The sequence below is a fragment of the Rhamphochromis sp. 'chilingali' genome (genome assembly GCF_963969265.1).
Source record: "Rhamphochromis sp. 'chilingali' genome assembly, chromosome: 22".
Classification (NCBI taxonomy): Eukaryota; Metazoa; Chordata; class Actinopteri; order Cichliformes; family Cichlidae; genus Rhamphochromis; species Rhamphochromis sp. 'chilingali'.
Genome location: NC_137950.1, coordinates 22,100,801 through 22,158,917, shown reverse-complemented (window position 1 = coordinate 22,158,917; position 58,117 = coordinate 22,100,801). Strand labels below are relative to the sequence as shown.

At 41.4% G+C, this 58,117-nt stretch overlaps 1 protein-coding gene across 15 annotated transcripts; it reads right to left on the bottom strand.

The window, feature by feature from the left end:
* Positions 1-4,812: 4,812 nt before the first annotated feature.
* Positions 4,813-48,362, bottom strand: LOC308391231 (calcium/calmodulin-dependent protein kinase type II subunit gamma). 15 transcript variants are annotated; one of them, XM_080873765.1, is made up of 23 exons: positions 48,144-48,362; positions 46,007-46,101; positions 36,392-36,451; positions 33,120-33,174; positions 32,901-32,966; positions 26,180-26,252; positions 24,955-25,057; positions 24,410-24,493; positions 24,014-24,108; positions 23,421-23,543; positions 23,190-23,273; positions 21,976-22,018; positions 21,120-21,182; positions 18,507-18,547; positions 17,663-17,746; positions 15,767-15,811; positions 15,565-15,619; positions 15,279-15,359; positions 12,618-12,758; positions 10,179-10,254; positions 9,976-10,070; positions 8,550-8,786; positions 4,813-7,400 (listed from the first exon to the last, which is right to left on the bottom strand). In XM_080873765.1, exons 1-22 carry the CDS (start codon positions 48,206-48,208, stop codon positions 8,554-8,556), a joined length of 1,860 nt encoding a protein of 619 aa, XP_080729891.1. In that variant the 5' UTR covers positions 48,209-48,362; the 3' UTR covers positions 4,813-7,400; positions 8,550-8,553. The 15 variants fall into 15 exon arrangements, with proteins under 15 accessions (XP_080729891.1, XP_080729898.1, XP_080729902.1 ...); XM_080873772.1 differs by having other exon boundaries at positions 15,574-15,619; positions 48,144-48,361; XM_080873776.1 differs by lacking the exon at positions 12,618-12,758 and having other exon boundaries at positions 48,144-48,361.
* Positions 48,363-58,117: the final 9,755 nt, after the last annotated feature.

The window sequence follows — 58,117 nt, the reverse complement described above, 5'->3', positions numbered from 1 at the left end:
TATTGAAAACTGTAGAACGAGTGATTTATAACGAGTATAATTGAGATGGTTTTGTTGGGACAAGGCTAATTATTTATAAATCTGACTAATGATGCTAATGATTTGAACAAGATGGGATGCGATTATTGGGATACAAATTTGAATTTGGGCTGGGAATATCGGATTAACATTAAAGTGTATAAAAAAATCTTTGCTTTTTATCTTTCTCACTGTTTGTCTTCTTGTAACCTTTCCTTAATTTTCCCTTTATTCCTTTTATTTCAGACGTGGATGAAATAGTACAATTTATTCTCATTTAAGGGTACTTATACCACAATGCAAAAAAAAAAAAACCTAGAAAAAAAGTTAGTTTTATCTGACTTATAGTTCAAAATAATCCTTATTTAACTTGTACTGGGTCCTCTGCCTTAGCTCCACTCCCTTTAAACTGCCTTTCTTCTGATTGGCTGCCACTAACAAACAGCAGATGACCATATTAGGGAAATCCCCTCCCTCTGATGTCATAGAAAGCCAAGAATAGAAAAAAAAGTGTGAAATTGAGCATCTGAGCAGTCACATGTTTGATCCCATCCCACCACATCCCAAATGCACTCTGGTGGTTATAAAAGGATGGATATCTTTACTGTATACATTTGTAAATGCATTGATTGGAGGATAAGATATCTGATCAGCAATTGGTCGATAATGTGTCAGATGAGTGTATATATGATCGAAATGAAGGAAAATTGTGATAAAACCCCTTCAGATAATGCAAACTAAAAAAAAAAGAATTTTCCAAGTAACACAACTTAAATTGTCTGATAAATCTGTCAAATGTAAGAAATAAATGGTACATAAAAACATCTGCCTAAAACAGGGTCAGCAGCGGTAATACTGACACAAACACCAGAGCAAAAGTTCAGACAGATAATGATGAGCTATAGAGAAACAGCGCACAGTGGTGCGTGCACACGGATAATTGCTGTGTCATTTTCTAATTTAAGCTTGCAGAGCACGTGTATGGGCTGCATTCATACCCTCAGGTGAGTGGATGCATCTGTGTGAGCCAGTGAATAGTGTTATGTGGGCCTTCGGTAGGATACAAGATAATATGTTAGTTCACCTTTAACTGAAAGATTAGAGCCAAGTTAATCTGGCTTATTCAGTATGTTTGAGTATCAGGGCAAAGAAAACACGAGCTCGGAGATGAAAAACAAAAGCTGATATTGTTTTCCAGGAAGTAACATTGTGGTTTACGTAAGCTTGCCGCCATGGCTTCCTGCAGCAGTCTCTGGTGTGAAGAACAGTTTCAGTGCTCAACCTCTGAGGTCTTCACTGAGCCCATGTCTGTTGCAATGTTTCCTCAACTTTTGTGAGGCCTGCTGGGACAATAATGACCACCGCTAGTTTGCAAACTGCAAGCAGGTTAACAGAATTTCTCCATGAACGCCTGACATCTTTGTATGAGAGTCACCTGGAGCCTCCACAGGGTTGAAGGCCTGAAGAGAAAGACATGCTGTGCAATCTTAAGATCACTGTGGACCACAGGTTGCACAAGAATCGCAGTCTTCTTCTGGACTTGCTTAGCAGGACGGAGCGTGTTTGCACTCATTCTAGACTTTGAATGAAGAACTCGACCCATATTTACCCTGTAGCACAGATCCTATGGCTATAATCCTTGTAAAAGCTTAATATCAAGATATGTATTCTACACATTAACAGGATTAAGGTTCAAAAGTGGGCATTTCAGTCCTGTCAGACCTAAGGTAATATGTTCAGATGTTCAAACACTTTATGTTTTAGTAAACTTACATTGTGGTGTGGCTCATCTAGACAAGAATAAACACCTGAGAGGATATATAGTATCGGGGTGCTGTGTGCAGGAATAACACAAAATAAACTGCAATGCTGATGCTCATGGTTGCATGATGCAATGGTCTGATGTGTTGTTAACAGTTTTTGGGCTTCAAGGACTTTTGTAAAAGCTTTATGAGACAAAAGATTTGGAGTGAATAGTGTGAAGATACTGAATTTATTCTAACACACATACAACTTCCCCCCCTTAGCTGTGCTGTTTCCTGTGATAGCCTTTGAAACTTTGCTTTTTTTGTACTGCCAGAGACACTGAAATCTAAAAGAGAACTCTGCAACAGCAAAGATAGTGGAACAAGTTTAACTTTTAGGGGTTAAAAAGAGCTTAAAAACATTATTTTGGGGTGAAGTCAGCAAACCTTTTAAGTGGTTTTTGTCAAATTTCAGTTTTTATGTCCCTGTAACTGTCCCCAGTAAAAGCACTTTAAAACTTTAAAAGCATTTTGTACTCTTTGATGTGCTGACTTTTGGGACTTGCAGTCAGTGAGCACACATATTTCACCTGGACACTTGATGTTGAAAGCTGGGACATTTGCTCTTTTCTCACTATTATTTTTAAAACTTATATTTTAAAACGATTCCAGTTTTGCAAACTAACCAAATAAACTCACAGTGGATAGAATCTGTGGGCTGTATCTATGAGTCACTGGTGAGTTTCTAGTGGTAGTGACATCAGTGGTTACCACCTTAGGCTGAGGGATTTTGTTTGTGCGAGGCTGACAACAACCGAAATGGGTGGAGCGGGTTTGTGGACTGGATACCGGCACGCCTCGGTGGCAAATGTGTGATTTTATATGATGTTTTTTAAGTAGTTACAAGCATTTTGCAGGATCACCTTGCCACAAAAGCTGAGCATGATTGAAAAGACTTTTACAAACTCTGAGATGAAAGAATGAAAGACGGGGAAAAGTCCTTTCAGACCTCAAAGTCAAAAGTAATTTACATTCAGGAGACTTGTTCTGGCTTTTCTCCCAATTTCATAGGCACTAAAAAGTCAGAGGTCAGAGAGAGCTAACAAGACACATTCCCTCCAGAGTTCCTCCCTTTCTGTGTCTTTGATAAAGTAACTATAAGTGTGGAAGTTAACCAACTGCAGAGCTCTTCTCATTAATCACACAGAAAGCAAAGGAACCGGGGGGAGCTGTCCTACATCCCAGATTCACACACACACAAGCCAGACCCTTAAAATAACCGGGACCATCATAAATAACAGCAAAAAACCTTTTTAAATGAAGCTGAATCATTACTCAACACTTCAGTGTTCGGCTCAAATAAGACCAGTGGAAAACGGTAAAGGCTGAAGTGGTGAGAAGGGAAGCTGCACTATCTGTTGAGCAGCGATTGCTTTAGTCTGTATGTATGTTAATGGCCTGCAGGCTTTGCAGTGTTACTCGGGGCTTAATCTGAATTCGTGATGCGATGACAGTCCTGCACAGAGGGCAAATATTATGCCAGCTGTTGTTGCTCAGTGCATCCTGCCAACCAGTGACACACAACCTACTGCCAGTTTGTTTAACTCTGCTCTAATCAAAATCTTCCTCCTGCAGCAAGCCAGTGTCTCCTTGCTTAACATCGCCTGGGACAAACTAGTATCCTTCCTAAAATTCCCCAAAAGCGAGTATGGGAGCAGAGATTTTCAGCATAGCTAATCAATGTTGCAGTGTTACATAATCTGCAAAGTGTGTTACATCTCTATTAGCGCCAAATTTGGTGATTTCAGGACAAGTATGAGCAACCATGGTGACAGAAAGCACACTGGGTAAACAAAGGGTTTTTGGCAGGTTCCTCTGTCTGGGAATGGATGGAGTGCAAGCGATGGATACCTTTCTACTAAGATTTTTTTCTTTTTAAGAGAAAGGACAAAAATGTTTCCATATGACAGTGGCTTTCATGAGGTTAAAAAAAAAAATAGCAACAAAAAAGAATCTAAGTTGAATTGAATGAAAAACAGGTCAACAGCATAGCATTATTATCCTCTGGGGCCCACTGGGGCCAATGCAAACCAACGCATTTTAGCACATTACACCTGGTCAAGACAACCTGCTGAAGTCCAAACTGACCATCAGAAAGGAAAAGAAAGGATTTAAGTGGTCTACCCTGATCTGCACACAACCATCTTTAGGTTTACAAATAACAGTCTGATTAAAGAAGAAACTATTCAGTGTGTGGCAACTCTCTTGGTGAAAATGCCTGTTGATCTCAGAGGCGAATGGCCAGATTAGACACAAACCACTCATTCCAACTGTTGTACGCAGAGGAGTGTCTCTGGACGTACAACACATCAAACGTTTACTAAAGCACATGGGCTACAGCAGCAAAGATCACACCAGCTGCCAGTCATGTCAGCTAAAACAAAACAGGAAGCTGAGGCTACAAGTTGTACTGAATTGCCAAAATTGGGCAATATAAGACTGATCTGTGCAGTCTGAAAAGTCTCTTCGGCTGTAATACTTGAATGGTAGGGTCAGAATTTGGTGTAAAAATTGGATCCATCCTAATTTGTACTTATAGTTCAGGCTGGTGTTGGTGTAGTGTGCAGTTTGGCACACTTTTGGGGGCTTTAATACCAATTAAGCATTGTTTAAATACCGAAGAATACCCCACGTCCATCCCTTTGACCTCAGTGTTGCCTTATTCTGATGGCTGCTTCCAGCAGGATAACATGTCATGTCAGAAAGCTTTGATCATATCAAACTGACTTCTTGAACATGACAGCGAGTTCACTGTACTCAAGCCTCCAGTCACCAGAATCGTCATAGATGTGCAGCAGCTGTGTGATGCTGTCATGTCAATATGGACCAAAATCTAAGAGGAATGTTTGCCACAAAGGACAGGAATCCATCTGTACTAACGTGGTGTACTTAATAAAGCGACAGATGAGTGCATCGTATTGACATCGGCTTGTGTTGAAGCACTCGGTGAAAGTCCTCGCGACAATAAATGACTCTAAAGACAAACCAGTGCTGAAATAGTATTTTTATTAAATACTTTCAAGATCCAAGTTTGAAGAATAACAAAGCTATGATGAAGACCAACTAACACTCAGACAAACACTTGATAGTCGTCAATTCATGGTTGTATTTCATTGTACATCATGATCATGCAAAAAAACTCCAGCATCCATGTGAAGGCTGGGGAGAAAGCGCAGCCCAATATTATATCATTACAACGCAGGGAAAACATCGAGGGCCTCATACCAAGCTACGGCTCCTGAATCTATTTTTTTTCTTTAAATTTTGCTTTTTTTTCAAATATTTTTCATGTCACCTATTAAACATTCTGGATGGAGGAAATTCATATTTCAAAAGATGCAAATATCATATATTAACACTAGCTCCATCCGTATTCCGGTAGGTACATGGTAGAAATGTGTAACTGAAACATGCATATAACTAGGTCTTCCCGCTCTGCTTCGTGACATGTGTAGGTCCCAAAAACCTGCACGCCCACACCAGAACTTTCTCAAAACTCCTCCCGACTGAGCAGGCACGATTTAAAACCACCAAGGGTAGATTAGATAAATAAATAATTTAGTCCTGATCAATATCTATCATTTCATTTTGTCTTTACTGCTTCCCTCTTTCCCCCCTTTTTTTTTTTTTAAATTCCTGTGTGCGAGGGACAGTGCAGAACTCCAGCTTGGCAGATCGGCAAATTACCAAAACGACAAAGTTAACAGCAACAACAACGAAAGAACTCAAACCAGTAACACGGAAACAACAGAGAGAGAGAGAGAGAGGTACAAATAAACATCTCAAGAGCAGAGTCTGAACACAGAGGGAGGGGGAGGCGGGCACCTTGCAGGTTGGGGGGTGGGGACGGTTTCGGATACAACTGTCGCACATGGATGGAGACGATTAAGCAGCACGGCGAGGGCGGCGCCGATGGTTGCAGCAGCGGTGTGGATATGTTACACAGTTTAAAAACACCACCAGGCGTGCGCGTGTGCATAATATGATATGAAAAGATGGCTCACAGCATTGTGGGATCAGGACTAACGACACTATTATGAAGGTCTTCATATCTAAATATGCATCTATTAGGCTGAATTTGGGGGGAGGGGTGCTCAAACTACTTTTCAACCTGTTATTTTTCTTTTATTTTTATTCCCCGTCTCGAAAAAAAAAAAAAAAACCCAAACAAAAAACAGTCGTACGGCCATGGATCTAAAGCTGGTAGCCTACACAAGCGTGTGTATTCATGTTTGTCGTGATCGGTTGGAGAATTTAAATTACAGGGGAAGACAAAACCCAACAACAAATGTTGCTCCTAATCTACTCGGGGAGGTCACAGAGGTCATGGGGTGATTCCCACTGCCCAAGTGCACAGGATGAGTGTCTCTTAGATACATGTACATATATTACACTTTTCTACATATATCTATACATACACTGTATTTACACAGTGATTATAAACAAACCAGGGCCTTGCAGAAAGCAGAGAAACAGCGTGGGAGGGAAGGTTAAAAAAGAAACTGGTTAAAAGAGAGAAGAGAGGCGGGAAGGGATTAATGAGGGAGAGGTGGCAGCAGCAGCCCACTCTCTCCCTCCACTGCATATAGACATAACAGAACCTGCTAGCAGCTAAGGTTAGCTTTAAATTTGCACAATAAAAATCCCTCATTTTTAAAAACCAAAAAACAACAAAAACTCAGCTGCTTTAAAAAGGAGCCAGAAAACATAATGAAGCGAAAAGGCTCCGGTTATTCACAGGAACGCAAAAGGGATCAGGACGCTAAAAATGCAACAGAACACATACCACCCCCCCACCCCCACAATAACACAGTTTCCGTTCTGGTGAAAAAACAAACAAACAAACAAACAAACAAAATAATAATTAAACAAGCACACAAACACATAAAAAGCCTAAAGTTCTACACTTTGGTGCGTCATGTTTTTGATATCAAGTTTCTCTGGTCATCGACTGTCTGACTGAGCCAACCTGATTTGTTTTTCCCTCTTAAATTCAGTGGGGGAAATAACAAACTAAAAATCTCCCTACATCTTAACAGCAACAGTCCAGGTAGTGAGCAGTTTCTACCCAGTAATCCCTAATGTGACCAAAATCTCAGCTGCTAACTTGACACTCCTCCCTGTTCCTCCGTTATTAGATAGTGAATATAAATGCTTGGTTGGGTTTTGGTGGTTTTTCTGGTACATCTAGTCATAATTTACACAGTATATTCATAACTCATACTCATAAACTGTCACAAGTTCAACTGTAAATTCTCTGCTCCCCCAGGACGTCTCATCTCGCGCGGGCAGAAAAAAGATGGCTGCCAGGGGAGGGACAGAGGGCAAAGACGCGCCCTCCAATCAGGCGCCAGATGCATGCATCATCCCATGGGGGCGGAGTCTTGTGTTCAGCCAGCCCCCAGCAGGTCAAAGGAGGGACAGGATTGGTTGGTATCGTGGAGAGGGATGCGATCTCGCCCGGCCGGGCTCCTGGCACTAGCCAATCCACGCAGAGGACGGACCTCTTAAACACGCTCGCTGAAAAAACACTGCCCCCCAAAACACACACTCCAGTAGACTGGAGGCTCAGGACCACTGGGAGGGGAGGGGAGAGGAGAGAGGATAGGTTGGTACCACAGCTGGAATCATCAGAATGTAAACAGTTCCAAGAATAGTTTGAGTTTATTGCTGGTTCTTATTTTTGTTGTTTCACTAAGTTTGTGTTTTTCTTACAACATCACAGTCAGTGCTGCTCCAGGACTATGACTGAAATGAACCAATCACATTTTTGCAACCTAGGGATGGCAGGTGTGTCTTCAACGCTTTCTGCCAGAAAGGCTTTTCTTTAACTTAAGTTCTTACTCCTGTCAAAGCATCTGATTTACTGATAACCATCTTCGGCTAAATCTAACCCAGATTTCTCTTCTTTTTGCTTAAATTTGCCATTTTGGTGGCGCAGCAGTTATCACTGTTGCCTCACAGCAGACAGTCCTGTGTTTGGACCTTGATAGGGCCCTTTAGCGTGGAGTTAGACTGGAGGCTTGTGCTACTTTGTGCTAGTTTTCTCCAGGAGCTTCAGCTTTTCCTGTCACTGCCCATCTGTGGCCAGATTCTTGATCTCAAGAGTTTGGCCACAGATGGGCAGGAAAATGGCCACAGATAACGGTTGATGATTAAAAAAATAAAAATTCGAATAATAGTCCAACAAGCCCTTCCATCATCCATCATCATCACTTCCTTTTTTCCTATCTTCCTTCCCAATTCTTCCCAAAACTTCATTTCTACCTTCTTTTCATCTTTCATCCCTATCAGTTTTCCTTCTTTCCTTCCCTTCTAACCTTTTCTCCTTTCCTTCCATCCCATAACACCAAACCAAGCCTTATTTAAGCCAGTTGAAATAGTCCATGAAGCACCATTAATTTGAAGTTGAGGAAACAACACCAACCTGGTGATATCAGATACACTAAATAAAGTCACATTAGGGAAAAACAATACAAGATTAAAATGATCAAGGGTCCAGGGGTAGTTTTAGGGGGCATTTTTGGTCTGCCTGCAGCAGAGATTCCCAGCTGGATGTGACTACTGGGATGTCTCAACATTACTAAAAATATTAAAAAATATATATATTTTAAATATTTAAAACTGTCTCCTGTGGACTATTTAGACTTTTCTGTAACTGATCATGTTTAACCCAGTAATGCAGAAACAAAAAAAAAAACTCTTGTGAGGACTAAGGATGTGTACCTGATCACTGTAGTGGTGCAGCAGGCGCTCCAGAGCAGTGGAAGTGGACGTTAAGCCACTTGCCATCGCGGCGATGCCACACTCTGGTCTCCTCTGATTGGCTGGAACGGGGGCGGCCGGTGGAATCCACGAACTGTGTGAGCCGGATGTAGGCGATGCACGCGGCGTCCTCGCCGATCAGGTGCACGTGTGGGTTGAGCAGGGTGGTATGCACGGGCTTGCTGTTTTTGCTCAACACTGCACAAAGTAGAAGATATGTCCATGGTCAGCAGCGACCTCCAAGCATGACAAATGAGCTGCAGTTCCTTCAATCCATAATCGGGTCGTACCTGAAGTTTCCTCACGTTAAAAGGTGAAACAACCATATTTAAGCCTGGCATAAATATGGTTTACGTAAACTGTAAATATTAAGGGCTTGGCTCACTGAAACTATTCAAGTCACTTCAGTGGACCTCTCGTCTTTTTATGTTACAGAATGCCATTTATGTGTATGTCAGTTTTCTGTGTTGATGTGATGCAACAGTCCATGAATGCACCATGCTAACAAAGCTTAGCCCTTCACCTTCTCACGCATACATGATTTCAGTGTGGCTGTGTTCATATTTCACTTACAGTCTATGGATCACAGCCCTCACTGGATACAGAGACACCACAGGATTAACTCACACTGACGGCCAAGCAAAAATACTCTTTGACTCTTTGACATTCACTGGGAACAATTCAGCTATTACTGGAAGAACATCTCGTCCCATAAACTGTGCAGTTAGCAGACTTGCCAGCTTTACCTGTAGGAGCCTACAGTGTACCTCACTACATGCTTTAATGCCTGGTACTAATACTGTATAGTGTATTCTTCTGTTATTTGTTTGCTTGCTTGATTAAAAAAAGGCTGAAATGTGTTGGTCAAGTAATACTACAAGAGTTGTCGTAGCTTTGAATTCTTGAGATCATTGTTCTTTTTTTTTAAATGCACTTTTATTTAGAATTTATTTTTTCATATTTAAATCCTTAAAATAAATATTTTAAAAACACAATCACAACCATTTTTGACAGATACTCGTCTTAACTAAGGGCTGAACACTAGTTCAGGCTGTGGATTGACAGAAAAATGAGGGACAGGATGTGTACCATCATCACGGTTACATTTTCCTGCTTAAATCAGGAATCTTGACCTTCAAAATTCAACAATTTCCCTTTTATTTATTGGACATAATTCTGTTTACAACTAACTTGAAAGAGCCACCAAAGCTGTATGAGCGGAGCTTATTTTCTTTAAATAATGAAATGATGATGAGTTGCAGTTATAAATATTCCAATAGTGGAGTTTATCCACACTGCCAACTATTCTTGCTATTTCCTAACTTGCCTGGTATTTCAAACCCCTTAAAATAAACGGTATATTATGCAAGTAAAGAAGAAGACTCACAGTTTTCAAAGTAGAATTTGTGAAAGTCCATGCCCTCCACCAGGTTTCCCAGAGCCTCTGGTTCGAAAGAGGTGAGTCCAGGATCGCAAATCCTCCTGAACATGAAAAAAACGAAAACAAGATGAGCCTGTTACCAAATTGCACTCGTTTTCACTCACAGAAAGCATCTGCTGCTTTTCACTTTTACACACAGTTGTACTCACGTGTAGGCATCGAAATCTCCATTGTTGATTGCTTCAATCAGCTGCTCCGTAATCTTGATGATCTCCTGTTTACGAGCTGCAGACAGAACAAGAGACAGAAAGAGGCAAACAGATGGCAGCTGGTGAGATGCCAGTTGGAAGGTGAGACAATAACAGTGTGGTGGGTTTCTGCACAATGACATTTTGTCTCATCGCTTCAGCTCCTGCCTTCCTTCACGCGCTCTTCCTCTGTGGCTACGGCTCAAGTCCCCTCTTTAACCTGGTCGCCCGGATCCAAAAGCTGCCTCGTCACCGGAGCTCGACCCCCATCGCTGTCTCTCGCTCAGCTTCTCGCCTTTGCTACGACACAACAACTGACTGAACACGACTCTCCGCTGTGAGCACACACTGCCAACCAAACAGAAGCAACAACTCTGCTAGTAGAGATCACAGCCTTCCTCACTCGAGGCCCACTTAGCTTTCTCCTGCTATGACCAACTGTTAGATGCACAAGTGAGCAAACTTGCCAGACTTTGATGGTTTTATTCCCTCAGCTATTCCATGAACTGATTAACAGTATCAGTCTGATCAACTTCAATCCCTTTCCTCTTTAAGTTTCTTTATATGTTCTTAGTTAACATCTGTTCCACACCAAACAAGCCATGAACCTACAAGTTTACCATTTATTTATGCTAGTTGCTATTCAGTGTAAAGTGCCTCACACACTTTTAAAGTAACAGTAAAACCAAATGAAGAGATTACACGTGGTACAACCCTCCTCTCCACAAAAATCAATCAAGCGATATTTTCTTGTAGTCAACAAATTCTATGAAAAACACTAAAACCAGCAATAAACCGAGAGCACTGCATTTTATTCTGTGCCTTAAGAGCTCTACTGATTTCTAAACACATCAGTGAACCACACTGATGGGCCAGACGACATGCTTGGTTATTAAAATCAGCATGAGCGCTACAGCTTATCTTGACTCACGTAGTTTTTAAGTTGTTCCTTCTACTTTTAAGATGAAAAGCAGAAACAATACAGACACTCCAACGAAGTTTTATTTCATTACTCGGAGCACTTAAACAAATATCAACGGTTTCTAGTAAATAATTGCTAAACATCCTTTCACCTGCATTGTCAGGATTACTGCTACTATACAGTATTACAGTATTATCTAGGTCATTTTATGTTAGTAGTTCATAAAAACTGTGTTGCATGCCCCACTTCAGGGAAAAAAAAAAAATTCACACCTCAAAAACCACAATTTCTGTTACTAATGATGTAAAAAGTGAAATAAAGATCAGCATGACAGACACTTGGGAAATTCACATTTATTTTTGCTGTGAAAATTAAAATCATATTCATTCATTCATCTTATTCATTTTCCATGTTTTTCTCATCTATGGTGCACCCACATAATTTGAAAATCACTGCCATATCTAATGGCTGCCTATTACGATTTCAGGGATTATTACTAAGAAATTGTAGTTTAATAATACAAGTTGCTATAAAAGTTCTTGCCATCTACTACTGGTGTAAATTATCTGGCATGTTTCTATACATGTGACGTTAAAGACAGCTTTCTGACGCGATTCACTGAATTAAGGGGGCATTAATGTCTTTTTTTCCCCCACCTGACAAGTTGTATCATTACTTCAATAATAAGGCATGAACACACCTTTAATCACACACACCATCTGGCTGCCTGAAATACTCAGAAGGGCAACAAAACCAGAATAACCTCTTTTTCTTTCAGCTGCTCCCTTTAGGCGTCACCACAGCAGATTAACTGCCTCCATCTCACACTATGGTTAAAGTTAAACCAGCTCTCTGCTTGTATTCCTTCACTACATCCATGAAACCCCCTGCAGCTTCCTCTTTACCTTCTTCCTTCCATTCTCCAATATAGCCACCATCACTCTTCTGCACATGCCCAATCCATTTCAGGCTCGCCTCTCTAACTTCATTTCCAAACAGCTCATCCCGAGCCGTCCCTCTGACGTCCTCATTTCTAATCCTGTCCATTCTAGTCACTCGCAATGAAAATCTTAGCATATTCAGCTCTGCCTCCTCTCTTTTTGTTAGCGTCACCCTCTCCAAGCCACACATTATAGCAGGTCTCACTATCAACTTTGGAAATCTTCTCTTTTAGTCTTGCTGTCATCGTTTTGTTGCAAATCAGGCTTTACTTCGGATTTTTGATCTGGGTGTTTAAGCTCATCGGCCTTCACTACTTCAACATGGAACTTAAATCAAGACAAGTTAACTGTAAAGAAGCAAAACTGGCGACCAGACAATTTATTTAGAACCAGCTTTAAAAAATAAATAAATAAATAAATACTCAAAAAAAACCCACTAACACACTCAAGGAATGCAGAGTTTCAGCGAGCAGCAGGTAACAGTGAGGCGCTGGCAGGGAAAACCGAGTTAGTCAGTTAGTGCGGATGTGTTCTTACTCTGCTTAGTGTTGCTTTTAGCAGCGACAGTGTTGCTCCCTAGTGGAGCGGCAGGTATGGATGACTGTGAGAGTTCAGACTCGGGGTAGGAGCTGTTGCCTGTGCTGTTCCATGCAATGCGCTTTACGTCATGCGGTGGAACTGAAACACACAAGGGGTGGTCAACAAACAAAAACATGTGGATGGACAACAGACAAAAATGACAGAAATATGATCATTTACACATAACGCGCACACATTTAGCTCATGCAAGGAAAAAAAGGTTGATGAAGGTGATGTGGGTTAGTACATTTGGTAGAATAAGAAAGAAACAGCTAACATTGCGTTTATGACAGACATGCAGATGGGTGACATGAGGACAGGGTGGTAGCTGGAAGCCAGATCAGTGCCGCTCTGATCGTGATGCTGTGCGATGTGGAAGTCAGTTAAATGCCTGCTCTGCTCACATCTACTCTACTCATAACGCTAATACACATTAACATTAAGCCTCCTCTGATGAACTGGAGCACTGAGCAAAGAGACGATCGAAGCCATTGTTTGTTATTTGCTCAAGTTATGCCTGTGGGGAAACTTAGCATGTTCAGGAAGGAAGGCAGGAGTGGAAAATGCACACAGGAAAGAAGTTAGAAGAGGAGGAGGAGGAGGAGGAAGGGAGAGAGATTAGATTGTACTTTAGTGCAAGTTTGCCTTGCAAAAGCAGGAGGATGAAGAGAAGAGGTCAACAGACTAGAGGAAAGATGATAGAGAAAATTTGATTGGTGAAGAATGGTGTATTAAGAGAAATGGAAAAGAAATTAGAAGATAAAAATACACACACAAAAAAAAAAAAAAAAAAGAGTACAGGAAGACTGAGAAAGTGTGAGGACGTGACGCTCTATGGCGTGCAAGGTTCCATTGAAGTCAGACAGGCTGCAAGGTCTGTGAGACTGGGCGACTACTTTAGGACGATCAGCCGCAAGGTAAGCAAGACTTCCTCCAGATGGAGCCGTCACATTAGGAGGACAAGGGGATAGATGTAGCCATCACCAAAAAAGAAACGCACACGCACACTCTCACACACACACACACACACACACACGCACACACACACACACACACACACAGGTTTCAGGGTTCCCACAGTGGCCCCGATGACAATAAAAATCTGTGTTTTTGAAATGACTTTCCACTATTAGAGTTAACATGAGAAGAAAAGAAACATAAGACAAGGTCTGTTATTTTTTAAAAGTTTGATCAGAGCACAGTGATGTTAAAGGGGACCGTGATGCTTTTCCTCATTTTCTGTCTGTTACAATAGTGGATGCTCATGTTAAACAAAGTGTCATATAGCCAGAATAAATTATACGTTTTTTCCTACTCTTGGTTCTAGATGATATCAAAAACATAATTAAAACGGTCGTCTGATGCACCCGTCCCCACCGTCCACTGTTCAAAACCTTCTGTTTGCAAGGGGCAGCCAATCAGAAAGAAGTTAGCGTAAAGAAGGGGGGTTGAAATGAACTATTGATCACACAAAACAACATTAGTAGAGTCAAAGCATTAAAAACAAGATCGTGTTAAAGGAGCATAACAGGTTCCCCTTAAAGTGTCCATTAGAAGAAGTTACACAAGATCTGTGTTGCCTTGCTCTCACACAGCGAGCAAGAATGGAGAGCAGGAAGTGTGTCAGCAGTCAGTGTGCTTAAAAAAACCCAAACAAATAGCATGTTTGTCATAACTGCTGAAAGATTATTCCAGTTTATTACAACTTAATTTCAATAAGACTGCATATAAACTAACTGCTCATATCTGGAAATGCAGTGGCACTGTTGAGGTGAAATCCAATAGGCCAAAAACACAATTGACCGATTACCCAAGATGTAAAGCAGTGACTTAGTGATTTGGTGGTTTTCGAAGAGAACATGATGCTGATCGTGTGGTCGCAGTCAGAAGACTTCGCTTGAAGCACTTATAATCTGCCCGTTTACTGTTTTTAAAATGACTGAAGCAGTTTGGGATCATCTTGACAGAGTAGAGCAAAAGGGAGGAAAACTCTTTTGTGCATTTGTGGGTACAGTGAATGAAAGATTAATTAATTATTAATTATCTGAATACTGAAACGTCTCAATGGAAACCTGAGTCCAAGAAATAGTTTTGCTACTGGGGAAATAAAGATTTGTCATTTAATTCAATGACTTGTTTCTACTGGAATCTGTCATTTGTCAATGTGCAGCAAATGCTACTGAAAATAATAGTTTTCAGAGCAAGGTAGTGCTGTCGTGTCCCCATGATCCTGTTGAAAAACTGATTATTTAAGCCGTGTTACACAGCATTAATTGGAAAGCCGTTGCTACAAGATGGCCAAATGGTGTCGTTATGCTAAAACTACCAAACTAAGATAAAAAATGCAATAAACTGGAATTAACCTACAGAAATTTGCAAAAGCCAAACAAAGGTGAATCATTTCAAAAATCTAAAACCAGTGGGAACCCTAAAAGAGAAAAAAAAAAAAAAAAGCTTGGTGGATCAGAGTGAGGGTGGGGGCTCAGAGATGTAAGACGTTATTTTTGGTGACTACAGAAAGCCAGGGTGGGAGTGAGGGAGGGGGGTTGGGGGGGGGGGGGTGTTATGTCCTGGCCAGAGGCGCCCGTATAGCTTTCCGGTTGCCATGGATAAACTTACTGGCAGGTGAGCTTTGAGGTGAGGGCAGAAGTGGGGGCATCTCCTCTGTAGCGCTGCCCTGACTCAGCGCCGTACTGTCCGCTAGAACACACATACAAAACGCAGCCAGACACACAATAAATACACACATACACACACAACAGACACAGTCAAAAGTGTGACAGACACGCGTCGTATCTCAGCACACCTGCCAGTCAGTACAGTCCAAAAATAAATAAATAAAAAAACTCACTAAATGGGAGACAGAAAGAGAGAACAGGATAAAGGGAATAAAACACTGGAGTACCTTTCCTACCTTTCATTTCCTCCTCGTCGTTGGTGGCATTGCTTTCTGTTGATCCCTGAGATGCAGAGGAAAGAGACAGACACATGCTGAAATCAAACGCTGCCAGGATCCGGCAGGATCGAGCCCATCAGGTGCGTGTGATGCTCTGCGTCGGGCTTTCAGACAGAAATAAAAACAACAAAACACAAAACATACATCTCACCTTGACGCCATCGGGAGCATTGTGCACCACTGTGCTCTGAGATTCCTGCGATACAGAACAAAACAGTTAGTCCAAAATATTGTCCTCAAAGAGTGCCTCTCAACTGGATTTAAAGTGGGCCCCTTTATCTTTTACCTCAGCCAAAACTTAAACATCTTCACAACAGCTAGTGGATCCAAAACTTTCAAGAGTGCCCGTGGCAATGGAGAGGAGACACTTATTTTGGGCTGTAACTAATGAATGTCTCATCTATAAAACGCCAGAAAAGAGTTTGTAATTTCCCCAAACGCTAGTCACACACTAACATCTTCAGATGTTTGTTTGGTCTAAACACAGAGATGCTCTCAGAGAAGACGAAACACAGGGGAATCATTTGCTGAGAGCTCACTCAATCAATTAATAGCCTCATCATTTCTGGTCTGTTATCATTTATCAGATTTTACTGGAACTACACCGAGATAATGAGAGCATACAGCGTTATTGTTTTACAAAACACAGTTAGGAGAATTAAATGCATTAGCTGCAGTTTTCTGTTTTATGTGTGAAAGTATCATAAATATTACTTTGAAAAAAAGAAAAAAAGACGCAGATTCTGTTAGCTTTTAAATAACCTCAAAACAGACACCTGATACTTGACCCGAGACTTCACAGAGCAAAGAAAATGTGGCCACAGTCCCACAAGCACTGGGTCAAAGAGTTAACGTCCCATTTTAAACTGGAACAGTTTAAATACAACGCCCGAGGCTGCACACAGAAGTACCACAAGATCTGGCAACTGTTTCTGTCCCATTTCAGGACGGAGCTTCTTTCCTTTCACCACACAGTCCGTCCTTCTGTTTGTTTTCAATTCTGCTCATATAACCAATAAATGCATAAATTACTTTACGGAAGGAGTTTTGTACTTTTGAGTCCTGAGTGCGAATCCATAAATAAAAAGCTTAACTATTATTACTCAGTTTAAAATATTTAAAAAATACATAATTACAAACCCTCGAGAATGAGAAGCTGCTCAGATTTTGCTCAGTTAAACGGGTAATATTTCATGATAATTGCTGCAGGTTAACAGTAGGTTGATTGGCTCCGTGTAGTTTTACCGTGTATGCATTACATAACTGGGGAACTGCTCTTTGAGCTGATCATCAGTTTCTCTATTAGACGGTTTTTTAAACATAATATTTGTGTCTTTGGGGACCTGTACCTCCAGTTGAGAAGCACTACCAAACCAACCCGACAGTGTTATCCAACCACAACACTACAAGATGTAATTTAATGCATGCTAGTAAAAGCTTCTCAAAACCACAGCATGCTAGTGCTGGATTGGAGCACAATGGTCAAGTTTTTCACTACAATGAGGATGTCAATGGGGATGTTATGGATGGTGCGAGGTTAGAATGACAAAGAACAGCTGGCTAAAATATGTAATGACAAAGAAAGATGTTAGGATGGGAAAAAGATAAGAAAGTAGCCGATTGAGGATTATATAGAGATATAAACATGGGGGCCATTACATAGGACTGAATTGTACTCTGATATTAACAGGTGGAGGTCTCCAAACGGGGTCTCGACAACTTTACGAGCTGCCACTTTAGGTGCACACAGTCCTGCAAACAAGGTCATGCTCCTGTGGCTGACAGGGTGCACATGTGCACCTGTTTAGATTTTTTTAAACTAAATTTAAATAATTTCCAAAAGTGTTTCACCTAAATCAGGAGCACACGTGCCCCACGGTTGGTAAGCTTATTGGGACAGGGGATGTTACAGAGCAAGATCTCCTGGGTGGTAGATGAAGGATGACAAGCAGATGATGGAGGATGAGGCCCAATGGGTTACTATGCAACTACTGAGGGGACAGGGGGGATTAAGAGGCAGGGCTGACACTGCGGCGGCCTACTGTACCATCTGTGCGTTCGTTGCCATGTTGGTGTCTTTCAGGGCATTGATGGCGCTCACTATACTGTTCTTACTGTTGTTGGTAGAAGGCTGGGACGAGAACGCAAACACTCAAAGTGAACACATACGTCACACACACATAGAGAAAGATGCATTAGAATTGAAACACGCCTTTCAGGAAACGGGGCTAATGTTGGTGGAAGCTCCCGGGCTATTGAGAGCTAACAGGGTAAATGAGAGGGTGAGTGCCACAGAATGGCCTCTAGATCATCCCTTTTACTGCCTCACTAACTCTCTATGCCGCTCCCACTTAACTACACAGAGTGACCCCTGGGGCAGAAAAGAAAAAGAGGAGTGGGGAGCGAGATGCTTAATAGCAGCAGAGGCTGATGGAGATTGCTGGGAAACAGAGCAGCAGACATTTGACTGAAACTGACTAAAGGTGAAAGAATAAAACCAGCATTACGGAACTAATATTTATAAATTATGAGTGAAAACGTTGGTTTAAAAAAAAAAAAAAAAAAAAAAAAAAAAAAAGGTTAAAAACTTGTGGAAAGGACTGCAGGATTATGGGATCTAAAAACACGCCATAGAAAGAAACTCCTCTGCAGATATAAAACAAGGCCAATGTGAAAACGAAAAAAAAAAAACAACAACCTTAAAATGAATAATAACTACTGCACAACAAAAGATATTCATTGAAATAATAGGAGGAAAAGTGCGCAAAAGAAAGACTGTGAAAGACAGAAAAAGAACAGAAGGCAGAAAATCGAGGTCAGCTGACAGAGGAGAGATAGGACACCATGTAGCAGAACAAAAGAGGGCAGAGAGGTGATGAAGAGAACCTTACCTTAGCAGAATCTGACTTCTTGTTGAGTAAACTTTTGCATGCTGTGGAAAAAAGGAGGATAGAAGGGGAGAGAAACAGGTAGAAAAGTTAAGATTTACTGATGATGATAGTTCGTTCGTACCTCTAACCTACGTTACATCTATGAATCCCCAACACCTCAGTCACTGTGACAAAGTAAGCTTAGATGTTTCCAAAGCACAACATGCATTTAATGGATTTCTCGGGCATTTTACGCCCCTTGGCTGTACAGGCTGCTACACTCTGCAAAACCCATTCACATCATAATCCATTCATTGCCATCTGGGGATATAAGAGAAACCTGAGAGCAAAGTAAACTTCCTCAGTCCATTTCCTGCCTGGAAGACCCCAGCAGATCTAGAAAGAGAATGATGGCCAGACTCAAACTGCCGCCAGGACTGACAGTGATGAGCTAGGTTAATGTAAATCATTGATTTCCTTTAAGGGCTCCAGTCACTTTTCCTCTCAGTCTAACGCTCTCAACTCTCTCTTGCTTGCTTTTCTCTTGTTTTTCTACCAACACACACAGGTTCCAAAAATCTTATCTTGAGTTTCTTACCTTCCAATAGGAAATTGGAGAGGGATAGAGGGGGAGGGAAGAGGGGGGAGGGTTGTAAGAGAGGGCTTAGTATTTCAATACATGAGAGGAGAGATAAGGGGCACAGCATTTACAGCAGCAAACAATATCAAGTGAAAACTCATGCTCCCTAATCTTGGCTGTTGCATTGATAGCAGCTTATACTTTGGCCTGGCCATGCAGCATCCAAAGGAAAAAAAAAATTAAAAAAAATTTAAGTTTAATTTCCAGTTTTCATTTTCATTCAAAAACTAGATAAAGGACAGCTGATTGTTCACAGTGCAAACATCTGCTCTTCATTTGGCTACATCTTCTATCAAGCAGTCACCAGGGTGCTAATGTGACAGCATGGGACTACCACGTTCACATGCTCTCTAGCACAAATTTAACATGGCAAGATGGGTAGAGGTCAAGGTGACCCACAGGAGGAGGGCTTCACCACTCGAGCAAGATTCTAGCTCGGTGATGAGAAAGGAAAAATGTGTTAGAAAGCATCTGAAGGTGTGTCTCCCGAGAACATTTTGTAGGAATTAACCACACAGGACACCCACATGCGAAAGGCAGCAAGGCAAAAACCGAATTAGAAACACAGAGAGATGCTTCAAACTCACACTTCTGTCACATTCTGCTATAATGCCATTAAAAGGAAACATCATGAGCAAACGGCCAAGCCTTGCCTCAGAAATACTCAGAAGTGCAAGGAAGCAGTTATAGGTTTGCAGTGATGAGTGACATCATCAGAGGACCAAAAGCCAAAAGCCAAGAAAAAGAAAATAAAAAACAAAAATCTTGATTATGGATGACTTAAAAGGAGGAGAGATGAGGAGTCCAATCTGGAGTGATGATGTCACACATATTTACAGAAACTTACAAAACAGGCAACTTGGTCCAGTCTCAGTGAAGGAGCCCGCATTCGGAGGGCTTTAGCTGACAATTAAAGCACCACAGGCACCCCGAATCTCAGCGCACCAATCACACATCCTAGGATTAACACCCGCCTCCCCTTAGGTGTCTCAGGTGAAGTTATCTCCCCATAAACATTTTACCTTTATCCTGCCTACAAACAGATCCTATGGAGAAGTGTATAGACACTGCAGAGCAAAAAAGATCCTCCATTCTAAAAAGGGAGACAGAGAATCCAGTCTGCTCTACATTGCTTCTAATGTACTCAATCCATGGAGCCACCATTGGAATCGCCGACCTTCACCACCCATCTCCACCGGGCAGGATGAGAGGAAAATCTGATTTTAATACTTTCAAAACAATCCCTCGATCTAATGTGGCAGACTTGCTGCCACATTAGCTTGTGGGGTTCCTGTCTCAAGGGGGAACTTTGCTTTGAAAGTACTAAAACAGACCTTAAGAGGGGGAGTTGAGACGTGGGATGCCTTTAACCTCAAGTGATTCATCAGGAAGAAACGGTGATGTTTTCAACAGTAGCGGCACTGAAGTCAGCACTCCCATCCTCCGTCTCAGTTATTCTCCCCTCTAGCTCCTCAACATCCAACTTTCTTCCTTTGTCCCATCAAACCCAGGTCTGACGATGGCAGCACGCCAACCCAGCTCTTGCCGGCCCCCTGCAATGTGAGTTCCCGCCCCCAGGATACATGCCCCTCCTCATCCCCTGCCCCAGTCCGCCCTGTGCGAGCACAGAGACGTAAGGGGTCAGCTGGAGGTCAGGATGGAGCTTGCTGGAAGTGACGCCATAACTAAGTGAAGATGAAATGTGGGTTACGAGGTCACGATTGAATGGCGCTGATGTGTGAATGTAAAATGCACTTTTTAGTGCAGGCTGACGTAAACTCAAGTGAAGCTTATTTACATGATTGCTACACAATACCCCTAAATGAGAAAAATCTGTGAGGGGATGCATGCTTGTGGGTGTGTATGTTGATGAGGATGCTTGCAAAGGCTGCATGCAGGATTTGGGGGATGGTGATGAGGGCCAACCCTGTCCCATGAAAGAAAATAGTTGTGTATGTAAAGAGGAAGTGGATGGGCGTGTCTCTGGGACGTACCTTCCTGAGCCAGTGAGGCCGTGGAGGAGGCGGCAGCAGCAGAGTTGGTATGCTGCCGGCCCACTATTGGATAGAAATGCTACAGTTGGGAGGGGCTAAGGAAATTATGCAGGTCGATCTCATGCTGTTCAGTCATGGGCCGAGAAAGCTACAGGGGGTGCTGGCTATAGCCCAGATGCATCTTAGACTTTGATACAAACGGGCCAAAGCAAAGACGTGCACCCCTGTGGATTCCTAGGCCCAGGGTTGAAATCATTAGCCATCGACTGACCAATTACTTAAAGGCTGAGAACAAGGCTTCAACGAAAACAAGTCACTCTCAGCAGGCTGAGATAAAAAACACAGAATCTTAATAGTCACCTGGTTTTATAACACCACACTTTCCCCCAAACATTAAAAAAGAAAAATCTCATTAAAGTCTAGGCTTCGTTCTCTCAAACATGCTCCATGGGCAGCAGAAAAGAGGGACACATACGCGCGCGCACACACATACACACAGGGAGAGATACATTAGCACAGACAAGGACATAACTGGCACCCACATATAATCTGGAACAGATTATGACAGAATATCAAATTTTAGGCTGCTAACATACATGATAATGCACTCATAATAATTCAGTAATACAATATTTCTATCATATCACAAAGAAGCTTCGTGTTTCAGTTCAGTTTAATGTTGTAAGCAAGCAAACTCCTGGGCGCACACAAAAACATTGTTATTTTGAGAATGAGTGGGTGAGCGTGCGTGTGTGGTGGGGGGGTTAAAAAAGGTGCAGAGGACTCTATCCACTTTCCTTCCTCCACTCCCTCTGCATGTGCTGCGTGGGAGGCTGAGGGCGAAGGGCACACCCACCTGAGAAGTTTCTGGACACCAGCATGGTGGTGAGAATGGCTCCCTGGAGGAGGAGGAGGAGAGGAAGGAGAAGAGAGAAGTGAGGGGAGGTATAATGAGAGCATGGCGTTTTTCTTTATTTACTTAATGTTGTCTGTAAAACTCTGCCTAATGTTTAAAATAAAAAAAAATAAAAAAAAACCTTGTATGCTGTCTGGGGAGATGCACCTTTAACTGTACATTCTCACATCTCAAAGCCCTATATTCCTCTATGCAAATTAATTTAAATGATGTGGCAAAACAAAATAGCTGATACTTGAGGCATGAGTTTGCATCAGTGGCAGTGAATGCAAACTACAGTAACTGGAGCTGGTTGACATTTAAAATGTTTCCAATAGAGGGGGAAAAAAAAAAGCAGAGGTTCTCAAAAGTGAAATGTTCATACGCAGCAATTTAGAAGATCAAAGACTTTGGCAGACATGTGATCTCAGAGTTTGGCTGATAGTTTCGATGGTTGATATCAACCCCTCAAAGCAGCATAATTTACAAACCGAAACATTTTAAACCTCGCAATCCAAAATATATGTCGAAATGATATAATAGACAGGGCAGGTTTCAGCAGCTTCACAGCAAATGACAATGAATGAGATGCACAGCACAGCGAGTTAAAATATTTTCAATAGTCTCCAAAAACAGACGCATAGAGTGAACTCGAGCTTTCCAACACTATTGCATTGTTACATTTTAGAAATAATCCTCCAAACACAAGTTTCCTTATTTTTGTGCTACGTTTCTATGCTCACACAATAACTAACTCATGAAATGTCACGCACAATAACACCCATATCACAACTACATTGCACAATTATCTAAGATACACAACAATATCTGTGTAGCTTAACATATAATACACCAAACAAGGGATTAGTTACTTATTCACTGCACTGTTGTATTGTTGTGTCTTGTTATTATTATTCAATTCAGTTCAGTTAATCAGTTATATCATCTTTCTCTGCCATGTGCCCCATTCGAGCCATGAAATGCTGACAGATCAAAGTGGAATGATGAATATTTTAAGAGCACCTACATCTTTTAATAAAGGTGTTGACTGATAGATCACATCTCCCAAGAGGAAGATGGTATACTTCCACGCTGATATTTTGTCCCAGCCCTTTAAAACCACAGGATAAAAAAAAGTAACCAATCAAGGCTGGTTTAAAGCCTGAGAAGCCTACCTTGAGTTTTCGGCGAGCATTGAACTTGCGGAGACATTCGACTGTTTCCTGTCTGTGCATCATGGACGCCACTGTAGAACGGTGCTGTAAGGGGACAAAAATGGAACAAAATAAGTCAACAGATTCTCAGGGCAAGTATGAATCCGAGTTATAGTTATGTGACGGCTTTAATATGGTAAATCCCTAGGTTTTTCCATAATGTACTCTGTGGTCATTTAGGTGAATACTTACGCAGATCCATGGGTGTTTGAGAGCCTGTTCAGCAGTGATTCTTTTGGCTGGGTTAATTGTCAACATCTGGTTAATCAGGTTCTTTGCCTCTGGGGTCACCGTGTCCCACTCTGGAGACGGGAACTGAGGAAATAGGAGAAACAAGTGATACGTCAGTTGTGAGAGATTTCTGGTCAGCTGATCAAGTGGGTTTCTAGCAGATCCATGCCATATGGAAACCAGTGCTTGAGTTAACTCCTTAAAATAGGGAAGATTATGGAGGGGGGGGGGGGGGGGGGGGGGGGGGGGGGGGGGGTTGGAGTCACAGAAAACATGCTGCAGTTTTAAAAATCAAATCCCTGCAAACAGGCTGAAAAGTGACTTCATTATTCATCGACTGAGAGAGGAGAATACCCCTTCTCTGACTCTCACACACTCTCTCTCACACACACACCCCTCTGCAATGCGTCAGGAAGGCCCTGATAGGATCAATAGCTTTGGACCACATCTCAATTGGACACTATTAAATGTTCGAAAACTGCTTAGCAAACCCCTGCACTGCACCCATCACACCTAACACACACACACACACACACACACACACACACACTTACATCGTATGCCCCAGCTTTGATCTGCTGATAGAGTTTATGTTGATCTTCGTCCCAGAATGGTGGATATCCCACTAACAAGATATAGAGAATAACACCTGACAGGAAACAAAGAGGTGAGAAGTGATTCAGCAAGATCATGTTACAATACCATTTACCGTGGGCAGCAAAGAATAAAATCAAGACAAGGAAATGCAACAGTAAGAAAGGGAAAACTTAGTTATTGCAACACTTTATGAGCACAATGAAGTCACCTCTCTGAGAGAGGCTGCAAGATCATCATGCTTTTTTTTATGATTCCCATTAACCCCTACGAAAACAGTTTTACTTTTAAATGATACTTAAAAGCTGTTGAATAGGTTCATTCGACCCGAGGCACACACAGGTGTCAAAACTCACCACAGGCCCATATGTCCACAGGCTTGCCATAAGGGTCCTTCCGCAGGACCTCAGGGGAGAGATAGCCAGGAGTGCCTGCAAACCCTGCCCAACAGATAAATCAGAAGATACAATTAACTTTTATTAAACTCCCGGTAAAGGCTACTTTCATGCCGTTATATAAACAGCTTAAATTATAGCGACCCGTATGCAGGGCCAGATTATGATAGTGTAGAGTCACTAGCAAATACCCATTAATCATTTCATCCCCGCCACAGAGTCAGCCAAGTGCTGGCAGCTTGGCTGTTAGCCAAGACACAATGACCTAAGCATGACCTGGAAAGTGGCAGTGAGCCTCTTAATCAATGCTCCTGCAAATATTCTGTGGCTTCAAAGCAGCAGATGTGAAACTATGTGGCTTGCTGTATGAAAGAGGGCCTGTTCAGCAGTGATTCATGCCCGGTGTAGGAACTATCAAGTGCTAAACACCCAGATAGAATAACAGATCAGGTAAAGGACCTGCTCATTTGATATGCGTGTTTGTGTCACTGTTTTTGTTTTCTTACCAAACCAAGCCTGCTGGTCCCCCTGCACTTCAATAGCAAGTCCAAAGTCTGCCAGCTTCACTGCGGCTCCCTTCATCTTACTGGCCAACAACAAGTTCTCAGGCTGAGACACACACACACACACACACACACACACACACACACACACAGCAAAGCAGAGATCAAGACAGTGAGAGACAGGCAGTTAAAGGCACTCTTCAGTAAAGCCTTTCCTCAGAAATATTTATATTTGATGTGTTTGACACAGCATGTGGGGGTGGGATAAAGGTGTGAGAGCGTGATGGAGAGACAGAGGAGGTAGGGAGAGGATAAGTAGTTGAGAATCTCCCCAACACCTTATATGGGCATGGGTCCGTAGCCATGGAAACCACTCGGGAATCATTTAGGTAGAGCTGCAGACTGCATGCTAAATGGAAAGTGTACTTAGCGCGAGGCGGCGTGTGTGGCAGTTGTAAATGGCCGTTGTTTGGGCAGCGGGACATAAAGGGCTGCAGTAAAAAGCCCACTCAGGATAAAAGGCCAACAAATCAGACAGGCAGCGCTCGAGGTTATTCTCTGACATAGTGTGCACACGTACAAAAGCCGCCCACATGTGTCTCAGACATCCCTTGAGATAGCGGGTTTTTTTCCCTACCCCCCTGCCCCTCACTTCGTAGTTTCAAATTCAGTACATATATTATTAACATCTCATCAACTTAAACTGGGTTAAACGTAAAACTGCAGGCAACAGAGAAGCCATCCTCATCCTCTACTCTTTACATCTCAACCCATCAGCAATTTGGGACAAATCAAATCTCCTGACGCTTGAAGGGTGGTGTGATGTCACGCTCGTCTATGCCTCCGCCCAAACACAGCCCCCTCACGAGTGAGCTTGTGCACGTATGAGCTCTTGAGTCCTTGCCATAGGTGAGACGAACCCTTCCACGTGATCATGACTCAACATCTCTGTGCTCAACACGAACATACATCATGTGATTATGCACGCGCAGACACAAAAACACACACAGTCCCGGTCAAGGACAGGCAGGATGACAGATCTGACAACAGACAGAGGAGGGCGGGGGCAGTAGACGGCAGTAGAGCAAAAATTGCGGAGAGGGAGAGGAAGAGAGATGGAGCAACTGAGAGCCATCTGTATGTTGCCATGGCCACGAGCAGAGGTGTGTGTGTGTGTGTGTACACATGTGTAAGAGTGTGGTTGTCATGGAAACGGGCAGCCACTCACCTTGAGGTCTCTGTGCACAATATCATGCTGGTGGATATGATTGACACTCTCCAAGATCTGACTAATGCAGTGACTACGGAGAGAGAAGAGGGGACAGAGGGAGAGAGTGAGACGTGTCAGTCACCACCCTTCATTGGAAAAAGAAAAAAAAAAACACCACACATTTACCCCACATGACTCGCCTGCCAGGCAGAAAAAAAAAAGGATGCATGGTATTGCCATCATTAGAGAAAAAAAAAAGAAAAAAAAAAAAAGAAAAAAAAAAAAGAACACGCCCCCAACAACGAGACATCGTTCTTGATCACTGTGACAACTGGCAACATGAAACTGGAGCTGTCGCACAAATGGATTACATATTTTCCAGAGATAGACAAAAAAAATAAGTTCAGACAACCTGCAGCGTTTCCCACAGAAATAGATTCTATTTGTGGCATGTAGTGTGTGTGCTCCACTGCAAGTATTTTAATTGCCCAGTCCCTCGTGACAAATACGAAACAGCATTCAGCGTTGTATTCATTGCCTCTTCAGTTAACCTCTTGTCCCAAGAACCAACTCCACTGCATCAGACAGCACTGGAAACTGTGCTCCTTGCTTTGCTGCACAGCCCTAGTCACATCTGCGTAACAGCAGAGCCAGCGCTCCACCTGCTGTAGGTTCTGGTTGAAGTAGCTCTCTAGCTTGCGACTGATCTCCAGAGCAGAATAAGGACTACAGTCAGCTGAAGTCCATTTGACCATTGGGCAGCTGAATGATTCAGCCCGGCGGCAGTCCTATTTTACATGCACGTTTGTGAGACAAAAATCATACAGTTTGAGAAAGAAGAGAAAACGAGCTTTACCGAGTTATTTGGTGTATCACAGCAGCAGAAAGCATTCAAAAGGTACTGCTGTCTGAACACAGACAGAAAAATCTGTCCCTGGCTAGATTTGACCATGTGTGTTTCACGTTAGCGTAACTCCTCGACCAGTTTGGGCCAGAGAGAAAATGCAAATGTTTCCTGAAAAATGAGAATTATTCTATAAGACAGCCAAATTACAAAATTCTTCCAAGTAGCTTATATGATCCTTGGGTTAAGGACCATATCGTCCTAGTATGGAAAACTGGTTGAGGAAAACAAGAAAACTTCTAACTAGCTAGCAGCTAGTTAGGAGTGATTTAAGTTTCAGTATAAGACTGAGGCGAAAATGTCCCCCAGTAAATCAATCACGGACAACCTCACGTTCTTGGACAACTGGAAAAGAAAATAATGCTGGCAAGGCTGCAGTTATCATACCTGGGCAGCCTGCCAAGTAAAGTCTATGTGTGGGAAACACTGGCTTTTGAGTGATGAATTAAACATTTCAAAAAGCGAGATGTAGTGATAGAGTGATAGCCAAAAGACCCAGCTATAAGCGTTTTCCAGGCAAAACACTAATACTGCATTGCTACAGCTTTTGGAAAAAACTGCACCTTTTTGACTTTTAGCTGTATTTTAAAAAGCAGTATGAACACGTCACTGTGGATATAAAGCTTATGTAATAGACGCTTGACGGCCAAGAAAGTTAACCAGTTAAAACAGTTAACTCGATTGATTAATGAGCACACTAGCTGTTAATTGCATCTCTACCGTGATCCCTAAAAGCAATCAATTTTACGTTTCAAACCCATTATCCAGGTAGAGTAGCTTAAAGAACAAATACTACGTATCTGATGTGGGAAGGCTTGAACCATCCAGTCAATAAATCTGTATCCCAGTAGCAATTCTAATAATGGGGGCGGCAATTCAGCTGCCACCGATATCGTTGCCATTATTTCTCAACACTGGCTCATAAGCATGTTTCACACAATCCTGTGGAGTGTGTTGGCACATTACACGTATTCTGAAATTTTCTTACATGCCCGTACAAGACCATCCTCTTACTGTTGTACACACTGTGGCACCGGGTGATGATTTCACTCTCCAATGCTCATGTTCAGGTTAATGGGTCAGATGTCACCTGCCTACAAAGAGTGAAGCCCAGGCTTAAATCATATGGCTTGGTTTCTGTGGGTCTGTTCACAAAGACCCCTACGCTAACTGCAGACAGAATTCATAATCTGCCCACCACACAGCCACAGGAGGATAGTGCAAACAAAGACAAAAAGATTATATGAGACAACACCAACAAAATCAAAGAAAATCATGTAAAATGCCAAATAAAATTTCACAAGTTGCCAAGGCGAGGTCCCCTAAACACATTCAGTGAACAGTAATACAAGTCTTCACATCCGAGCAGACTGAACTGGCGTTTTTTGCCAGAACTGTTGGCTGACTGTGCAATTGTTTCAGTATTATTTGAATGGTCCTATACAACGCCTATTTTAAGACAAGTTAATCTAAACTTCACATGTCTGAATGAGGTCACTAAAATGCACAGATTATTCAATCTTATCCACAGTAGGTTATTACACACAGACTACAGACAATATAACCTCACTCCTATATTTGCTCTTGCAGCCAACGACGCAACATTTGCTGTGCTCTGCTAGCTGAGACATTTTGGAGAGTGCTACTCTCTACCCCTTTGCACTCACTTCTAAATAATATAGCAGTGACAAGGCTGGATTACACACTTTCTAGCTGATTGATTATCACTTGCTTACAGAGCCGGGAGGGCGCTCGATATGACAGTATATTTTTAACAAATTTTCATTTAAACGTCACAGTTTATTAAATCAAAACAAAGACAAATAAACAAAACAAAAAGAACAGAACTGCATTTTTACTATAATGGGGGGGGGGGGGGGGGGGGGGGGGGGAACAGAGTGAGACATGTGATTAAAGAGAGAAGGGGGAGAGTGGGGAACCAATGAACTTGTTGACAAGTAAATGCATTTCCTGATAAGAATACCAGCAAGCCAATTACATGCACCGCTGTGTGCTTGTGTGTTCATAAAATGAGAGTATTTATATATTTAATAGGATTATGCTGTTTGTCTGCAGTACCATGTGTCTGCATGCAAAAAACCCATATCCCAAAAACGATTGGGCTATTAGTAAGTCATTTAAAACTCAAATGACTGAAAAACAGTACACAAACAACACAATGTTGAGAATGAGGACGATTTTTACATATATAAACACATCCATAGCACAGCATGTGAAAACAAGGATAAAGTTGAAAATTTGTTTTGTTTTCCTTAAATTTCCAAATTTGAAAAAAAAATAAAATAAAAATCTATGTATCTTTCTTAACCTTGAAGATGCCACATTGTCCCAGTCTTTAAATTATTGTGGTTTAACACCAATGTAAATAGATAAAGACTTCAGTCATGTCAGCAGCTTCATAAAGGGGGCATATTTTGCCGTGCACTGGTCTGGTTCTACCTTTAGGCATGTGTGTGGTTGTGCTCCAGTTTTGCTGGACTTTGTTTTTGGACTACATAACAGTTTTGAGAGATTCCTCAGACAGAGAACTTCACCTAAACCACAGAAATACAGGAAAGTCTGGTTGCATCATTGCTTGGCAGTTTTTGTACACAGCCAGATTCTTGGTCTGAATCTCTGACCAGCCTTTCCTGTGCTGCGTCACATATTCAGATTATAAAAGCCAGAAACAAAACAAAAGCTAGGTTCTGAGCAGAAGGCTATTAGATTATTCTGTTATTATATGTTACCTTATATATGTAATCAAAGTAGTTGAATTAGAATACTGCTGTAGATCATATTATACCCTTTAATATAGAGTGTGTGATCTGTATGTAGTTTAGTTCTCATTATACTTTTGAGTTAAAAGAACATATTCACTTATTAGTTTATTAGATACAGTGGGGCAAAAAAGTATTTAGTCAGCCACCGATTGTGCAAGTTCCCCCACTTAAAATGATGACAGAGGTCAGTAATTTGCACCAGAGGTACACTTCAACTGTGAGAGACAGAATGTGAAAAAAAAATCCATGAATTCACATGGTAGGATTTGTAAAGAATTTATTCGTAAATCAGGGTGGAAAATAAGTATTTGGTCACCTCAAACAAGGAAAATCTCTGGCTCTCACAGACCTGTAACGTCTTCTGTAAGAAGCTTTTCTGTCCCCCACTCGTTACCTGTATGAATGGCACCTGTTTGAACTCATCATCTGTATAAAAGACACCTGTCCACAGCCTCAAACAGTCAGACTCCAAACTCCGCCATGGCCAAGACCAAAGAGCTTTCGAAGGACACCAGGAAAAGTATTGTAGACCTGCACCAGACTGGGAAGAGTGAATCTACAATAGGCAAGCAGCTTGGTGTGAAAAAATCAACTGTGGGAGCAATCATCAGAAAATGGAAGACATACAAGACCACTGATAATCTCCCTCGATCTGGGGCTCCACGCAAGATCTCATCCCGTGGGGTCAAAATGATCATGAGAACGGTGAGCAAAGATCCCAGAACCACACGGGGGGACCTGGTGAATGACCTGCAGAGAGCTGGGACCAAAGTAACAAAGGTCACCATCAGTAACACACTACAACGGCAGGGAATCAAATCCCGCAGTGCCAGACGTGTTGCGCTGCTGAAGCCAGTGCATGTCCAGGCTCGTCTGAAGTTTGCCAGAGAGCACATGGATGATACAGCAGAGGATTGGGAGAATGTCATGTGGTCAGATGAAACCAAAGTAGAACTTTTTGGTATAAACTCAACTCGTCGTGTTTGGAGGAAGAAGAATACTGAGTTGCATCCCAAGAACACCATACCTACTGTGAAGCATGGGGGTGGAAACATCATGCTATGGGGCTGTTTTTCTGCCAAGGGGACAGGACGACTGATCCGTGTTAAGGACAGAATGAATGGGGCCATGTATCGTGAGATTTTGAGCCAAAACCTCCTTCCATCAGTGAGAACTTTGAAGATGAAACGAGGCTGGGTCTTCCAACATGACAATGATCCAAAACACACCGCCCGGGCAACAAAGGAGTGGCTCCGTAAGAAGCATTTGAAAGTCCTGGAGTGGCCTAGCCAGTCTCCAGACCTCAACCCCATAGAAAATCTGTGGCGGGAGTTGAAAGTCCGTGTTGCTCGGCGACAGCCCCAAAACATCACTGCTCTCGAGAAGATCTGCATGGAGGAATGGGCCAAAATAACAGCTACTGTGTGTGCAAACCTGGTAAAGACCTATAGTAAACGTTTGACCTCTGTTATTGCCAACAAAGGTTATGTTACAAAGTATTGAGTTGTATTTTTGTTATTGACCAAATACTTATTTTCCACCCTGATTTACGAATAAATTCTTTACAAATCCTACCATGTGGATTCATGGATTTTTTTTTCACATTCTGTCTCTCACAGTTGAAGTGTACCTCTGGTGCAAATTACTGACCTCTGTCATCATTTTAGGTGGGGGAACTTGCACAATCGGTGGCTGACTAAATACTTTTTTGCCCCACTGTAAGTGTGCATCACTCTGTATCCTTGATCTGCTGTGAATGTGTTACATGCTTAATTGTTGAATCATGAAGAGAAGATTGTAAGCAGGAGACTCTGTGTCTAAGGCAGGGGAGACAGACAGACCACATTCCACACCTTACAGAAAGCAGAGAAACAACTGCCGAGGTCATAACTTAGGCGCTGTAACAGAGAAAGAATGTAATGTTTTGGCTTTTACGACTAGATGGGGGCCACTAGAGACTATAAAAAGCTGAGCAACCCGTCACCATTTTGAGACTTGCTGTGACCCTCTTCAGGCATGTCTCCCCATCATGATGGTCCTTATGCTCTTAAGTGTTGAATTGTATGGAAATAAATGATTGTTGATTGAGCATAAATACACCGAGTATTGTCCTTCCTTCAGCCCAAAGATTCAAAGAATTGGGAGATTTCAACAAGGCTGAAGTACAAAACTTGGTGTAATATCGCACAACCAATGAGGTTAACAGGTCAATAGCACAATTGTGCATATTAAGAGATATCCTCTATTTTAGTAAAAATGGAGAATATCACCACATTAATGATTTTCCCATCCAGTATTTTGCAAAAGTAAAATCATTTCTGAACTTAAAATGGCAAAGAAGTGGGAATGTCAACATCTATGACACAGAATCTTAAATGATTCAGACAATCTGAAAAACCTCTCTACAGACGAGGGACAAGGCTAATAACTAAGATCGTCTGGCCTTCAGACAAAATGTAAATGAGAAGCCTAAGAACACTTTCTAAAAACCAAACACCATTCTCAGTGAACACAGAAGCAAAGAGCATGTCCTGCAGAGTAAAAAGTGCATCTAGCTTCTTATTGGCACACAGTTCAAAAGCCAGCATTCCTGATGGATTCAACAACGTTTGAGGGTGCTTTAGTGCACGCAGCATCAATAACTTGCACATCTGTGAAGGCACGTAAAATGCCAAATAATGTATATATTTAGGTTTTGAAGCAACAAATGTTGCCATCCAGTCAATGTCTTCTCTTTGTAAGACCTTGCTTATTTTCAGGATGACAATAACTGAATTTAAATGAGCATAATGGTGCAACAAACCTGACATCCACTGAAAACATTCCAAACTGTTGAGCAGCTGAAAATCCTTTATCGAGCAAGGATTTTACGTCACATTTTTGTTTTTTGAAGAGGTGATAAAACACAATTATGAACATGCCAGTCAATATGTTTTCATTGCACCATTTTCAAATTAATATAGAATTCAAATCAGTTGCAAATCATCACATTTGTAATTCTTTATATTTTACAAAGTGTCTGGGAAGAGCAGCTTCATTAAGGGGCGTTTACCTGGCGTCAGCCTCACTGTAGTACTCCCTGGCTACAATGTCTTCAAAAAGCTCTCCTCCTGTCACCCTGTAAGGGGAAGGGAAGGAAGAAGGGTCCGAAGAAAGAGACGGAGAGAGACAGGGAGTCAAATAACAGAGAAGTTGTTAGCATACACAAACAAACCGCAGTCACACGCATGGATAAAATGTCATTGTGTGTGTGTGCACAGAAGATACTCACAGGTCAAAGACTAGGTAATGAAAGCCTTCCTCTGAAATGCTGTCATGGAGTCTCACTGCAAGAGAGAGGGTGGGAAATGAGACTGACAGCAGCTAAGTGAAAGACATAAAAAAAAAAAAAAAAAAAAAAAATACTGTTCTGTTCGGCTGTAAAGCTTCACATAAACTGAAAAAACAAAAAAAACAAAGCTCAAATATAAATATGTGAAGAGAAGAGAGGCAGACATGGAGAAAAATAAATGTCATTTATGATTGTGATGTATTGATTCTCCTTTCTTAACCACAGCAATATGAGCACACCCAATGATTAGGCAATTAGTGAGCACTTAATTCAACCATACTCTCCCTGCAATTACTGCAACTGAGTGATGGTTTCTGGAATGGACTTTGTTTGGGGCAAAATTACTGGTGGTTTAGAATACATCTTTATAATGGACACAGTAGGGTTAGCATGCAGGAGCGACTATAAGCAACTGTAATTGTAGGTTGTGATAGCATTGCTTAAAGCTATGTCTGACCAAAACAGTAAAGCCCTATCAAAAGCCCACTTTTATCCAAATTAAGTGATTATTATTTCAGGTTTAACATTACTTCAAACATATTTGGTGATAGAGAAAGGACATAACATGTAACATGTACATGTATTTAGACAATCTGGGGGAGTCTATGATAGTTGGTGGTGACTAAATAGGAACCATGTGGAGCAATAACAAACCAGGGTATATGCTAAACCATTAGATTACTTGGACACCTCTAAACAGGGGTATTTTGTCCCAAGCAGAGAGCAGTCACTCATGCACCCTTTCCTTCTTTTTACATGTCCACTTACAGGGTTTTGTTTTTCTGTTTTTCTGCCTGTTTCAGGTACACAACATCCTCATTCTTAACAAGAAAGCACAAAACAAGACCCAACGTAAACCTCTAAAATAATTAATTGCAAACAAAGACCTACAAAGACCAGAACCAGTCTAGGAAATGTTATTTTTTGTGTTTCCTGATTGCTGAGCTATCCAAACCCCTTGGTCTGAAACAGAAGTAGCGAAAGCACTAATGAGTTCATTCTGCGGTTATGCAGTAACCACGGCGGCTCTTAGCTTGTCAACTTAACTAAACAGCAGCAGAATGACGAAGCAGGATCCAGGCTGCACAATCCATGAGTTACAGGATGGGCCTGAGACACAGCTTAGGTTTAGTGTCAAGAAAGAAACTTATTGTTATGTAAAGCGAATATCAGTTGTATAATAAGATGAAGTAGGATGGCCCCTGCAGCAAGAAACAAGAGCGACTGTTCTTTACTCCTCCTCCCATCTTCTCGCTCTCCCTCCATCTGTCTCCTACTTCTGCTTTCGTCTCTCCATCTGTCTCATTTTCGTGCCCTCTTTTGTCTAAAGTTTGAACATATACGATGCTAAAATATGCCAAAAAAAGGGGAAAGGACACGAGAGCGAAATGTATATAGAAAGGGAAAGAACAGGAAAAGTAGGTGAGGGACAAATGAGTGCCGGGGAGGGGGCTTTTCAGAAAACTAGGACATGAGGAAAATAGAAATGAGCAGTGCAGTGAGAAAGATGTCATTGATTTTGTCATTTTCCCCTTTGTGCCCTTTACCAATCTCTCCTGAACATCTCTATGAGATGTATAATTCATGTCACTGCAATATGAGTTTCCATCAGAAAGGTAAATAAAATAACTAAATAAATATCACTATGTAAAGAAGGCAGAGAGCACTGCTCACAAGTCAGCTTTGATGATCTTAATTTTTCCACACCCACACCCACACACACACACACACACCAAGAGTCAGCTTCAAGGCAACCTTCAAGGCATCTTCACACATGCAACATAGGTCTAAACCTTTCTAGATGGTCCTTAACCTACTAGCACCCAAGCACAAACTCCGTGTGATGTCGGATTGAGCTGAAGTGTGAATATCGCAGTTAATAATCTGGTGCATTCATCGTTAGCGAGTGGGCGTCACACGTGCTGCCTCCTGTATGTTCTATCTATGCAGCTCCCTCGCCTATGAGTATTTCCAGTAGTGCGAAAGTGTTTGAAGCAGCCTATTTCCTGCTGTGTGCTACATACAAGGCAAAAAAAGAAAGGACTGTGGAAAATATCCTGACCTGATTTTCCCAAAAACTGACCAAAGTTCACGCACAACTGATTCTGTGACCTCTTATTCTGAATGGCACTGCTCATATCGTTTGTTTTTAAATTAGCGACGGCGATGTCATCAACAAATGTTTCTGTTATCATTTATAATACGCCATAACTTCCATGATTGCTACAAAGGGTAGTTTTTCGCTAGCAGGAAGTGGTGCAAACGAGCCTGATCGGTGTGTCGTTAGTAATCTAACAGCCAAACATTGGTATAGGCAAAAAGTTGTTATCAACCCAACAATTCAACCGCTGCCTACCGCAGAGACAGAGGAATGGGTGATGGAGATCTCCAGAGATTATTTCAAAAAATGAACAAAATGAAACCCTGCTGCTGCAAATAAGATACGACAGCAATGCTCCAGGAAACGATTAATCTTGTGATTTGATCATCACAAGCACAAGCTGGAAAATAAATACATTAACTCAATTCATGTATTTATTTTACCACTCAGTGCGTTCTTTGTGATTCTGTTTATTTCTAATGTGACAGCGGCACGTACAGTTACACATTACAGCGTATTCAAAGAGTCTGTCCTATAGATTAGTAATGGAGATGGTCACCAGATTAAAATTAAAGGGATTTTATTGATTTACAGGTATTACTGGTGGGAAAAGAGGCCTACAGTCAAACCTTCAAGATCAGTATCTCCAGTTTCCTTGAATTGCTTCATATCTGTTCGGATAAGATCCATCCTGGATGTAATTAGCATGCTGACTCTCAAATGATCCATCATCGTATAGTTGACGTGTCTGAGTTAAACATTATGCCAGTGTTACTGGAGTGTTTATTCTGTTTTCTATAAACAGATTATGAAGACTTTAAGTGCATTAATTAAATATTCCAGAAATCCTAGCAGAACCACAGTATGTGGTATGTGTAACACGCCAAATGATCTATTACATAAGAGTCACCCACTTGCAGCTCTGCTTTGAAATACCACAATAATATCTTAATTCAAGGTCAAATCACTCGCTTTTCTTTCCTCTTATTTCTTTGTATTTTAACAACCATTTCTATTTACAAAGACATCTTAAGCCTCACAAACAATATTTCTGAAATTCTCTGCTGCAGATAACGACTACAAGGATTGCATTAATTGGTCAGCTACTCACCAATGTTGGGGTGTTTCAGGAGACGGCAGATACGAGCCTCTCTCTCAAGCTTCTGATGATCTGTGTAGACAAAACAAAAAAGGTTTATTCAAATTCAGCCACAGTAATAAAGTATTTAATAACATAATATAATTTCCACTTGAGGAACTTTAGCAAAACATATGTTCAGCTGTACAAGATGGATAAAAATAACTAAACACCTATTAAGTGACCTGAACATTAGCGTTGAGATGGGATTTACTGAGGTTAGCAGCTGATGATCATCTAGTCTGCCACATTAATTTTGCACTTCCTCCATGTTCCAAAAAGTGATGTGAAATATTATTAACATTTCAGATGTTTTATGATTAAGGGAGGTAAAAGAACTGGCTCTGGTAAAACAACAGACAATATATTATCATAAATAGGTATTTAAAGATCCTGACAGAAAAAGCTAGAGCCAGTATTTGTGACAATGAGCCGATCTGTTTAAGTCAGCTATGCTGTTCTGGGTTTACTGTCCCGGTGCATCAGTGTACCGTTGCTCACCGATGCACTGTCGAATCTGACATTGCTTTATACATAAAATAATAATTTCCTATACCTTGCTCATAGTGATTATTAGAGCTTTAATTTAATTGGTATATGTAACTAATTCTATATTGCTTAAGTATACATATCAGTAAAAGAGTTAATCCCTGAAACAGTTATGTAAATCTTCATAATTCAGTTATTTTTAGAAATACATACAGGAAAGGTAAGGGGAGTCTAAACCATGTGACATGCAATGCTTCCTTGGTGGAAATGAATGGGGGACAATGTGGTTTTATGGTGTGGGCCTTCACCTGCTAGGTGCTACATTATCACCAAATGTTTGGAACAATAATGTTTGGTTTTTACACACTGTGGTGTTGCCAACAATATACCCATTAATGTCCTGCAGTTAGAAGAGAAGGGCCACCTTTTACAAAGCCCCAAGTATAGCACACACCTTCATTATTTATGTTCTCTCCATCCCAAATAAAAATTTCAGTGCCTGAGACTAGAAAACCAAGGCACTCATGTTCCTTTTAAAAACTGAGCTACAGATGTTTAGTATTAAAAAACTACTGAGTCATCGGGCACTTTCCTGGGGAATTACGATGTATGGCAGCTGTCAGTCATAAAAGTGTCTCTGTATGCAAATATTTAAATGAAGATGTGTTTTATGTGCAGAAAGAATAAAGTAAGCCAACACTCATAAGCAGTAGCAATACAGTCATTTGCATGTAGAGACAGTCTCCATCTCTAAAATCTAACAATATGAATTAAAACTGAGCTCCAGTGCTAGCATTTCTGCACGTGTGGTTTTAAAAAACACACAATCAAACGAAGAAGTCTGTCTGTAGCAACAGGTGCAGCGGTTTGCATGCATGTGTGAGTGTATGTGCTACAGGGTTTAGTGTGAAGCTCAGTTATGGACAGTGCAGTATTTGCACTTTAGACAAAGATTACACACCCGCCTCATCTCCAAACCAACATCCTTGTTTGAGGATTTGTCCAAGTCATGTAGCAACGTGCGTTTACACGAGTGTGTTTGTGCACGGTTTGCAGGTCTAAACCACACGATACTTTTAAACTACTCCATCTAATTACCATGGGAAGAGGCCATGCAACTGCTGAGGTCAGAGGTCACATGGGGTAACTGTAATGAAGAATGACTCAGTGTGTGTGCTTTATCACTGTGGTGAAGCCAACTCAACTCCACAGCTCCATGGCAATGACACCACAGAGACACAGACTCAGTAAGATTTGCATTCATTTCCCCAGCGCAGCAACTACCTCAGATAAAATTCACATGCTGTTGCTGAGTAATCAACTATCACCTTACCCAGCTGTTCTTCTATATTGCAGTATAGCGTTCACAGGCATTACAGCATGTTACTATAAAAGGCAACGTTATTGTTCTGCAGTTTTCTAGATGGTCTCTGGCTGGCATTTCTACCAACGCTGACAGATAAATTATATTTACAAACATATGTTATAAACGCATTATAAATGGTTGCCTGAAAAGCAATTAGAACAAAAACTTTATGAACATGCACCATATGACCCTTGGCTTTTGAGTCAAGATACATCATACCTAAGATTTAAGAGGTTTGTTTTTTTAAATAATAAAAAAAAAAAAAAAAAAAAAAAAAAAAAAATGGAGATTAAAAAAAACCCCCAAAACAACAATGATGGGCATTATCTAGTATGACTTTTGGTTTCTGGAGCTGCAGCCAACACAGAGGCAGAAGGAATACTCCAAACCAGGAAAAAAGTGAAAGGTAACCAGAATTGTTAACTTAGCTCGTCGTCAAGTTCAACAAAAACCTTCCTGAGTAATACACCAATACTGCAAAGGCTTCTCTCTCAAACCTGCAGGACAGGAGGTGTAAATTTGCAGAAAAACGTAAAATCTTCCTTTTCGATCTGCTTGTTTGAACAGTATGTTATGCTACCAGTTCTGTTCCATTTTAACATGACACATCTTTTCAGATTGTTGTAAACTTGGCTCTAGGAAGACAGCATTTTTAATCCACCTATGCATAGTTAATTGAGGTTTTTATAGAAAGATATTTGCTGCTGTAGATATTACTGTTGCTGCTCTAGAAACTCAGTTTAGTTACTTATGAATATAAACATATCCTATTATATTTAAAGCCAAAGCTAGCCAATAATTTAATATACAAGATGATTAGAAAACCCCCAACCACCTCGGTGCTCTAACCCAAGCACCTACGCTCTCCATAAACCTGGGAAACATTTTGAATTTAAGTGTACAATTTATGTTTGTTTATTGTACTTAATATCGTCATAATGAAAAGCTGCAGACTTCACATCGTGAAAGCCTACTTTCTTTGCTGTATTCAGCTCTATTTTTTTAACTTGCTGAAGATTTGTTTGTCCGTCCTCCTGCACCGTGTTACAATCTCTTTTCCACGAACCTCCCTGTTGTCTCGCTACAGGTGTAGATTTCCCTCATCTAAGAGAAAGCGAGTGAATAAGGGAGAGACCTGAACCACCTCCTAATTACACCAGTGACGCAGGACAGAGACAGACAGACAGAGAAGGAGGGAGGATTATATGAAACGTCCATTTGCTAGAAGAGGATCACAGCTCCCCTGTGTGTGTCTGTGTGCATGCGCACGCAAGCTTCTGTGTGTGCGTTTGTGTACAGCCGTCTACCCTGGTGCAGTGTCACTGCAGTGCTCACTAATTCATTCAATCTCCTTATTTGTTGGTGCGAGAGTATGTGGTAGAGGAAGACAGGAAAGAGAGGGCTGGAGGGTAATTACTGGCACTTCCTGCTGCTCTCTAATTGGCCATCTGCTTTGCCATGGGGCGGGCCCACAGCCATCTTACATCAGCTGAGAAGGATGGAGAGGACCTGACACACATACGCACACCCCCCCTCTTTCTGCCACACAAAGCTGACAATCTGACTGAAGGCTTGAGGATCCAGTTCAATCTGTTTCAGGCAAGTTTACATCCAAAATGTTAGGACGGGAAATACTGACAAAATGACGGAAACGGTGTCAGTACTGGTTACAAAACCTTATTTTAGGGGTTCGTTATTTCAGATAAGTTTTTACTAGTAGGGGTGCAACGATATTCGTATCGATATTGAACCGTTCGATACAGTGCTTTCGGTTCGGTACGCATATGTATCGAACAATACAACATTTGTAATTTATTTTATCAACTTTCCTTCTGACGATGCTGTCTGTGTGGAGCGCTCAGTGAATCTGCGTTCGACTACTCCGCCTAGGCTGCACTGTCGAGCGCAGATCCACTGAGCGCTCCACACAGACAGCATCGTCAGAAGGAAGAGCGCAGGGCACCTCCCCCACCCTCATTCAGATCTGGCGTTTGGAATTATTTTGGTTTTCATGTGACGTATGACCCTGAAGGTAAGCGAGTCATGGACTAAAGTAAAACAGTGTGTTGGATGTGCCATGCAATGCTCAATTACATGGGTGGGAACTAGTGTGTTAGCGCAGTTAGCTCGTGTACGTGTTGGCCGTCTAGCCCCATGCACGGGGCGATCGGCGGTAGCTCGTTAACGGAGATTTGCCATGTTGTGGTGTTAAGGTCATTTCAACGAGATTAACCTGAAAGCACTAGTGGGAACACAACAAATATGACTGCACATTTACGCCGACATCATCCTAGTGCAAAGACAAGTGGAAGCAGACAAAAAAAAGCAAGCATGCTACTAACTTTAGCCGAGTCATTTAGACAGCTGTTAGCACATGATTCTCCTTATGCTGCTGAGAATATAGCCCAGAAGAAGCGGATAGTATAGCTTTTATTTTGGAAAGAGACATTTCTCTGTAATAAACTCTCTTTTCCAAAGATGCATGATTCCTCAATCAGATACAGGGCTTGCAATATCGCTAGCCTGACGTCCTGGGGCTAGCGATTTTTTCAGTCGGGCTACCAAAATCTTTCTCTTCCCTGCCCGTCGGGCTATTGTAAGAAGGAAAAATATATGTCAATGCTTTTGCATTCTTTCAGAAATGTAGCTGGGTTATTATGTCATTGGCATCGGTGAGCCACTGTCAATATGTGACATATTGAAGTCGCGTTTGAATTTGCGCTTGTTTTTTTGCTTTCACTTTGCAATCGTGCGAACTGTGTATAGAGAGCGACAGCACTGATCTGTGAGTGATGATAATTTGTGCACCAATTCCTCTGACATCGTCTTATTAATCGTTAGCTTACTATGCAAACATGACAAGTGAAATCTCCCGCAGCTTAAACATGTGAGAGGTTGATCACGCAGAGAATCGCTGAGCTTATGTGAGTCCGTGTGTAAAAGCAGCAGGATTTATATTTGACTACGATGACCTGGATGACTGAGAACCTTCACAGACAGATATATATTTTAGTTCTGCTGAGCCAAATAAGACAGGTCAGGGTGAAGAAGTGACAGCCAAAGAAAAGCTTACCACAAAACGGAGAAGTTATGACAAATCAGACTATAAGGCAAAAAGAAAGTGCAGCTTTATGGTTTCATGGACAAAATAATTTCTGTGGCTGCAATATGACAAGCTAAATAACCAGGGCTGCACATAAGTGGTCCGCAGGTGCGCATTCGCTGTCAAAATAAAAAACACGCACAAGGGTTAGGGTTAAATTTAAAAACTGTACTTTTGAGTTAAAATATATATTTATAATTTTAATAAATGACAAATCAAAAAGGCATGAACATTTTTTTGTATCGAAAAAATATCGAACCGTGACACCAAAGTATCGAACCGAACCGTGAATTTTGTGTATCGTTGCACCCCTATTTACTAGAGGTGGTTCTGTGCTGCTTATTTTTCCTAAACTTGTGGTTTAAGAATTAAAATAATATACGATACAATTAAGATATAAAACTGTTTTTCCTGTTCCTTGAAAAGTATGGCAAAACTTGTCCTATAAAGTAGAAATGTTCTCAAACAAAAAGCACACATCAAGTAAAACACATGTACTATTTCAATAAGAGACATACGCACAAAAAAGTAATCATTAAATAAGCCGTGCTACACACACGCAACATGTTGCCCAACATGTTGCTTCTGAGAAATTACTTTAAAGCCACTATCAAAAAGAACGAGAAGGGAGACATAACATTGATTCGAATGTCACTGGGATATATATATATATATATATATATAAATAAAACCAGTTCCCCCAACAAAAGGTTTAAAAAGCTTTTGTCTGATAATACTTACCTACTATGCATGTGAAGTTTTACCTCCATTTCTAATAAGCATGTTATTGTATGATAATAATTAGAAACGTCTGCCACCACACAGCTGAAACAGTCTCGAACCCCTACTGTGTGCACGTGTCAACGCAACACGATTGGCTAATTTCCCCCCGCAATCTGACCATTTACTTCCTCCTTAAGTAAAAGCATAAAAGGTGCTCAAGGGAGTCTGAACTGTCATTTAATTTCCCTACGTCATTCAGTCAGAAAACATCGCTAATATGCAATCACCAGCCACTTTATTAGTTACACCTTGCTAGTACTGGGTCGGACCTCCTTTTGCTTTCAGAACTGCTTTAATTCTTTGTGGCATAGGTTTAACAAGGCCCTGGAAACATGCCTCAGACATTTTGTTCCATATTGACACAACACCTGTTGCACTACATCAAATAGGTGCTCTATCGGATTGAGATAAGGTGACTGTGGAGACCTTTCGAATATAGTGAACTCATTGTTTAAAAACAAAAATGTAAAAAAAAAAAAAAACCCAGATGATTTGAGCCTTGTGACATGGTGTACTTTCCTGCTTGGAGGCAGCCATCAGAAGATTGGCACACTGAGGTCATAAAAGGTAGGACGCTGTCAGCAGCAAGACTTAGAGAGGTTGTGGTGTTTAGACCAACCATTTAAAATGGTTTAGTACCAAGGGCCCCTAAGTGTAAGAATAGCCCCCTAAACCATTACACCAGCAGCCTAAACCGCTGTTATAAGGTAGGAGGGATCCATGCTTTCATGTCGTTTACATCAAACTCTAACCCTACCAGCTGAATGTTGCAGCAGACTCAGACCAGCGAACACTTCTCTAATCTTCTTTTGCCCAATTTTAGAGAGCCAGTGTTAATTGTAGACTCAGTTTCCTGTTCTTAGCTGATATGGAGGGCACTCAGTATGTTCTTCTGCTGCTGTAACTGCTTTAAGCTTCCATGTGTTGTGCATTTAGAGATGCTCTTCTGCATACCATGGTTATAACAACTGTTTATTTGACTTTATGTGTCTTTCTATCAGCTTGATGCAATCTGGCTATGCTCCTCTGACCTGTGGCATTTTCACACCAGTCCCTGTAAACCCTAGAGATGGTTTTCTGGGAAAATCCCAGTAGATTTCTGAAATGCTCAGACCAGCCTATCTGGAACCACAACAATGCTATGTTCAAACTCCCTGGAATCAGCTTTCTTCCTCATTCTTATGCTCACTTTCAGCAGGCTGTCTACATGTCTAAATGTGTTGGTTTGCTGCCATGTGATTGGCTGATAAGAGATTTGTGCCAATAACTGGTTTAACAGGTATACATATCGTTCTGTAGGCAATTTCAGTGATTTAATACCTTTCATATTTAAATAAATTTACAGATTGATTATTTTTTTTAATATATATTTATGCATCATTTACTTGAAAACCATTTTTTTGCTCAATTTCTGTAAAAATAAATAAATAAAAAGAAGAGAAAACTCATGGAACAAAGAGACTTTATGAAAAGTAATTCAGAGTTCTAAGCCTCCTTCAGAGAGAAAACAGATGAATCTCACTGGTTTTCTGTTAACAACAACAGTAACAAGTGACTCTGGCAACAGGAGATGAGCCATGAACCAGCGATGAAATTGCTGAGCAATAAGTGCAATTTGTAAAATAGAGCAAGAGAAATCATTTCACTGGAACAATAATATCGCCCCAGGCCACTAACTGTAGGAGGAGAAGAAAAAAATATTAAAGTAGTATTAAAGCAGACCATTTGTGTCTCTCACACACACACACACACACACACTTGCTGCAGACAATGCAGCAGCCATCAACCTTCCAGTCACTCCAATCAACAAAATAAAACAGAGCATTCATACGGCGCAGATAGACTCATGCTACGCCAGTGCAGATTTAATACTTTGCATCACTTTGTTACATTTTTCACAATTTACCTCACAGTCTGTCATTTTAATTAATTACACGCACAAATCTTTGGCAGCCAAACAAACCCCTACCCCACTTAGCTAAAGCTGCCAAAATGAAAACCTCCATTTCTTTACAGTGAGAAGCAGGTGGGTGTCACTGCCTACTGCGCATGCTGCTGCCCACTTGCATCCATCCCAAAGGGCCTGTGGACAAAACTATACCACAGCCAACTCCCTACATTTATCTATTCCCCCCGCCAACATCACCCACTTCCTTCCTTCCTGTTTTTTTGGTTTCCTTCCTTCTTTCCTTGTCTCCCCCCCCTCCCCCTCAGATTACTGCAGTGTTTACCAGAGCTTTGGGAGACTTACCCACCAGGCCATGCAAGAGGTCAGACTTGCCCTATTGGGCTTTAAAAAAAAAAATAAAAAAAAGGACAGACAAAAAAAAAAAGAAGCCCCACCCAAATCCTACTGGGCAAGATGCCTGCTCACGCACTGGCCTCCTGGTGTGGACGTTGTTGTGTTTGTGCGTAGGTGCATCTTGCGTCAGCAAGTCAAGACAGCCTACTGCAATACTTCTATTAGCACCAAATTCTCTAATTCATTCCTTTGTTCAGTCTATTGCATCTCCTCCTCAGTCTCATTTCATCTCCCTCCCCTGGTGTGGAGTGTCACCAAGTTTCTTGCAAGACTACACTGTTGAAAATCTCCTCCTCCTCTCCTGGCCAGCTTTCTTCTCCCCTGGCAAAAACACACATACGCACAGACCTACATTGTACTCCATGCCTCTGCAAAGAGCCAACAGTTTTCTGCTGAGCCTGTACTTTTCCTTGGTGGGACATTAATACTGGTAGCTGCCCTATGTGTACACTTGATGGCAGGGATAGAACAATAACAGCATTACAACACACTCACACAAAACAGACATACTCCATTAGTATAACTCCCGCTCTCTCTCAGTCTCCCTTTTCACACAGACACACAAATGCCATAAGACACAGACAACAACAGGGAGGCGCCTAAGGAATCCGTGGGGTCTTAGTGGTTGATGAGATACATTTAGCGTAAGTGGATTAGCCTCAATACAAACCAATCCCCCATTGCAGCAAGACGAGAGAAAGGCAATGAGAGAAAGGCTGGCTGAGAAAGAAAGAAAGGCAAAGGTATAACAAAAGAGTACAGGAAAGGAGAACAAAGGTGTGTGTGTCAACACCAGAAAGGAATCTGCAGCACTAATTTGGCCCATACAAAACTGAGAAAACCTGAAGTCAGGGGAGGTCTTGCCATAGTGACATAAGCTCCCGTCATCATTGCAACATTACACGCCACACCATGCATGAGCATGTGGGTGTGAACGTCTGCAGGGAGGCACACAAGTGAAGCAACTAATAAAATTCAGGTGTGGACTGTGCAGCAGCAGCAGCGCCAATCAATTAATTGTACAGCGGCTGTCTGCTCGCACCACAGAGGAGCGATTGAAAGTTATTTAATACCGAGTTTCTAAAGAGCGTTAGAAGATTCTGATAAGAACTCCCCACGGACACAACGACCCAATAAAAGATTTCCTCTGCAACTGGAATCATGGGACTTCTGTTTCTGCACAATTTCCAATAAGCAGGATTTTTCTACACAATATTGGGATATTTTATAACTTCAATATCTGTGGTAAGCCACAGCAGGAGGTGATGAAAAAACAAATCAGTGACAGAACTGCTTTTCAACAACACTGAATTTATGGGATTTATACAACGATATGGTGAAGTACCTTGATTTGTTAAGCATTAGTGCACTGGATTAGCCACAAGCATGAATTTAAACCTGTTATTTCAACTACAAACTGCTTCTGAATATGGTTTTCCGTGGCATCAGTGCGTACAAAGAAAATAAGCTATACTGCTCAATATTTATCACAAACAAAGTAAACGCACATCGGTGTCTGTGTCAGTGAGTGTGGTGTTAGCATACCTCTTGCAGACAGCTTCTTAGTGTTGATGATTTTTGCAGCATATTCCTGTCCTGATGATTTCTTTACACACCTACGCACCACTGAAAAAGCTCCCCTAAGAAGAAAGAACATAAACAACCAAAAATCAGTTCCATTTCAGACACTGCCTCTCTGGCACACACGCACACACACACAAAGTGTGACATTTGAAGCTGCATCTACATGTGGCAGTGGTTTGTTGTGAATACTAACAATCTCACCCTTTCCCCCCTTCTCTGCCCGTCCCTCTGTCTCAGACTCAGTTTTTTTTATTTTACAGCCATCATATACTACATCACTATAACAGGGGCAGTCAACCTGAAAAGGTGAGACAATCAAGCAAACCAGCAGTCATAACAAGCTTCTCAAGCAGCTATGAATATGAACGACCGAGTACTTTCTCTAATCTCTGATATGCACACAACACAATGCAACCTACTCCCCCCCAAGAGGAAATTCAATTTGCAACAGGCAGTACAGAGACTGGGCTGCGTTTCACACAACAATCGTCAACATTTAATACATTCACACTCACAAATGCACGCAAACATAAAAGGAAGTGCACACTACAAGACGCCTGCCACTCTGAGGAGTTTCATATTGACCTAGATGAATGCTCGCACAGTGGCTCTGGTGATTCTATGAGTCTGAGCAGTTACACAAGATGTAATTACACATGGTTTTCATAGCATCTGGACAACCTGCAGTTTCGGGCCCTTGAGAGTTTCCCTAAAAGAGAAGAAGGGCTCCTTTTTTTTTTCTTTGTTTTTTTTCTAATGCGGTGGATGATATATGGAGGGCTGCTCCTTTCTGCTGCACACTGCTCCCGGTCTCGATGATTCACCAGTAAATGAGAAGCGACAGGTGACACAAGTACAAGTCCGTGACTTGACATTAATAAGCTATGACGGAGCAAAATTCATTATCAAACAGGTGCAGAAAGAGAAGCCAGGGTAAGTGGTCGGTCTGCAGGAAGATCAGGGGCAGTGGAGGGAAGATCTGTAGATGTGTGCGTGTGTGCCAGTGGACTGGCTATGTAATCAGTGCCATCGATTACTGTCAATTACAAAGGACAGAGTGGAAGTGGCAGTTGAAATTAAGGACAGTGTATCTTTATACGGCCAGCGTCGCCCTGCTGTTGATTTGAGGGATAAAAGCCTTAGCCGGCCAAGAACAGCAGATGCTGTCGCTGCTGCTGGAGGGAGCAGAGGAGGTAGCAGTCTGATTTTTCTGCCGTCATCAAAATACCGAGAAAACACGTCATGCCTCTTACACAGTAAAAGCCAAATTGCCCTTGTAACCACCCAGAAATCACAGATCGGCTCTCTTACGGAGCCTTAACAGCGATTCATTTATTGATAACATGATGCAGGGGACAGCTGGTGCGCGGAGCTTATAGGTATTACAGTGCAAACATAAAAGCGGCAGAGCTTGGACCGAATAACTTCCTTATTAACTGATCCAGGGGTACGTAGCGTTACTCAACACAGTAACACAAATCATCTGCAGCTGCTTGGAGAAGAAGAAGAAAAAAAGAAAAAAAGGGAGGGGGGGTCGGCCTAGTTAGCTAGCGACCACAGCCTTAGGTCGAGCCCGCACAGAGCTGCCAGCCCCGTGGGCTGGTGAAATGTCACAGGGCTACGTCTCCGGCGTCTCTCGGGGCCCGGCTGACGGGTCAAGCAGACCAGAGAACACCGGCTACCAGACGCGGAAAGGCCAGCAGCTGCTCATACACCAACATCTGCGCCTTCTGCTCATCCCTACCAGCGATTAAAAGACGCAACGCTAGTCGGCTAACTCGGCCAGTTTATCAATATCAGCGTGGTAGCTCCCTGGCTAGTAACTGAACGTTAGTGCGCTCTTCCCGTTACTGCCCGAGCAGCTGTTAGCCTATAGCAGCGGTTATTTAGCCTGACTGCACTACGACAATAGCACACGCCTGCTAGCATGCACTGACAGACCACTAAAAGCAGGCAGCAGAATTAAGTCTACAAGCAATTTTGGCTAACTATCACTGCTAGCTGGCTAACCAGAAATAATATGAGGCGAGGTTGCGGGGGTGGGGGGACAAAACGACAAGACAAACACGATGCACACTATAACGTTGAGGCTGCTTACTTCCCGAGCTCCTCGTATAGCTGGTACTCATCAGTAAACCGGGTGGAAGTAGCGGTGGTTGCCATGGTTAGAGCCGTGAGAGGGGAGCCCGAGCCTTGGGGTACGACGGCGGCAGCTGCGGCGGCAGGCTCTCGTACGGGGTCCGAGAGGAGGGTAGCCTAGCCTCCAATACTAAAGCACCTTTCTGACAGGCAGGCAAGACTGAAGAGAGGCGAGCAGAGACGGAAAGGGAGGGGCTGGCTACAAGAGGAGGAGTGATGATGGTGGTGTGTGTGTGTGTGTGTGTGCGTGCGTGTACGTGTAGTAAAGAGGTGCAATCCTCGCGAGAATAGGCTCGTGCAGCAATGAGAGCGGGGCCTCCAATTCAATGAAGTCACTGAAAAAAGTGGGGAGATGATGGTGAAATGTTCTCTCAGTCATTTAGATTAAATAATTCATCTTTTGTCGGGCAGTGGATCTCACAATGAGATGCCGCTAAAGTGTACAAGAGCCACGTGACGGTCCAGAGAAACAGAGTTGGCATCCAAGATCCGTCTCTAATCATTTCTTTCAAAATAATATTGCAGGCAACAACCCGGCAGCAGCGTTTTTACTGCACCGGTCGGGATACACCCATCACTGGGTCACACCTCACTGCAGCAGAGTCAGACTGTGACACACACACACATTCATACACACACAAGGTATAAGTTCACACTCAAGGAATCAATATTGATTAATGCAGGTCTTGCTCTCAACACAGGAGGTCGGCCTTCCTGAACAACTGAATTGACTTTGCATTTGAGGGGAGTGCATGTGCATAAGAGAGATAGGGATGGTTAATGGGAACAGTGTGACTGCTGTATCAGGTTTCCACTGACGAGCATCCACAGTGTGAGGGCTGTTGGCTTGGCGGCGCTAAAAGACGGTGTCACAAAGATCCAGAGTGCCTCTCTAAATGTTTAATGTGGCATGAGTGGGAGGCCATCAGAGGACAGGCAAGGTGGGGCTGGAGAGTTACAGTTAGAGGGCCTCTGCATGTGAGCAGTTCAGCTCAGAGAAGGGACAGCACACAGACACAGTCATAAGAAAAAGAGAGCAAAATGGTGATTTCACTTGAAAGTCTTTATGCGTGGTTGTCAGCGTGGGAACGCAAAAGCTGAAAACGCTGAAAAGTTCAAATATTACGAGTGGAGCCAGCTGAATCGGCGATGGAGAGCATGAAAAGGAGGCCGGCATTTATGTGCGAGCGTGTGCATGTTTGTGTGTTATGTGGAAGACAAACGAGCACTGCATTGTAGGCTACTGGCCCTATGCTGCCCTCCTTTTCCTACGTGCTAACCCCACTGCCTCTCCTCCTCTTCCTCCACCTCCTCAGCCTCCACAAAAGTTATATAATGGTGAACTCCTCAGCCTTTGTTATCTCACACCAACCACACACTACGCCTTGCCCGCTTCATGAGAGACAGAGGAGTGAGGAGAGAGAGAGAGCGAGGAGAAAGTGGGATGATTTCTCATGAAGAAAAGAAACATAATCTGTGATTTTTCATGTTTTATTTTCAGATTGTAACAGTCACGCATATGCACACACTGTGCACTTTATATGCATGTGTTACCTACTGTGACGCAGACACTGGTTGACTGTGACTTCTCTCTTGGTTTTGCAATGAAAATGGTGCATGAAGGTGGCAGCTATTTATGCTGACATCTCTTATTACTCCCATGCCGCCCTGCAGGGAAAAACAAAGCACTCAATGTCTATGAAATTGCACTCAATCTCAAAGGAAATGCTGAATTATCATCATATTATAACATGTTTCACTATACACATTAAAGGCACTTCAAAGGTTTCCCTTAGTTAATGTATAGCTGCAGAAATGTATTTAGTAGTTCTTTGTTAAAAGCACCAGTTGAGGTTCTGCGGTAGTCAGAGCCAAAATATCATATTTCTGTTTGTAGCAGACTCTCATTGCTAACTGAAGCTGTGTTTATACCCAGAAAAGACTAACTGTGTAATCAAAGCTTGAGTAGCTGCGATACATTTAGGAATGAATTTTCCTCTGTTGTGACTAATGAGGGTGAATATGCCATCTGTTACATCATCACAACTGAGAGGGTGGATGTGGCCAGAAGCTGAGTGATGACACTCCCATTCTCCACTGCTTTTGGAGAAATAATCCGACTGGGGGAAGTGAATGAGTAACACTCTTCCTTCCTTCAGCAGATACTGTAGTGATGCCCGCGAGCAATAAGCTACCGACCCCCAACCGCTCAGCAAATCTGTCGTTGATGGTCGTGGCTGGGCTGTGCAGCGCCTGGGTGTCAGTGTGAGAGGCTGCATGGGCGAAAAGCAGGGTGTTGCTGATGAAACGCCAGTGTGCTCTGTCAGCTCAGACAGGATAAATAAATAATGGTAAGTTTGTGAAGATCACAGCAAAAATCAGGGGCGACATGTACTCGGCTCCTGTTCTTGATGATTACAGAGTTTAGTCATTCTGTGTTTCCTTCATTTCAGGGAGCGCTGCTAGAAATTCAAGCTCTGCTGACTCAGCCTGGGATTACTTCATGTGGACTATTTCACTACCTATTAAAAAATGAGCCATGAGCTGCAGTATCGGTCGGATGTTTACACACACTCATCACAGGCATGAATGTCATGGTAATTTGGGGCTTTTAATGGTTTCTTGGAACTGCTCTTTTTTACATAATGGAATGATTGTACAGCATACATCTGTAGTGCAAAAGGTTGCATATTTTGCATTTTCTCCACACAGTATCAAACGTATAAATACAGGTTCAGATTTATACATACACTCACTAAGTGGTGCTGACAGTTCTACAGTGTCTTCTAACTTAACAAGGCCAAGGCCTCTTAATTCCTACCACAACTGGTAGTTTCTCTTTGCCAGTATAAAAAGTATTTGTTTGACAGGTCTCTTTGGATTGACCAATACTCAGAATGATGGGGAAATCCAAGGAACTCAGAAGAACTGTAGATTTACACAAGCTGGGAAGGTCTGTTCTAAACAACTGCGGATTCCAACATCAGTTCAGTTATGTACAATTGCGGCTGTACATACAATCGGGGTGGCTGTAGCTCAGGAGGTACAGAAGGTCATCTACTGATCTGCATCTTGGTGGTTGGATCTTGCTGCTCCAGTCTGCATGCCAAATATCCTTTGGCAAGACATTAACCTCAAACTGCTCTCAGATGCATTCATGGGAGTATGAGTGTGTGCAAATGTTAGATAGAACGCACTTACGTAGAAAAAAAGCATAGAAAAACCATAGCTTGTACAAATGGGTGAATAAGGCAAGCTGACGTTTTCAGCTTGGAGTGCTCAGGTAGAGTAGAAAAGCGCTATACAAGAAATTTACATTTATGTAAGTAGAAGTGATTTGGATGTACCACCACTTTGCCAGAGATCTGGAAGAAGGCCCAAACTGTTACCCTCAGATAAGAGGAAATTAGCTAGGATGTTCAGGAACCACCAAGGCTTAAGCCTGCATGAACTGAAAACTGCTTGAAGAACAGCATCACTTTCCACAGTGAAACAAGTCTCATCACCGGGGACTGAGAGTTGCCCCTGGTCCAGAAAAACTCCATTTTTTAATCATTTTATTTTCTGCATGGTCAGTATTTTCATTGTTACCTCCCTCACACTTTTATTTAAACATAAATCTGGATTGGTTACAAAAGTTATTCATTTGTAAATGTCGACAAAGTTGATAAGATTAAAGGTGATAAAACAGAAGAAGATACTGGATGTAACCCCATTGTGCAGCCCAAAGATAAATAGACATTGTGACATCACCTGCTGGTTTTGGACTTTGCATTTTGAAGCCTCAATTTTGTGGAGCCAGAAGTGATGAAATCTGGATGAGAGGCAGGAATGCTAAGTCATTGGGTAATGCCTGCAAGCTTTTTTAACAAGCAACATGCACAAACATATGTACATATGTGCTAATTAGTCCCAAGTAACATGCAAGTATACTCACCAGCTTTGTAGATGTTAAGCACCCCACAGCATTCTGTATTACTTGCCAGATAACTCCATTAAAAATGCTCCAAAATACACAAATACCACAAACACTGTGGAGAGGTCCAGTTCACTGACTCTAATTAGCTAAGCTTTTCAAGTGTAACTCAAGGATAAGTTATACAAACATTTCCCGCAGTGCAGTTATTATGAAAAGGGAACACTAACCATAGAGGCTCAAACCATTTTTATTCCACTCTGTTAACAGGCTTTTTAAATGCAGTGTATCTGGACATCTTAACATGGGAATCTATGGGAATTAACTCATATTTAGAGCCCTCAAGTGGCCATCGGTGGAAGTGCTGTTTGTGTGTTCGGCATAGCTCCTTCACAGACCATTAGGTTGTTTTCCACTTCAGGGAAAAGGATCTAATGGTCGCTTTGTGTGGCCTGCAACTTCATGTGCATTCCCACGATGGTACACTGTCCTGTAGGACTGTGTGTGTGTGTGTGTGTGTGTGTGTGTGTACAGATCATCATAGAGTAGTACCTTTAATATTGAGAGAAAAGAGAAAATGGAGACAGCTGAGATAAGCCTGGAGTCTATGTTTTTATAAATGGGGAGCACAAAAGAGAAATGTTTTTAAATCTCTCCTGTGTTAAAGCAGCTGCCGCTACATCAGCAGGCTAATTTGAATAACCTTTGCGTGTCTTCATCGTAGCGGAAACACAGACAAACAATGACCTGAAGGGATATTTAAGTGCTGCGAAAAGGGTTCCTGAGGGAAAAGGTTCCAGGTACTTTAAATGGAAAAATAACTACTGGTTGTTCTAGAAAGTTTATTCTCGTCTTCTGGATGTTGAATTTTTTAGTGCACTGTTTTCGGATGATAGAGAATGCATAAAGACTGTAGGTTGTGAGAGGTGGGCACATTTTATTTTATGGTGGCCAAGCCCATTATTTGGTTATGCTAATGTACATTTAAGCAGAGAGCTAAAAAATTTCAAGTCAACTGCTTTGAGATACAGGGCACTGAAGCAGTGTCCTTCTTACACTGTACTTCCAGTGTAAATTATAGGGGAAGGAAAAGAATAATGCAAAAACACATTGAAAACTTTGATTTTTAATTCCTGCTTTAGTTGGTCTTCCTCAAGCTCTGCTTAGAAACACTGTGGACAAACAAAGAGGGACAGTATTTGATGATTGAGATATCAACTCAGATAAACATTTCACATGTATTTTATATATATATATATACACACAGCAGCTCTCAACAGCAAAATACTTGCGACTAGATGAGTAGCCTACAGTTTTTGCATTTTAAGATCATCAAAAAATTTTTAATGTTAGACAAAGTTAGTTAAAGTTGAAGTTAGACAAAATGCATTTTTTTAATATGATGTCATTTGTGATCAGAGACAAGCTATCCAAACCATCCTGGCTGAACAAAGGAGAGATGGTAGCTGACCAAAAAGAAAACCAAAATAATACTAGCTTAAAACTCCTAATCAGTAATTGTGATTTCAAGTATTTCCTTGGTCTTTAAAAAACAGCCTTTGATAATGATAATTTTTCTCTGGGGGTTCTTGTTTCTTTGGCCTGCATGAAACAACACGGTAAGAACACTTTAGAGTGAAGCAAGATGCACATTTTGTAATCTATCAGAACATTGTATGTAAACACATCAAACACATTCTTAAATTGTCAAATGTAAGTGTAAATAAGTCTTTATTTGTTCTCCTTCACACCTTTCTTTGACCACATGACGTCTTCCATCGAGGGCTGGGAAATGTGGTTATGAAAAGAATGTAGGAGGTACATTTTTGACAAGTCAACTGCACCCCGGAGGTTTTGTAAATTAGCAGAAGTTGGCCCCAAAAAGAGGTTCTGTAGGGTCTTGACATCACTATATATAAAATGATCTAAGATGAAAAGTGAACTGAATCAGTTTAGGCTTGTGTTCCACACACTTTAAAAATCAACAGTGCACAACTTGGACTTTACTTCCATCTTGTGTTCAACAGAGAAAACTGCAGCATGAAGGAGGGGAATAAAAACATCTGTGAAATGCAGCTTTTCACAGCACTGGTGACTTACTGTACACCACACTAGTTAAACACACACGCACAAGCATGCCTGAGAGAAAGAAAATCCAAAATAAATTCAAGCTTGTGTCCCCAGTTCTTGTTTTTTTCTTTTTACTTTTTTTAAGTCATTAAAGATGAATGCTGTACAATCAGTCCAGCCATCAATGACGAGTGTACGTAAACGTGACCACAACTTTATATTGTTCTAAGCTTTTAAGAACTGCCTAGAAAATAAGCAAACAACAAAACAGTACATTTGCAGCCATAGATCTTAAACAGTCGATGTCATTTATCTACTTATTTTCTGCACTGTCAGTGCATTCTTTGTTCATATGTAAATGTCACAAAGTTGATAAGATTAAAGTTGAAAAAACAGAAGAAGATACTGGATGTAAACCCATTGCAACCCCTCTGTGAGATCACCTGCTGGTTTTGGACTTTGTATTTTGAAGCCTCAGTTTTGTGGAGCCAGAAGTGACGGGATTTAGACGACAGGGTGGCGGCTGATATCAGCTACTGCCTTTTTGTTTGTTTAGTTGCAACTAGTTGTAACTAATAAGTGTCTCGCCAAGGGACACTATAAACTGTGTCACTCAAAACACTTATGCCATTTAGTTCATTTTCAGCAAAACTAGACCAACCTCAGTTTCAACAAAGACATAAATGAAGAGTCGCACATCAACACTCATGAAGTCTTGTGATAAAGAGTCCTTCATCACACGGAGTAGTAAAAACATAACTTGCTTATGTATTTTTACTGCATGTGTGATGTTGCAGTGTGACCATAGCATCTGTAAGGACAGTGCGCAAATACGGGGTGTGTAGGAAAGAAGTGTAGGAAATGATCATCTCATGGACGTCAATCCCAAGCCTCTGATTAATTTTGTTCCGAACGTCTTGAATAAATGCTATAGAAAGAGGTGCTCCATCCATCAGAGTCATAATAAGTCAAGAAACTTTATTTGCTTAATGCCAAATGCTGAATGTTAAACTACGTTACATTTACTCTAGCAGATAAAAATACTTGGAGTTTGTTTTTCATACTGTTGCTTATAAAGCTAAAAACGATCCTCTGAGTTTTCATTTAGATCCGTGAAGGTTTTTGGTTCATTGACTTTAATGCAAACCATTGCGCTCGTTTCCGGGTTCATATATTTTTTACAAGAAAGAAAACTGAAAGAAAAACACACCCCAAAAATCTTTTACTGGGTTTTAGTGCAGACTTTAGTTCATCCCCCGTTTGGAACAAGCTATTTTAGCATCTCCTTTCAGTCAGTTTCCTTTTTATATTTCTGTGTTCACACCCAGACCTGTGTGATTGTGGTGAGTGTATTAGGGATATCTGATCTTAGTGAAGTCACTGAATAGAAAGATGTAGGGAACAGAGCTTTTAGAGCAGTATTAAGCATGAATCTTTGCTGCATGCACACATACACACTGTGTGTATGTGTGAGTGTGTGTTCATCTGGATCACCTTCCTTCTCTTTGCCACACTTAGAAATAACATCCAGATGTCTTCACTGTAGATCTGGTGAGGTTTAGGTGAACTGAGGGAACAGAAAGGGAACACAGAAGGGAACTAACAAACCTAAAGTAAAGTAAAACTAAAGTAAAAACAAAAGGCACAAATAAAAGGACAGGAAGCAATAGAAATAATCTTAGGATAACTCATACACACAAGAAAATACAAAGTAACACTGTTAACAGAAAACTCTAAATAATACAGAACTCCAACATGAATTGCTTCTCAACACCAGAAAGAATCACGATTTGCAGAAAAATTCAAACCCAAGGGTCAAAGACGCACACACACATAGTACACTGTGCAGTCCAGAAGCCCCACTTTCTGTTTTCAACCAGGGAGGAAAACGTATAAAAAAATACCACCCTGCAGACAGCTGCTGGCATTTGTGGCTCACTAGGCAGACAGTAGGCAAGTATTGCTTCTATGGGTGTGTACGTGTGTGTGTAAATAGGTCATTACAAAGACCTGCAGCTTTGATACTTAAAGAACGTGAACGAGACGGAGACAGTGAACATGTAACCTGTTTGCTATGCATTTTTAAACAGAGAACACAAAAGAGATATTTTTCTAAAGACCTGGGTGAAAACATCTGTCTGAATAATCTTTGAAGGTTTGCACTGCAGTGGAAACACAGACAAACACTGATGTGCAGAAAACTTGAAGAAACACGGAAGTATTTGTTCAGGAGGGTGGACGATCAGATCTGCAGAGCAAAAAACTAGAAGCTACTTGGAACAAGGACAGAGAACAAAGGTGAGCGGCAAATTATGCTAATGAGTGATTATAACAGTGTTTTATGTTTTTGCATGGAATCAATTTAGTCTGTTGTTTTTACTGTGTGTCAGCTGTTGGGGTGCGTTTTGTTCAGCAGGAGTAGACGAGATCCAAATGATGCCAAATACAGCTGCTGCCAAGAAATGTCGCTCCCTAATGATTAAAAACTATAAACCAGTGCAAAAATGACAATTCACTATAGACAATAAATAACTAAATATAATCCACTATCCTCAAATCACACATTACAAATACTTAGCGTTGGTTTGTGAATTTTTGTTGCTCCCTAAATTGGCGCGCAAATCATCAAAACTTTCTGAACGTGTTCTTTCGTTTAAAGTTACTGAAAACCATCAAGTTTTCACATTTCAGGCCACTTTGTGAAACTCTGTGGGAGAACAAGTTTATTTCCTTCTATCAAAATATTTATCAGGTAGCGTGAAGGTGATATAACCTTTTTTATTTTGATCTGAAAGGGAATATTGCACACTTTTTTTCACGATTTCAAAGACCAGTCTTATTATTAAGACCGGGTTTATTATTCTAATGGTCACTTAGCCTTTAAACATTGTAAATTTACCATAGGTAGTAGAAATAAAAGTAAAGAGAATGAATAAAATGTATGTGTTCCGAGCTAGTGTGTTAGCAAATGAGGAAGTGTTCCAGTTGTTGGGAAGTTTTTCAGTTTTAAAAAACTGAGACTTGTTCTGTTTGATTTTTTTTTTTGTTTTGTTTTGCTTGAGGTTGAATTTTACTGCAGGCATGTTCAGGCAGCTCCTCCACACACAAAGACAGGGAAGCACGAGAGGCAAAGATGAGGTATAACTCAAAGCAAATGGATGTTTTACCTGCAGAGAGAGAAAATGGGTCCAAAGGATTTTGTTTTCAGTGCTTCACAGCTCTGCTGTCCACAGGTTGCTGACAGAACCAACTAAAGTTGGAATCACATCTAACTGACAATTTAATTTTTGTTTTGCTTTAGAGTGGCCTCTGTTTTTATTAGGGTGAGGGTGTGTTTTCTTTTTTTTTTTTTTGCTTGTTTACTTTCTTCTATTCATTTCTGACATAAGAATAAGCTCCAGAAGTTAATAATTTCAAAGTTGCACCAAACTGATAATATTTAACACAAACATGTCCATAATGTTTAAAGTAATCCTTCTTACAAATGACCTAAACTAATCGCAGAGTTCTAACTTTAATCTCAAAATTCTGAGAAAAAAGTCAGAAATCAGAGAAAAAATAATTCTGAGAAAAACATCAGAATTCTGGAAAACAAGAAGAAAAAAGAAGAAAAAAATAGCTTCCATGTCTGAAAAATAAAGCAGGCACTGAAATGCATTAAATCTGCTTGGCCAGCAGACCTTCCAGTTGTATATTTGGCTCCATTCCTTAGCAAACGAGCTCAGCAAACACTTTGATGACAACTTTATGGGCTGTCAGTATCAGACAAAACAATTTTTTATCTGTTACATGATTTTGATGTTTAGATTTAGATAGTCATTTTGTTCCACAAATTACTTCTAACATCTTCTTTCTTGTCTTTCATCATCAATCCACAGACCTGAAGACCCTTATCAGCTGATTGTGCACTTCCACATAAGACTTGCTGACAGTTAACAATGACTACT

Excerpts from the sequence above, each read along its gene's own strand:
- LOC308391231 (XM_080873765.1), bottom strand. The coding sequence starts at position 48,208 with ATGGCAACCACCGCTACTTCCACCCGGTTTACTGATGAGTACCAGCTA. Across the intron at positions 26,253-32,900 it reads TACAGTGAGGCTGACGCCAG|TCACTGCATTAGTCAGATCT; the intron begins GTAAACGCCCCT and ends CTCTCTCCGTAG. Across the intron at positions 15,360-15,564 it reads GGAAATGAAAGGTAGGAAAG|CGGACAGTACGGCGCTGAGT; the intron begins GTACTCCAGTGT and ends TGTGTGTTCTAG.